Genomic DNA, 72089 nt, shown 5'->3' with positions numbered 1-72089 from the left:
ATTTTCTTGTTTGCACAATGCATTAGTCAACTAGCCTTCTAGCCCATCTTTGAAAGCATGGGAAGTGTGAGGTGCAGCTGCTGTGTGTTCCTGATGGCAAAATCCCACCTTTTGCATTATCAGCAAAATTAACACTAAATGTAGAGAATGGTTGAAAAACTCCAAAAATTTCTTATGAGAGGGGAGCAATTCTCTGACTGAAAAGTGGAAAAGCTGGAGGCTGCAGTAGTGTCCTAATTTGCACTTTGCTTTAAGTTCAAGAGTGTTCATACACTTCCTGTTTCTTAAAAAATACTGAGTTTTGAAGAGCTAAATTTAACCAGGTTGATGCAGAGTCACAGAACTATCTGAATAAAGTGTTTTGTAAGTGGGACCTTTATTGTTGGTTTCTTTCTCCAGTCTGTTTCCCAGAAATAAAACATATAGGCCTTTCAAAAAAGAAAATGCACTTCCCAATATGAAAGTGGTCTAGAATACAGCTCTGCTTTTATTTTGCCAATGTCCTGGACTTTCCTCTTTGCTTCTTTCCTGTATATGTCTCCTTGCTTAGAGGAAAGCTGGCACATTTGAGTGCCAAACAAGGATCAGAAAAAAAAATGCACAGGAAGTATTCTGAAGAGCCAAATTACAACAAATCCAGCCCTATCCTTAACAAATTTTACAGTGCAGTTCTTCACTATTCCCCTGGTTTGCTGAAACATGCTAATCTCCTTGTAATGATAGTTTTGCATTCACTAATGCATTACATTTTTTTGTAGGTATCCTATTTAATGTGCTTGATGCCACACAGTGCTGTCTATTCATACAGAGGAGAGAATTTGTTCCAAGGGGTTATGGTAGAAAGCATATACTGCAGCTCCCACTAGGCTTTAGGCTCCCATTCTGACAGTATAATGGACTCTGCAGAGGCTTGAGAGGTGTTGCTTTCCACCCAGGTTATTCACTTTGTTAGTGTTTGAATTGGAAATTAAGTCTGTACCTATAACTATGGTGACTGTATTTTCACTATTTCGAACTGGAAGTGGTGGTGAATGTAAGCCTCAGTTTCAAAACACCTCAACCTATGTGTATTTGAAACCCAGTTGTTTTTGTTTATTTCGAGCTTACAAAGCGGCTGTGTTTGTGAGAGCTTTGTGACATATTTGATCATTTGTCTATTTCTCCATAGAGTGATTACTGATTTTTTACCCCGAGTAAAAATGTTACTGAGGTCGTAGCAACATGAGAACACCATGTGAGGAGTGACATCTAGTGGTTAGTAAGGACCATTCGAATTTCTTTTTTTTTCTTTTTTCTTTTTTTTTTTCCCTGCAGGACAATGAAAAGTGAAGCAATTCCTAATAAGTGGCCTGGGATTCACTTAGGATTTATAAAACTTGAAATTAAGGGATCATTTCTGATTAGTGCAATTTCTTCTGTATGCTGTCAGCCTCTGAGAAGCAGTAACTGTCTTGCTTAATGACTGATACCAAAGAGTGGGTTTGATGATTGATGCCAAGGTCTTGTTACTCTCAACACATTCTAATGTCCTTTTGTTTCTGTTTTCCATTACACTGTTTTTGGTTTTTTTGTTTTAGGAATATTTTTGCATGGCTATACCTTTCCCATAACCAGAATTACGTTAGGATCATATTTTGTGGTGGTTTTTTTTTTTTTTTTTTTTTTTGTACTGGAGGGCAGTCATCTCTTGAATAGCTTAGTTTGTGAGGAAAAATTATTTGAAAAGAAACTGATCTTGGTGAAGATTAACTGTTTTCTTACGTTGACAGCCTTTCTTATTTATTGCTCTTGAGGTTAGAAAAGCTGACACTGTTCACTTCTACTGGGAAGGATTCTTGTCCTGGACTGGATTTCCATCATCCAGCCCAGGTCTCTGCTAGTTCAGGCAATCTTGTTGAATGGATTCTGTCTAAGGGTGCAGAGCAGATTGCACCTGTGTGGAAGAAATGGGTGGTTTTAATAAATTCTTTCCTGTTGTAATGTCTGAGGACTTGTTTTCTAAGCTACTGGACAAGTGTAACTAATCCTGCTATGGAATGTTTATGGATATATTCCAGCCATCCTATTGAAGTAGGAACTAGACAAAAATCTATTGCTCTAGGGCAGTGCTTGGCTTCTTGTGTTATACAACACTCTGACAGGTTAAATTTGGTATGCCAAGAAATGAGCTAGATTGGTCATATTTTTTAGATCTCAGGAATGAAAAATGTGCCTTCCCACTCCCCTGGCAGGATTCAGAGAGGATGAAAACAGACATTTCCTCTGACATGAGAGAGGAGCGGGCTTCAATGAAAATAGATCAATCTCTCTGTTGTTTGGCTTCCTGGGAGGTCAGAAGTTCCCCTGCCCATACATTATAGTATGAACTTGGGTAAGTTGTTGGATCAAGTTTAGACTAGCAACCACTGCAGTTGAGCCAGCAATTAAACTAACATGGCAAATTCTGTGCTTCAGAAGGCTTTTGGGATGTTATAGTGTATAAATACATATGTAGCTATGAAAAATTCTGGAAAGATGTGACATTTAATACCTAGGAGAAGCAGTAGCTGTGTAAATCTGTCAGGTCTCAGGAGTCTTTGATTGGGCCTTGGATACATCCGGGTGACTCTGGCGAGCTTTGTTGCCTTTCAGCTCTTCAGGGATGCAGAAATGGAGAGAGGAAGATAAAAAGATGTGTGGCACACATGCTATATGTGTTAGTAACATGTCTGTTACAGCTGTGGGATCTGAACAGAGAAGGAAGGAAACAGGTGAAGTCTCTTATGCTCAGAGGAAGTCAGCATGTGCAGGAATGCTACAAAATGACAGATTTTTCCTTTAAAACTCAATGCATTCATTCTGTGAGAAAAGCACAGGCTTGTCATTGTTGCATAACTTCTTTATGAAGCTATAAGGTGAGCTTGTTTGGACGTAAGTTTTGTGGAGAAGTCCATACTACAAAAGGGACATAGCTCAGTGCTATCAAGTCCCTCTGGAGTGGGGGGACTGTTACGGACTGGAACTGCACATAGGGGAGTACAGCAAAGAAAATTCAAAAACTTCAGTACCTACAGCTACTGGGATATGCCGTGGTTCTCAATGACTTTTTTGCTTCAATCTTCACTCTAGCCATGCTGCTCAAGTCTTAGAAGGCAGATGCAGGGGCCTTAGGCCCACCATAGGAGAGGATCATGTTTAAGATAATCTCAGGAACCTGAATGTACATAAGTCCATGGGACCTGATGAAATCCATCCGCGGGTCCTGAAAGAGCTGGCAAATGAAGTTACTAGGCCACGGCCTATCAGATTTGAAAAGTCATGGCAGTCAGGTGAAATTCTTGGAGACTGGAAAAAGGGAACTATAATCCCCATTTTCAAGAAGGGGAAAATGGAAGACCCAGGGAACTACAGACCTGTCAGTCTCACCTGTGTGCCTCACAGGATCATGGAGCAGATTGTCCTGGAAAGCATGCTAAGGCACATGAAAATCAGTGAGGTGGTTGGTGACAGCCAGCATGGCTTCACTAAGGGCAAATCATGACTGACGAATTTGGTGGCCTTCTATGATGGAGCTACAAAACTGATGGATAGGGACAAAATAGTTGCTGTCATCTACCTGGACTTGTGCAAAGCGTTTGACACTGTCCCACATGACATCCTTGTTTCTAAACTGGAGAGACATCAATTTGATGGATGAACCACAGGGTGGATAAAGAATTGGCTGGATGGCCACACACAGTTGTCAATGGCTCAATATCCAAGCAGGGATGGGTAATGAGTGGTGTCCCTCAGGGATCAGTGTTGGAACCGGTCTTGTTGAACATCTTTGTCAGTGACATGGACAATGAGATTGGGGCGTCCTCAGCAAGTTTGCCAATGACTCCAAGGTGTGTGGTCCAGTTGATACGCTGGAGGGAACGAATGCCATCCAGAGGGACCTTGACACGCTTGTGAGGTGGGCTGATGCCAACCTCATGAAGTTCAAGTGAAGTGCAAGGTCCTGCATCTGGGTCAGGGCAATCCCATGCACAGCTACAGGTTGGGCAGAGAAGAGATTCAGAGCAGCCCTGTGGAGAAGGACTTGGGGGTGTTGGTCAATGAGAAAATGAACATGAGCCAGCTTCAGTGTGTGCTTGCAGCCCAGAAAGCCAACCATATCCTGGGCTGCATCAAAAAGAACGTGACCAGCAGGTCGAAGGAGATGATCCTGCCCCTCTGCTCTCATGAGACCTCACTTGGAGTATTGTCTACAGTTCTGGTGTTCTCAACATAAAAAGGACATGCAACTGTTGGAACAAGTCCAGAGGAGGGCCACGAGGATGACCAGGGGACTGAAGCACCTCCCGTATGAAGACAGGCTGAGAAAGTTGGGGCTGTTCAGCCTGGAGAAGAGAAGGCTGTGTGGAGACCTCATAGCAGCCTTCCAGTATTTGAAGGGGGCCTATGGGGATGCTGGAGAGGGACTCTGTGTCAGGGACTGTAGTGATAGAACAAGGGGTAACAGGTGTAGACTCACACAGGGGAAGTTAAGTTTAGATACAAGGAAGAAGTTCTTTATTGTGAGGGTGGTGAGGCACTGGAACAGGTTGCTCAAAGAAATGGTAAATGCTCCATCCCTGGCAGTGTTCAAGGCCAGGTTGGACAGAGCCTTGGGTGACATGGTTTAGTGTGAGGTGTCCCTGCCCACGGCAGGGGGGTTGGAACTAGATGATCTTTAGGTCCTTTCCAACCCTAACTATTCTATGATTCTATGAAATTTAGTTTCAGAGCTCTAACAGGTAGCCTAAAATGTGTGCCTGTTGTATTGTAACTTTGGCACATGTTTTTCAAGTATATGTGATATGACAGCAACTACAGGTGAAGCCATACTGGCTGTTTTTCCTGAAGTGAGTCAGGCCTTTTAGGCCTGTATTGTCAGTGACCTTTCTCCACCCATGGCTTCATGCATAAAAGCATAAGAAATGCCTTATTGTGCACCTGTGGCCTACCTAGACTAGTATTTCTGTCTCAGACAGTAATAGCAAGCAATGCTAGATGGAGAAGGGACATGGTCCTCACCATTTCATGTTGTGCATTCTCCTCATTCCTTCCCAGTGTCCACAGTCATTGGATTAGGATCATAAGGAGGTACGCTTGTGCCCATTCCCTTACCTGTTTTGGAACTGCTGTCCATACATTAATCCTCTTTGCATAGCATGCTCTTTTTGTCTAGCTTGCTGATATTATTGGTCTCTTCAGTCCTACATGACCAGGAATTCACTACTTGCTGTGTTTGTAAATGAAAGTTACTGCTTTTGTCTGTTTCAAACCTTGCACGTACTTTGAGTGAGTGCCCAAACCTGTAGTATTGCAAGGTTTGGTGAGTAACAGTTCTGCTCTGACTTTCTCCACTGCCTTTGTGATTTTGTAGTTCTTAATTGTATCCCATCTAGCCTGCATGTCTCCAAATTAAGGAGAGAAATCTCTTCTTATAATGCAGCTGCTCCATCCCCTGAATTCCTGTTGTACAATTCATGTGCTTGCATGAAATACAAGTGCTTAAATGTGGATACAAATCAGTCCCTCACTAGCTGCATTTCCCAGCTGTCACAAGGCAGAGTTGGCTGCCCAGTTAAAGCAGCCATAGCAATCACAGCATAACTATTTTTTTTTTTTTTTTTTTTTGAGCACCTTCTATTTGACCTTTTCTAAAGCTGTAGCAAGCAGATTCCAAGAACACTTGTGGGTTGAACTGCAGCAGCTCTCTGTATTTGTGGACGGAGACTGGCCAAGTCACAGCCATCCCCTGAAACCAGCTGTTACAAAGGGCCGAATCCTCGCTAGTTACACGTGCAGTTTCTGGTCATTTGGGTTACGGTGCTGTTTAGTCAGCCATCTGTGCTTTTTGTGCTGATTGTTGCCTTTCTCAGTGCTGAATGTGTAGAGTAATTTCTTATTTCTTGGTAGTTACTGACCTTGCTGTATGTGACAGGATATCCAGGGAGAGAATGTGGCCAGCTGCAGGGCAGATACAAATAGTAGCCACAGCTGGAGGCACTTTCACTGATTTAGGCCATGGCACTGATGCACTCCATCTTGAGAAGTGGATCTTTAGAGGGATTTGGTGCTGCAGGGAGCATATATCAACTCACCTGTCTCTAAAAAGGATGGAGGCCACCTTCAAGTTGTGTGGTTATGGTAAAACTGGTTCTTATATGTTACTCTTCTTGACTTCTGGAAGCTTACTATATGTTAAGTTGTCTTGGTTTATTAAAAATAATCCAGAGACTCTTTTTAATCATAAATTGATGAGTTATTTCTGTCACAGATGACTGAGTAGCTCTTCTTGAGACCCATGTTCAGCAAAGATCCCTTTCCTGGTTTTAAGTCCTGTAACTGATTTAACAGGATAATGAAGGGAAGGCTGGAATGTTAAATTTTAATATATTGGTAAGAATTAAAGGGTGTAAAATGAAACATAAATAATACTTGGTCTAACTAAACATGTATGGCTATAATGTCTGGTAAGCAGAAGAGAATGAACAGAAAATTTGCTATATTTTTTCTGTTTCAGAAAAATAAAGACAAAAAGTGGAGTGAGAGCAAGTGTTGCTTTCAGATATTAATAAAAATCACTGAATGTGCCCATGTACTCTCAACACTGATTTTGGCATATTCATGTGGGAATAGTGTGAGTTACCACAGTTTTGTGTTGCAGTGGCCCTAATTTTGTAAGGTATGTGCCCCATTTTCTCTTGCAGGTTCTATACACAGAATGCTATGAATCCTGCAGCACTTTCTCAATCCATTCTGTATTAGAGTGTCTTTCTGTCTCTTAATAAGAATGATACTTCCCAGAGCTGATCTTCCAAGTCTCTAGCTGCTGCATTTTCTTTGCCAAGAATGTAACCTTGTTCATCCTCTGCACCAAATGGTGGCCTGGAAATTTCATAGGTCAAACTGAGTAATGACTACATACCAGAATACTCACAGGCACCTAGTGAAGAACAAACACATACATGGTTGGTCCACTCATGATCTCTCATCTCTTGTTCTCAAAACACTTTCTACAGGCAATCTGAGGAACTAAAATTGTCACCATAAGTCATGGACTCAGCAGAGATACTGCCTTTATAGTGAATGATAATCTTGTTTCCCACTCTCACTGTTTCACACTAGAAATTATCTATCTCTTTTTGTGTAAAAGAAGCACACAACATTCTCTTTCACAGGTACCAGCTGCTTTTTCTCTTGGATGTGTTACCAATGCCTATCTAAGTAAACACAGAGATTTTGTTCTCAATATGTACTCAAAAAGGATTCCTGTTCTTGAAGGCTATTTTAATTTTTTTTTTTCCCAGTCATCATATTTGGGCTAATAAAAACTATTGCACTGCTTTACAAGCTCCTCTCATAATAATTTGCAGCTACAGCAATGCTAATGCTGGAAGGAAAAAAAAGTGACTCAGGGCAACTGCTCCCTCTGCTGAGTTATCCTTCTGCCAGAAGCTCTGCACTTGCATTGTTCATTCACCTTTGCTTTCCCTGCAACGCAGTTATGTTGTTGACTCCTGCTTCTTTGTCCATAGTAAATATTTTGAGAACCCCTCAGTCTCTGGGCTTTCAACAACAAAACACTGATTTCTTGGTCACACCAGTGAAAAAGAATAACATTTTAGTATTTATAAATATTAGCATGGAATTTGAAATTTCTTATAGTTATTTTGTTACAAAAGTGGTTTGAGTTTTCTACATTTTGGTTTACAATAGCTCTGCTTGATGGAATGGGAAAAGTGAAAATGAAGAAAAAGGAGAAGATGAGTTAGTGAAAATACTAACCCTTGTCCCTGAGAATGTTGTTTTCTTTTAGATTTACAGTGGTAAAATAACTTGTCAAGGTAGCTGAAAGGCTATTTCTACTCTATTTAAAAACTATAGTCTGATTTAAAGATTCTTTTATTGTTGTATCTGCCTCTTTCTGTTTCTGAGTAACACCATTAGTGCCAGGCCTCCAGCTGGACTTTGTGTCATTGATCACAACCCTTTCAGCCTGACAGTTCAGCAAGTTTTCAGTCCACCTCACAGTCCATTTGTCTAGACCATGCTTCATCAGATTCTGAGGCATTTCAAAGACGTGGTAAACACATGCCAATAGGAAAGTGAATCCTTGTTCTTGTAAGATCTATAATGTGTGTATTGTATATTATTGATCTTACAAAGTGTTTCTGCTGAATTAGTTTGATTTTCAGTTTGCAGAGGAATTCACAACTCCTGCTTTGCTATTTCTGCATGGATGAGGGCAGTGTCAGGTTTATTTTCTTATGAAGAGGAAAATGATCACTATTCCTTGCATAGCTGATTCAGTGAGTGTTAATTCTACTGTCATATAAATTATTTGTACTTTGGGTAGCTAGGCCATCTCTAGAAATCTGTATAAACAATATTAATAGATCGATTTTGTGAGGATTTTTTCTCTACCTGTGAAAAACTTTAGTTTTGAACAGTTGCCCTTTTTGCCAGGATAGATCATGAGTGCATTCATGTGAGTGAACTCATATTACTGTATCACCCTGGTACAGTAGGGGTTACAGAGAGTTTTGCATGTGATCTTTGTGCAGAATAAATAGAATCATAGAATAGTTAGGGTTGGAAAAGACCTTAAGATCATCTAGTTCCAACCCCCGTGCCATGGACAGGGTCGTGGTTTAAGCCCAGGCCACAAGTTAGAACCATGCAGTCTACTTCCCCCCCCCCCCCCCCGCCCTTTCTTCCCCCAGCTCCTGGAGGGACGGGGAGGAGAATCAAAAGAATGCAACTTCCACGGGTTGAGATAAAAACAGTCCAGTAACTAAGGTATAACACAAACCACTACTGTTACCACCAATAATAATAATGATAAGGGAAATAACAAGGGAAGAGAATACAACTTCTCACAACCCATTGACCAATACCTTGTCCCCATCCAGCAGTGATCCCACCCTTCCGGGAACTCTCCGTTCTACATCCTGGGCATGACGTGCTGTGGTATGGAATACCTCTTTGGCTAGTTTGGGTCAGGTGTCCTGTCCCTGCTTCCTCCTGGCTTCCCCTCCTCCCTGGCAGAGCATGAGACTCACAAAGTCCTTGGTCAGACGAAACATCAGTGTTATCAGCTCTGTTCCCAGGCCGAAAGTCAAAAACCACAGTGCTGCACCAGCTACTAAGAAGGAGAAAAAATGACTGCTACTGCTAAACCCAGGACAAGTAGGGGCAGAGAGTTTTGCATGTGATCTTCGTGCAGAATAAATAGAATCATAGAATAGTTAGGGTTGGAAAGGACCTTAAGATCATCTAGTTCCAACCCCCCTGCCATGGGCAGGGACACCTCACACTAAACCATGGCTCTGTCCAACCTGGCCTTGAACACCGCCAGGGATGGAGCATTCACAACCTCCCTGGGCAACCCATTCCAGTGCCTCACCACCCTCACAGTAAAGAATTTCTTCCTTAAATCCTATCTAAACTTCCCCTGTTGAAGTTTTAACCCGTTACCCCTTGTCCTATCACTACAGTCCCTGATGAATAGTCCATCCCCAGCATCCTTGTAGGCCCCCTTCAGATACTGGAAGGCTGCTATGAGGTCTCCACGCAGCCTTCTCTTCTCCAGGCTGAACAGTCCCAACTTTCTCAGCCTGTCTTCATACAGGAGGTGCTTCAGTCCCCTGGTCATCCTCGTGGCCCTCCTCTGGACTTGTTCCAACAGTTCCATGTCCTTTTGATGTTGAGGACACCAGAACTGTAGACAATACTCCAAGTGAGGTCTCATGAGAGCAGAGGGGCAGAATCACCTCCTTCGACCTGCTGGTCACGTTCTTTTTGATGCAGCCCAGGATATGGTTGGCTTTCTGCGCTGCGAGTGCACATTGTCCAAACTGAATTACTTCAAGGTCCTGAACCTTTCTGAAGGTGCTTGCTTGGTGTCCTAATCTTCTGTCTTGGGGAATTAAGAGCTGTTTCTGTGACCAGCATAACTAAGCAACAATTAGATCTCAAAGAACCAGCTCATCCAAAATGCATGTGTGCTGTCCACACAGTTTGATGCTTTCCAAATGAATTTTTTATCATTTGCCCTGGCTTAGTCGATGGGATCATGCAGGTTGTCTCCAGAAGCCCTCACTGATGCTTATTAAGAGGTTCCGAGGGTTAAGTACACTGAATTGAAGTTTTTCATCTCTTTATCAGAGCTAGACATGTGAAGTATTTGGGCTTGAATCGACACCCCAGGTCCACTTAATCCTTCTTTGTAGTTAGCAAAGTATTTGCCTGCCTTTGAGTGGTGCCCAACAAAACCAGGACCAGAAAGAGTATCTTTCTGCCTGTTGTAATGTGTATTTCATTGTCTCCAGGCTCTCCTCACACCTTTTTACATACTAATCTTAATCCTGAGGTTTTATTCCTTTATGAACTTCATTATAAAACTACTTTATTTTTGAAATTATTTTTATTATGGTTGTGATTGTTTTAATTATGGAAAGCAGTGGACTAAGAGAAAATTGTGAGATTATAAGTGGTGGCCTAAAGCCAGAGAGGGAACTTTTCATTGGGAAGATTTGTACTGAAGGTTTCTATCACTTGTGACCAAGAACTGGTTTAGGAAAATGTTAGGGTGAGTGGAATACTGAAGAAAATAAGGGAATTTGGGAAGGATTAGTAGTTTTCTTGTCAAAAGGGTGCTGAGAAATATGCAGCCTTAACTTTCTAGTCCTCCATATCAAGAAAAAAAAAAAATTAGCAATTTTTTCCAGGGAAAATATAAGCAGGACTATCCTGATTCTGCCACCAAAATCAAACAACTTATCTTTGTGTTTCAGTTTCTTCTCTGCAGTATGAGGATACTGGGCAGTTTTTGTGAGGTGGTTTGAAAGCTATAACTGTAAGTGCAAGCTAACACAGCAGTGCTTTCCTTTGATGCTGAATGCTGAGCATGATGCAGGACTAAGAAATTGCTGGATAAGTAATAGCATATGATAGTCACAAATAATGATATTTGTGATTTTATACAATGTGATGTGATTTATTTTTTTTCCTTCTATGTTTTTTTCCCACGGAGGAAAGCAGGCAACTGTTTTTTCCAGTGCTGAGATGTAATCTACAAAGCTGATTCTGATAAAAAATTAGCCCATGATCTCTTGATGAATGATCAAAACAGGTACCAAAATTCAGGTTATTTTCAAAGTTGTTTCTGTGGAATGATTTTAAAATGCCTGATCTTGAATTTGTTTTTAATGTATTATTTAAATAATGAGCTAAATAAAAACCCCAATTGATTGACTTTACCTTTGTTTTCCTTTTATTCTTATTAGTTGTTTCCATAAAAAACAAAACAAAAACAAAAACAAAAAAACCCCAAAACAACAACAACAAAAAAATCCACTGTAAACCATTCAATTTTTAGCTTTTACTCTGATTTTCACAGGTCTGTTAGTACCTCTTGTCTCCTTGAGCTACTGCACATAACAGTACAGTTCACATCATATCACCTAATAGCTCTGCTTTTTCCCAGAAGTGTCAGATGTCCTGTGTGTTGGAAAAGCCCTTTCATGTGAATGGATTCTGTAGGTATTTATGGATGTGGAGGTAGAAATAGACACCAGAGACAGCAAGTCAAAGGGGAAAAGTGTGTGCTGAGAGGTCATATCTGAAAGTCTCTCAAAACCTGATAAGCTCCAGAGGTTAGTAATCCACAAGCATGGATAAATTAGCATGTGAGTCAGCCAAATCTGTTGAAGGCCACCAGCAAACATCAGGATCCACAGTGGGATGTGTGACTTGCACCACATCTGAGACAGTGGTGGCTGCTATCTGCAGACAGGAATTACAGGTGTGTATATGTATACACCGATTGAAACAAGAGACTGCTTGAAGCACTTTCTGAACGCTAGCCTGGAAGACCTTGTTGTATCAATACAATCTTCTGCTTCTGATGAAATGGCTGGGGTTGGCCTCCCAACTGTTGCTCTAATCTGATAACAACAACTTAGTGTGTTGGCATGCATGTGACTGAGCTGTGTGAAGTAGATGTACTGTGTGTAGTTCTCTGCTATTAAAGTTAACAGCTTGATTTTATAATTCATAACAGATTTATTAACAAAAAAGTGTTGTAAATAGAAGTTGTGATCTCTGACTTCTTCCAGCTTGAAACTCTGTCAGGGAAAGGAAAACTTCCAACATGTGCACTGAATAATCCAGAAACACAAATCTGTGTAAGTTCCTCAACAATTCCTGGCAGGTAACGAGGCCAGAACCAGCCTGGAGGACCAGTCAGGGAAATTCAGCTGGCACATACAGGGTCTGTATGTCATGGGTGAGGCCTGCCTGTACTTCATATATATTCATAAAATTAATTGTATAGGCTTATTTATACCTGTCAGGTTATTTTAATGGGTGCTACATTTCTTAGGTGCTCTGTGTGTGTGTGGTTGGATTTGGCAATCTGAATTTTGGATAAAAAATATATTAAAAATCTACAATAAAGTATTAAATTTTTCTCTAAAGTCTTAGTTTTATATTTTATTTATACATATGTTTATATATTTATATTTATTATTATACATGAAATATATTAGGCATAGGATTTGCATTTTCAAACTTTAAATAATTTATTAAAATACAGGCATTTTATTAGTATTTAAAAATTTGATGATTGGATACCTAAATTGTGAAGACAAGAAGCAAGAATGATGTATTGGAGGACAGAAAGTTTTATATGAAAGGAAAGATACCATCAGGTGAAAATAGTGTTGGAATATGTATGAGAGTAGACTGGAAGTCATGGGCCTAAGTTGGCCACATTTGGGCAGTGATAGATACTGTTGGTTTTTTTTTTTCTCTGGCCCTTGCATGTGACTGGAAACAGGAATATTAGATGCCTTCTTTCTCAGTTCCCAGGTGAGTTTCAACTGTCATTGAGTTAATGCATATGAAGAAAATAATCTCTCTTCACTTTCTGGCTAGCAATAGCAGGACTAATTAAGGCATGAGGTTTTGTACAACAAAGGCTAAAAATACTGGGACAATGAAAATACAAGGTTTTGTTCTGTTGTGAAGACCGGCAATATGCTTGTCATGAATAATGGTGTTTTACAGAAATGAAGGACTATTATGTAAATTTGTATTTGTCAGAGCTGAGAATGGAGACTAAGTACCGACTATGCTGACAGTGTTATACAGACCTTTGATTATAAAAGTCTGAATTCTGTAGAGCACACCAGTGCACAAGAGACAGGCTGGTTGGAGGAAAAGCTCAAGACTTTTATTAGCTGTAAAGGCAGCTCATTCAAAGAGGTGTTCAGCCTGCTGGGAATATCTATTTCACCCTAGGCATGCTTTTACTGTGTGCTTCACATAAGGCATAGTTTTAGCAGTCCCCTGAAAATTTTAAATCTGCATGAAACATGGCACAAGCTTGCAATGACAGTAGAATGGCTTTCGGGAGATCATAGAGCAGCTTTTAGTATTCAAGTGCTGTGACTGTATTCATCAAAAGCAAAAAATCTGTGGTGAAATCATTAGCCCTAAATTTTAATGGAAAAAGTAAAACTTGTTAGTTCTTGAGATCTTTACAGTAAGATTTGCATTGACTTTGAGGCAAGGATTTTGCTCAGGAATAAAACTAGTAACTAATTCAGTCTTTACAGTTATTACTCGTTTGTGTTTTGCTCAAAGGTGATCTAGCAAAGTAGAACACATCTCTCTACAATTCTCAGTATGGTGCTTATAAAGAGCCATTTATGGGTTACCCTAAAATTTCAGGGAAACCAAAAAAGAGCTATTTTGTTTGCTAAAGATTTAATTTTCCTTTTACCATTACCAGCATAAATGTAAACACCTTTTGATTAATGAATAAAGGAAAAGCTGACTTTCTTATTAGCTGTTTCTCGCTTATTTACTTCAGCCTTTTGTGGATTAATCTAACACTAGACCCCAAAGCATCAAATGTAGTAGTAACTGGGTGAGGATGCTATTTTCCTCATATTGCTCACCTATTGTAAACTTCAATGAAAAAGCCCTAATAGAATCCAGCTCTCAAGAAAAGGCCTTTCATTGACAAAAAGTCTAAGTTATCTCAGGATCTTCCCCATGACTGATCAAGCCACTGCAGGAAATTGAGCAGGAATAAAACTTGCTGCAGACCACACAGTGAGGAAGTACTTCCCTTGCTGTGTTCACCAGCTCAAAGACATTTAATGTGTGGCAGAACAGTGAGAAAGACAACGGTGTCTAAGAAAATCAAGTTAACTTCATAAAGGGGCTCTAGGACAATCACGAGTTGCGTTGCCTTCTGTGATTGCTGCAGCTGACCTTCTCCTGTCCCTTACCTTATGCACTTTCTCCTTGACTAAAAAATATCATCTGCATACTTATTGAAGAGAAAGGGTTAAATGTTTGTGCTACATCGTTTTTATTACCTAATATAAAATCTTCATAACCTACTTGAGACATAAGGGTCTAACATATTGTACTCATTAGAAGTAGAAAAACCGTATTTTTTCAACATTTGTAACTGAATTAAAGTTCCTTGTTTTCCACGCTTGCAGGTTGAGTGTGAGTCCAAGAAATACATGATGAGCACAAGGGAGGAAGAAGAGAACTGTTGACACCAAAATCACTGATTTTTTCCCTTCTCTTTGTTCCAGGCCAGGCATCATATCTAAAGAAATAATTTCTCCTTTGTCTTGCTTTACAAATCAGATTCATACATGAAGCATTCTTTGCTGATGCTCTTATTCTATCAGCTTCTCATCTGTAAGTTTGTGGTCCCCAAGACAGATGAGGATCTTGGTGCTGTGCATGTCCTTATGAATCAAAAGAACTTAAGTTTTGTGGGGGTTTAACCTGCTTTTACTTAAGGGAGGTGTTGCAGCAATTGTATGTTGGGTTTTTCCCATATATTTCCGACATGGTTGTGCTTTGATACTGGAGACAAGCCCATGACGAGCTATGAAGGGTGACTTGCTGATTTTTAATTTCTTCTGCTGTTGTGTGGGTCTGCAAAAAGAGAAAATCTCAGCAGAGCATGCTGGTCAGTAGCAAGGTGAAGTTTGGATAGGGTGAGAGGGCCCTTCCAAGTCTTGTGCTACCTGCTTGTCTGAGTTAAATGACACCTAACCTTGGTCAGGCCTGGAAGGACACTTTTTGTTCAAAAAAAGAAAAAAATGTACACGGTGATAAGACCATTTCCTTTCTCACAGCGTCTCCTTTAATGTCAGGCCTGAAATATGAAGTCATTAGGGGATATTAAAACAGTGCTGACAAACTAATTAACAAAAGACATTACGCCGGATGGGCTCAATTTATCCTTTTTAATGGTTCTTATAAATGGGTGCCGCCAATTAAAATTAATAAAGATTTACCAGCGATTGCCCAGCATACACTGTTAAGAAGCTCCACTGAAGGTCGCCTTAAAGTCAGCCTTGTCAAAGCTGCAAGTTCAGCTCCCGATACTAAGCCATGCTGAGTTACTCTCAGTTATGTTTTCCCAGGCAGTTTCTCTTCCTTTGCATTTGGCTGAAGTTTACACGCTTCTGTCTCTGCCTCTCTAAAACCTCATCCATCTGTTTGTTGGCTCTATTAAAAAATATTCCCCCATGCACTATTAGATTTGTCACAGTTTCACAAAGAAGAATCTCAACAGTCGATATAATGAGAACTTTGTTCTTTCCAAAAAAAATTGTCTGTTATGAAGAAATTCTTGACATACAGCTTTCTTTTTAAATCCCTCTTTATTTTATTGCTGTCAAATTAAAGTACAACAGTGTCCCTGCTTAGGGGCAGAGTACAGATGATCAAGAGTGCCCTGTGTGGCTGTAGTTTTGTTCAGCCTGGACCAGACTAAATTCTGCCAGGCCATGCTCTTATGGGTGCTGGCATTCCACCATGTTTGTTGCTCATATTATGTGTACAAGTAAGTTTAGGAATTTATCCCTGTACTTGGACAACAGAGAGAGAGAGCCTTCATGTTGAAAGAATATCATCCAGCTATGTGGGAAATTAAAACTCTAGCCTTTGATTAGACATTAAAAATATGAATTAGAATTACATCAAGGGAGAAGCCTGCTAATACTGCAGTGGTTAAAAATTGATGACAAACAGTAACTTCTTTGCAACTGGTGCACTAACATGAAAACAGCTTCATAGGCTAACCATGCAGCCACTAGCCTTAGGTCATCTCTGAGGTTCTGTCCTCCATTTCCATTTTGTAAGGCTGTGGGGCTTGTAAAGTGGCTGAATGCTATTATTTTCTCTCTTAGTTTCCTTGAAACAAATGCCGTCAGAAAGACTGCTGTAAGTGGCTAGATGAAGATGCAGCTGTAGCTTGTGCTGGGCTGTGTTGGCAGGTCTGTGCTGATCTCTCTCATGGGAATGTATTGACTGTAGTGGGCTGGAGACAGATTCTGTGGGAGGAGGTGGAAATGTCCACTTAAGAATGGAATGATTTGACGCAATCTTTCGGTGTTGCTGATGCTGTTTAAAGATTCCCCAGAAAGCCGCACTAAGGGACACCTACTATTGTCTTTTCATACACATTTAGAACTAGATCTCCAGTGTGAGACGGCAAGAACATGCTAACACTTTTGGAGAGTAGCAAACAGCTCCAGATTCATTAATCTTCAGTGCCTGGTAAATGACTGCTGTATGCCAGGAAGGGGACTCATGGTCCCCTCTGTTCTGTTCTGTCATTTCTTTGTAAAAATTCTGATGAAGTATAGTAAATTAACTGTTCAAAAAAGGAAAGAGACCCATGGGAGCAATGGTGAAGGCAGTGTTACATGAGCTAGAGAAAACAGCTCAACTGATTTTGTGAGGGACCACCTCTGATTGCCCACAACTAGGCCAAAGTGATCCTGCTGGGTCAGCTGATGAAACTCCAGGGGAATGAAAAGGATTGAATCTGTAAGAACTTCAAGAGAGCTGAAGCTTCATGTTGGCGTATAGCTGTAACTACTTCATTGGAGGTAGCTTCTTCCTTTACTGTTGCCACCTCACTCCCTCACTTTTGAGTATACTAAGCACCTAGAGGAGATCTATATAGTATATTCCAGGGGGAAACATGTCCTCCTTGTGAAGCTTAAAGGACAAGGTGACAGAGAAAAGATTTTCAGATTTTCTGGAGGGGAAGAGAGGGAGGAGGTAGGAAAGAAAGAAGGAGAAACAAAAGGAAGACATTGTAGGGAAGAACTAAAGAGAAAGCTAAACCAAAACATTGTTACTGAGTAGAGGCTTTCAAATTGCTCTCAACCCTTGGTGAAATTTTAGTAACTCCTCTAGGTGAACATTTTTTTTCCCTCTCCCCTCATTTACAAGCAGTATTCTTTGGCTGAAAGATGCTTTTTTTTTTTTTCTTCTGGTTAGAAGTATGACTTTGGATCTTGGAAGCAAGTCTCTGCTCTACTGAAACATGTCAACTGCAAGATTATAGGTTTAGGAATGTGACTCCGCCCAGGGGTTTCCCAGGGATGACTTGTGGGTTCACCTCGTCTCAATTTCCATATTTGTTATACTTGCTGTGTGAAAAGACATAAGTCTGGAGCACAGGCAAGATACAGTGGTATGGCAGCTGATGGAATCTGTGAAGTCATGTATTCTGAGTAGAGAAAGGCTAAATCTATTACAGGGCCCTCAGAATTCCTCTTGAGCTGTCTGAATGCCTAAGAGCCCCTGTAACAGCAACATCTATGAGACCAGTTGCCCAGAGTAAATTCTCTGTTGGCTTACCTGATAGGCTGATATTTAAGTTGATGACAAGAAGGTATTTTCACACCACTTCAGCACTGATTTTAGTAGTGTGCAGAGTCTGTTCTCTTCCCATTACACTTGGTTAAAGTCTCATTTTCTGTAGTGTTGAAAATATCCTTGGAATAAGTCATTTGTTGAATCAGTTCCTACCGTGTGTCATATTACATTTAATGTCACAGGACTATAAATTGTTTACTGTCCCACAGGAAAATTTTGGCACAGCTATTTATGGCAGAGATCTCAATCTTTGTAAATCTCCTTAAATGTCTTCTGTATCAGCCTGTTGGATGATAGAAAACCTTAATGTCTGTCATAATGTAAATACCTTTGTACTGTTTAAGGGTATTGTCCCCATATTTTTCAAGTTCTGCTGCCAGTTGCCCCTCTTAATAGAAGATATTGGTAAATCTATTTGGTACACCACTGAAGTTTGTCTGTGTAAGTTTGGGTATGAGCTCCGATCCTCCCATATGCCAATCAGACTTGTGCAGGATGTGGTAAAGGAGTATATTGGAGTGTGTGTGTTGCAACTCGGTTGCAGGCTACTAAGCTTTGCAGTTTCCTCAAAAAACCCTGCAGACAGCTTTTGCCTGCACTCCTGATGTACAGTACATTAATCGTGCCCTCCCTAATTTCTGCTTCAAGATAAATCTCTTGCGCTCCCATTATTTGGCTAATTGTCGTGGATTATATGGCATTCAGGTGCTCTTTGGCAGGGAAAGATTAATGGAGGACATTTCCTTTGTTTTGATTTCATTTGCTAATTGCTGTGTGGAGAGGTGGTTATGTTAATTCATCCTCTCTCCCTGTTAGATAGCAGGGTTTTGTTTAGCATGTGCTGGGAAAGGAGTAGGTTGTCAGGAACTCTGAATGTTTCTTTGTCTTGCTCTGTAGATTTGGGGAGGGGGAGAGGTCTTCCGGCAATAGGTTGGTTTTGTCACTGGGTAGATGAAGTGCTTGTATGATTATGTGCTTTTGTATGTTTCCATGCACAGGAAGTGCTAATTATAGGTGCACAAAATGAGTCATTTTCTGCATTTTTGCTGGAGGCTGACTCATCTAGTTGTTGGTCTCTTTGTATGTCTGTCAGACGTGTGGTAGAAAGTCAGAACTGTACTGAAAAGCCTGGGCCTTTTAACTGAGCATGTACATCACCACTCTGGTCACTGGACAAGATGCAGGGTCAGAGCTTGTGAGCAGCTAAGGATCCTTGCTTCTCCATCTCTGAACTGGATGGGAATTGAGTGCTGTTAGTAGCTCTGCTTTTATTAGGTGATTTTAAAACCAACTGTGACCAAGTGTGCAGTTCTCTCAGCTTCAGATAGATGCTGAAATCTGAGAGAACTGGCCAGGTAATTGAGCCATTCACATTGCTAGCCAGAAAGGAGCCCAAGACAGTCACTGGTGACTGAAAATTGCTGCCATCTGTTGCTTGTTCTCTGACTTTTGCAAATTGTCTTGGATGTCAATCTTTCCTGCTGAGACAGATGTTCCCATTGCACATCTGTAGTCAGGGATTTGCAATAATTGCCTCTTTCCATTGACAGGTTCATCCATAGCCACAAAAAAATCCACCTTTGCCATAGCACAGATGCCTCAGAATAGAGATTTTTATTGAAGTAATATCTGAAAGGCATAGTTGGGAGGAATCTGCCCAGTATCCTCTATAATTTAATTGTTCTGTGAATGAATGGAACACCTCAGTCTCCAGAGTTATCAGCTTGACAGTTTTTACTAGAACAAAATCCTTTTGGTTCAGTGGCTACAGCTACTAATTTAGGGTCCAGACATAAAGTCTTTACTATGGAAGACTGCCAGTCTTTCTACCAAGAAGGCTGTCAGCCAGTCCTTTTAGTCTGGGGAAGATGAACAATCTGACCGTCTTTAGGTCTGGTTGTTTCAAAGAACTTTAAATTGAGAACCAGAAAATCAACCCTGGATAGTGATAGAAATAATTGTGCTAAGATGTTTATGTTTCTGATATTTTGCAGCAAAATAAAGGGGCAGGGTTTAGTTGTCTTTAGATTTATTAACTCTAATTATTTTTTACTTTTTAAATTCCTATTGAAGGCTTTCTCTTTTCACTTTATGAGAATATAGACAGGACCTCACTTACCTGCTCTGTACTATTCATTATTTTTCTATTGCCATGACAGCATCTTGTCTCTTTGGTAAACTCCTCAGAAGGAAACAATTTGGGCCCTCTCACATTTTTTTTACTCTGTTGTTACTGCTGTTGTTTGAAGGTAGGCTCCTCACACTAAGGCACCATCTATTTGTGCTCTGCCTGCATATTTCCATTTTTCTTTTTGCATCCTTTTTCTTCCCACTGCTGTGAGCTTACTGATAAGATGTGCCTACAGCAGATCATCTTGGCTGACCAGTAAAATTCTACCTCCTATAATGCCCATACTTGAAACTAAATAACCATGTAATGTCCTATATGATTTTGGGCATCACTGGTTTATAAACTAGGACTCTTCAAGCATTTCCTCAATCTTCTTTAAGATAACCAGAATTTCGTGTTCAGAGTGCATGCTATATGCAAGCTGTCAAAGTTGCTTTGTGTAGCTCTCCAAACTCTTATTTCATGTCTCCCAGAAGGATGCAGATTTTCAGGAGGCTGCCAGGAGGTTTTAAGATGCTGCCCTGTTCCAGGTTTCCCAGAAAATGGCTGAGCAGGCTCAGCTCCACTTTGTTATAAGTAGTTCCATTTGGAGCACTTGAACTCCTTTCATGTCAGGTTGACAAACTTCAGCTTCAAGCAGGACTCTTGGTGTAAGGTCATTGCCTGGCATGTGGAAAGTGGTCTTCACAAATCTCTTCATAGCTGCTGAGAGCTTTAGAAGTTACTGCTCTTGGTCTAGCAGGGAAAATTGCTCTATTTTGCCATCTGTGTCACTGCTAGAATGTCTCTCTAATTGTGGATGAGGGTGGTGGAAACACAAAACGTTACAGGATGTTTCATGTTGGAAATTGAGATAAGTTGTGACTAAGGGTGTTTTACAGTAAGTGTCTGAAAGAAGGCCCACTGTGAACCAAGTCATGTGGAAATGATTCCAAAACTTAATGTATTTTGCAATTCATAGTACTTATTATCAATGGCTCTCAAAGCACTTTCAGAAAAGGGTAATGTTGTGAGAAGTCTTTAACACAGAGGCTATTGTTTTGCATGGAGTAAGCTCACAAAATCAGAGTAGGAAGCTGAATTGGGCAAGGTGACTGGGAAATCCAGAGAAAAATGTTGCTTAGGAAAAGGATGAGGCTCAGATCCTCAGATGATTAAACAGCCTATAAATGCATGGGGTATTCATTGCTCCAAGTAAACTGCCTGAACTTTGCCTGGCTCTTAATTCATGTCTAAACCCTAGCTATTGCTCCCTACTGTGATACCATCAATGAAGCAATTGCAAGGCTGGATAGGGAGTCTCTGTTCAGTATGAGAGAGCAATAGCATCAGCAGACCAGGATTTCTCTATTGCTGCATGTTAGATCAGAGACCCATGGCACTTTTTGGCACTAGGAAATGACGATATTGCCGTCATGATACTGAAGCCATCATGGCTAAATATATGGTGGCTAGTGCTGCCTTGAAAAAGCAAAGTAAAAATGTGTCATGGGGTAACATGTTACTGCCAAGCAGTAACCTACCTCTTAGATGGAAGTGACCTTTATTGTGCATGTGTATGTCCCCTGAAGATTGAGATGATAATATTTTTAGTGGGCATTAGAAGGTTGTTACTGGAAACAAGGGCTTGCATAAAACAGTCATTTGGAAAGCTGTTCTTTGTGAAACATCTGTAGCAGCAAATTTACCAGAAGAGTGGAAATGAATTTCATAGGCCATAGAACTAAAACCGGCCATGCTAAATATTGGGTCCAGTCCCTTGAAGTTTCTGATAAACTTGAAAGCTGTGCAAAGGGAAAGGGTTTGGGACATTCAGCCACATGTCACTACTTTGCCAGCTGTTTTTAGTGCTAGTAATAGCTGAGTCCTCAGAATGACTTTCCTGAACTCCTAATCTTTTAATTAGCAGGAACTGATAACAAGGAAGTGACCTCCACAGACAGGGCATTGGAAATTATATTGAATCCCAAGCAGAGAGGAGACTCTTACACTATTTTAGAGTTGAATACTATTATTTAACAAATTTTCCATGCTGCAACATTGTTCAGGATGTGTCATTTCTCCTCTTAAAAAATAAAAACAACAGTGGAGGACACTGCACTGCAGCCTTGAAATCAATCTAATGTATTATTAACGCACTTGCTACAGGAACAGAGAATGATAACCCATGCATACCCAAACTACACAGCCCTTTTATTTCTGCCCTGACCAGGAGAAATACTATCTGTAGCAATGGCAGGATGGAGTTGGCATGATCCATCAGGCTCTTGGCAACGTCTGCTAACTGCACTGGATCTTTGGACTTCCTCTGCCTTCCTTCCTGATTCTGTGCTAAAATCTGCCTCTTCATTTCATGTAGAGGTGACTCCCAGTAGTTGTTGAGAAGTCACTTGCATCTAAGCTTATGCCTTTGACGAAGTCAGTGCTGATTACCTAAAAATAAAAATCTGCTTCATCCATAATGGTCTGGACTGCCTTGTCTTCCAAGACTACTTTGGAAATAAATTTCTGAATAGAATGGAAGGCTTATTTTCCTGTTGCTTGACCCTTCTGATTTTCAGGTAGTCAGTAGATGTTAACAGAATTTGTATTGTCTTAATTGTGATATCTCTTGAGTGTCTTCTGTCCAAGTGTGCATTCACTCTGATAAGCTTATATTAAATAGTTCGCTATTTAGAGGTGTCACTCTGCCTAAGACTGGGGCTTTCTTCGTTACATGTGTAGCATGTAAGTCTGCAGTTTCTCTAGTGTCGCATTCTCTGACAGCACAGAGGCACAGAGCTTTTTTACAGGAAGTGAACTGGACATTCCCCTTCCTAAGTCAAGGAGGCCAGAGAGATTGGTATCTGCTGTCGCATTGTTGGAGATCATTGTAAACTAGCAACCTTGTAAAGCAGGCACCAACTGATATTCCCTCAGTAAGGAAGGTAACCTATGCTTTTTGACCAGTAGGAGGTACTGGCATTTATCTATTGATCCATGCTACTTCATCTGTAAGAGAACATAGCAGAAAGAGATGTATTTTGCATATCTTTTCCTCGTTGAAAAGAAAAAGAAAAATCTGGTCAAGGAAGCACAGGAATTATTATCGGGAATTATTATCAGAGAGTCTCCTCACTGACAAAAGACCTAAGGGCAGATATGGGGTCATGTGAAGTCATTCTATTTCCCAAACAATGCTACTGTACCTACAGCTTTGTCTTAACGTGGCTATATATGGCTGTTGTACAGCTGCTTAGTACACATCACATCTCACTGGCTGCTGTCAGAGAGTGAGCTGATTCCTAAGGCTTAGTAGTATCTGTGCCTTATAAGGCCAGAAGTGGAGAATGTATGGAAGGCTCCTTTATGTTATGGTACAGTGCCTTCCAAGGAATGTTGGCATTGAGCAGGCAGAAGGCTGACAGGGAGCTTGGTGATGTGTCTTTCATGGCAGGATGTGAGGATGCTGGGTTGGAGTCCTGAGATGTATCTGTGGAGCCTTTGCTTTGCTGCCATCCCTATCAACCTGTGTTTTAAACAATTTTTAAAGCTGTGTTGCCTGCTTGTTTGTAGAAGAGAAAGCTAATTCCTCATCCTCCCTCCAGTGAGGTGAAAATGTGTGTGTGTGTGTGTGTGTGTGTGTGTTAGTTTTTCTTTGGATTTACTTATGCAGAGGAGGTGAAACCACAAGAATGAGCCACGACCACATGGGTTCAGTCACTGCAGAACCACAGAAGATACTGACCCTTACTCTGAAAGCTGTTACAGCTTACATGTAACTGAGCTGAGTTCTGTGAGAAAAGGATGATTTGCCACATATTGTTTAAAGCACTTGAAGTTCCTTCCAGATCTGTAAAAATATACAGAATTTTCAATGGAGAATATGGTGCCCATCTGTGCAAAGCCCAAGGTGATTAATACAGCCTGTGAGAAATAATTTAGAATGTGGCCGCTCAGCCTGAGATTCCCAAGGGAGAATAAGCAAAGTAGTCCCATAATTCCCCATAGTCTAAGAAGGAATTGCATTAAAAAATTAACTTTTTTGCAAAATGAAATTTGAAATTCAGAATGCAGCCAGGCAGTGTCCTTAATAGAGGCCAGAATGGTCATATCCATAGATTTTTATTTTTCTCCATGAGATGTTGCCATCTGAGAATACTGTCATGTCCCAAGCTGAATTCTGAAATAGGGAGTTTGCAAGTGCATTTACTCAATCTGTAATTATTGATTTGGTTTCAGAGTGGAAAGTATGGTCAGTGAAATGACAGGCTGTCTATACTTTCTATTCTCCCAGGACCTAAGGAAAAGCCGTACTAGCCCAAGATCATTTCCTGAGTCTGTCCCAGGAAGGCTTTTTTCAATGACTGCCCTATCTTTGATGATTTCTGCATTGCAATAAGGGACAAAAATGATTTCTTGTTGTCATACATGTTTTGTTAACTCACTTGAATCCTCAGAGAGAAAATTCGTCCAGTAGAGCAGCTGGCAGGTATCCAAATATGGATTGTAGCCAGAAGCGCCACCCCAAGAAGAGTACCTGTTCTTTCTGGGAAACGGCAAATGCACATCCATCAGAACAGTGCACACAAAAGGCAGCCTGGAAAAAGTTAAGATCTGACTATAGCTGAAGCTTCCTTGCCCTTCAACAATTCTAACTGTATCATGCAAAATCAATTCTTCAACTTCCAATTCATCATAACCAACAAATTTTTCTTGGGTAGATGCACGTCTTCCAGCTGGTTCAACAGGACAAACCCTACTGTTCGTAAACTGTTCCTTGAGAGATCAATGTTCCTGTCATCAGTCCAGTGGAACAGGTTTACAGAAATAAAAATATGTGAACTGAAAAAAATTTAGTGATGACAGAATGGGATGAAGTACAAACTTATCTGTGAATGAGTCAAGAGAATCCTACAGACCTGTCAAGCTAAGACTGGATGGATCAGCCACACCCTGAGACAAGAGAGTGCAAAGGAACATGAAATATCCAGCAGAATTTTGCTCACAGACTTTAAGCCTAAAATTGAGAAATTGCTGCTGAAATATGTAGTGAAATGTTGAAGCTTGTAAACATGCTGAATGGGGGTAAAGAGCAGGAGGAAAATAAACCCTGTTATACTGTAAGAGGGTTATAAGAGAAACAGTAGATTATTCAGTAGGTAGTAGGTGAGAAGGATGATATTAGCTGAAGTTATCTCTATACCTAGTCAGTTTTTCAGCTCACTTGGACAAAACATCCAAGAGAAAAACATCTTTAAGGCTAACAACATGAGCTCAGTCTTCAGAAAAGACAGGGAAGAGCTCCCTGCAATCATGCTCTCAATGCACTTACTAATAAAATAGCACAAACAAACATATTTAGGCTTAAGTTAAGCATTGGCTTGTGTTTGCATATAGATAATATGGATGAAGGGGCCCCTAGATGAAGAATCTGGGGTATGCAGTAAAAGTAAATGGCTTCAATGTGGGATACTGGGTGTCTCTTTTTATAGAGCAAACTGTTTTGATTGGACAGCCCTATCAGTAAAATATTTTTGACCTTGCTCCTTCAAGCCTGGGCCCTCAGAGTTAGTTCTTGACTGTACTAGCTCTGAAGAAGTTGCCTGATTTTCTGAGCTGATGTGCGCCTGTTGTTTCAGCTGGAATGAAATCCAGGGTGGGCCACTGCTGGAAACACCATAAGGCCTGGCATGAACCAATGCAACTAAACACTTCATTGTCATGAGCTCAGACAAAGAATGATGTAAATCCAATATGTCTGCAGAGTAGCTACTGTATGATATTGTTTCTCTAGCACATTGATGCTCAGATGTCTCTGTTGCTGATTTGAACAGATTCAAAACAAAGCTTTTTCTCTAGAGCAGGTACAGCACACTAAGGAATGAGTAAACTAGTAAGGTTGATGTCTTCAGACAAAATCAAACTTTCAGTGCTTAGATGCCCACTAAGTGAACTGATCCTTAAATTAGGGCAGATGTTTGCTAGAAAGTATTCTCACTGTTGTTGGAGTCTATGGAGAAATGAAGATGGTTTCTGCTAACAGTTTGGACACAAAAATAACAGTTCTTTGAGAGTAGTATTTCCGTCTGGTTGTAAATAAGGTATTGAACCTTTCATTAGAACACTATTTATGATCTAAAATATTAAATCCTGAGCAAAAATAGCACTACTCAACCTGTTCAAATGTTTGACAGTTTAGGATTCAGAATCAAGAAATTTTTGGCAGCTGGAAGCTCTCCTCTGTATCTCGTTCTTTGAAGTATATCAGTTATACCTTTTCAGTATGGTTTGAAAAATGCAGTCCCTCACATTTTTTTCTTTGCTTAATCAAAATCATGCCTTTGAGTTGTATGATGGTATTTTTAATGTTTAGAACTAATAAGTTCCTTTCAAAATGCCAGCTGTCTTAAAAGTCCATTTAATTGATTTCAAGGAATCCTTTTTAGTTTTAGCAGTCTTGTAAATCAGCCTGTCAGGTAGCAGAAGCTTAATTTCCAATGTGTTTATGTGCATAGATCTAAGGCCAAGAAGTGTTTCCCTGTGCCAGGGATTAGGAAGAATGTTGGTAGTCAGTAAGATTTCTCAGCTCTCTGCATTAAGGGAAGGAAATGGCCTCAGTATTTGCTTTTGTAACTAAACTTGTTTTTCTGAGTAGGAGTTTGAAAATCCATTGCAAATCAAGAATTTTCTCAGTGTTGAGCACCATTGTAACTCCAGGGAGATTGATGTGATCCATCAGCTTCTTTCTCTGGTTGTTTGGGTTAACAAATTTAGCTAAAATCCAATTCCTTTGTTAAATTTTATTTCCACTCCAGGAGTTTGCAAGGGTACATGGATTCAGTGGTACATGGATTGAAGACAAACTGAGAAACGGGAGATGTGATTTTTAAATCTGGTTTAATCTTGTCATGAGCTTTTACATTTCAGATTGCTAAGGAAATGCTAATTTTATTTTCATATTCACCATTGCCCTCTTTTTTTTGGCAAATACATACAGGCTGGTATGCTAAGTATGACACTACTCATGTCAAGCAGTGGCATAGTTTAATGTACAGACATTTAGGATCCTAATTTGTACATTTTATTGTACTAGAAAATCATGGGTTCATTTTTATCAGAAGATTAATTTGTGTCAGATCTAATTGGACTGAAATTGGAATTCAATTACAATGCACAAATAGCTTTAATTTTTTTAATTAGCTATATATCCAGACTGTTGAAAGTAGTTTTACTTAAAGCTTAAGAAAATATGTTTTACTGAAATCTGGGTCTAAAAAAATCTATCTATACCTAGGGAATCGAACAGATTGTTTCTGTTTGTTAATATATCACAGTGTTTTAAACTAGCTTAATTTATACTCTCACACCTTGTTTTTCCTTAATGTTTTGTAAAAGTGAAATGAGCTTTCATGTTTTTTCAGCTCTGGGTTGGTTTCTCAGCTTTCAGTGAACAAGTCTTTGAACTAGTTGAATAAACCAAAACATCTCCCTAAACTAAGAAAAAAGGGTCCTGTTGTCAAAATAAGGGTGTTGTTTAAATGAGCCATGAATGCAGAGGTTTGGGTAGTAGGTTATCTGAATTTAGTGGTTCAATTTAAAATGCCAAGTGAGAACTTGTACTGCTTGCTCTTTTCAAGTTGAATTTGAAACAAGTTATTTTTTAAAAACCAAAATGGAATATGCTTCTGCACGTCAGCTGGATGGTAGGTGTTCATAGTTTCATTATGTTCTTTCTGCCTGGGGTTGAGTGTGTTTTCTTCTAAGGTACTTTTGCTCTTTTTCGTTTTGTTTTCTTTTTTTTTTTTTTCCCTTGAGCATGAGAACAGATTTAGGAATCCCACTGCACATTAAAAGTCTTGGTCTGGCCAAAAATTAGATTAGAATTAGGGGGCAGGGATTCAGGTAATAAATGGTACAAATGCTGGAAAACCCCAGCTTATAAACCAGCTCAGGACTGTTTTCTCCAGTGTCTCTTCAGCTCTTGATAAAGAGTATTAAACTGATCTATACCAAGGGAGAGAGCCTTCTCAGATTTTCATAATATGCAGTCTGCATTCTCCTTTGCTTTGTGTCATCTGCCCGGTCATCCTGTTGTGTTGCCATAATACAACTAGCTCAACTTCGCTTTATTCTCGTTCTTCATAAATCTGTACTGCCAAACAGTTGATATCAGGTCCCAAAAGTGAATAGGCATGGGTTAACCGCAGCAGATGGATGGCTGTCCCTCTGCTTCACACTAAAATGCCTGGACTCTGCCCTTGGGATGCCTGCATTGTACTGTGAGCCTGCTCTTCCTTCCTTCTGTGCTCCACTTCTGTCCAGACAGTGTCTTACTGCTTCCAGACAGGGTACCCCTAGTGAGTGTGTATAACTTTTTTTCCTCAGCTCCTTTTCAACTGTCTTATTTAATGTCTGGGGTTTATTTTCAGGTTGCTATTCAGTCAGCAAAATTAATGAATTCATACCACTTATCCCTCCAGTTTTTCTTTGGTGTGTTTAAAGAGGGGTTTGAAGAAAACTGGTGGCTGGTGGCTTTTGCTATTTTTATGACAAATAAATGCCTCCCATTCACAAAAACATGTTCTCCTCTCCCTCCCTGCTCCCAGGGAAAAAGCGTGCTTCCTTTGCTATGCTTCCTATGGGAGAGCAATTTGGAGGAGTCCAACAGAGACAGGATTTAGTTGTTGAAGCCTTTTCTCTTAAATATTCTTTATTGCCATTTTTACTCTTGCCTGTGCTTAGAAACGGAACAATCTTCCAGTTCTGTACTTCTGCTCATGGGGAGAAGAGGGAGGTCTCACTTTCCCAAAAGCTCCTAAATGGCCCTAAAGTGTCCAAAGCGGCTGTTCTAACAGACAGCTCTGGGGGCCAAAAGAGCTCGCTCGGCAGGCCGGTGAGGCTGGATCCTGCTGTTCAACATGGTGGCCACAGAGGGGCACCAAAACCTCACGGTTGGGGCGGCGGGGCTCGGCTCGGCGGGAGGGTCCGGCGGGCTGCTGCTGCTGCGCCTTCCGGGAACAGCTGCGCGGAGCGGGGTCCTTTCCTCAGTGACGGTGCGCCGGTGGAGCTCTACTTCCCTTGCTGGGGAGTTAGCAGGTAGTAGGCCAGGCTGGTGGCAGGGAACACCTGGAGCACCTGGGGGTTTGTCACCTCCTAGGACGGTGGTTCACGCTCTGTTCGTGCTGCCCTGCTCCCTGCAGCCATCGAACGCGGGCTGCATTCGTATTTGGTTACTTACCTGGTGGCAGGGAGGAGAGAAGCTGAAACAGGTGTCTTCCTTGGGAAGTTTCTCATATCACTCCACACGGTACTTGGGTGCTGCCCTCTGTCACCATCATCCCATGGGGTACCACAGCCTACTGCCAATTTTTTTGGTGCATACTTGGTTTGATGCCACATTTAAAAACTCATCTGAGATCTGGAAAAGCCTTTCAAAGTCCCATATTTTAACATTCCTATTCACCTAAGAATGGCAGAAACTCAGTGGAGCTGTCCTGGCTTTCAAGGGTGTGAAACAACTACACAACTATTACATGTCAGTCATGGCACAGACTCTTAGAAATATATGTGCTGGTCCTGGTAGAAGTGTGTCCCATGTCACTCATGTAGCTCAACAGGAAGACAGTTGGGACAGCCTGATTCTGCACTGTCTCTAAATTTGGCAGAACAAATGAATTCACTATTCCAGGGACCAGTGAACACTGAAAGGTGCAGTGGAGACCTTTGAAAATCACTGTCTTGTGGTTTGCCTCCACTGAAGACCACCATTTTGTTAACTAAAGACGTAGGAAGTTCTTTCTGCCATCAGCTTAACATACAGCAGCTAGCTGCATGGCAAGGTAGGATGAGTTACTGGTGGATGGTCATGTTAAAGCTGATAAGGGAATCCCTGAATACAGTTTGATCTTTTGCCTGTGTAACTGAGGGAGGAACTGATTATGCCTTTGCTTAACAGCAGGGAGAGGTTATATGGAAGACAAGCTAACACAAAATGTACTGATAAAAGGTCTTTTTATTGCACGAAAAAGTGTTGGGTGCTTAGGCTCTGATGCTCTGTCTTCAGTGATGTTGACCAGACAGTGCAGCTCAAAGCACTGACATTCCTACTTGTGCTGTGGAAAGGGCTAAGCTCGGAGCTGGCTTTAGTTGTGTGTACTCTTTGGCTTCTCAGATCTGAGCTGCTCTGTGGTTCATGAGGAAGTCTGGAGACACAAACACATCCCTGGACACTAGTGGAGGGTGTAAAAAATAGCTGGCATGTTAGAAAGAGGCTTGGCAGTTGTGGTTATTTTGAGCATTGAAGAATATGTACTCAGAGGTGCTTACAGAGAAGTTGCTAGCTCAAGTGAGATTGTAAATGACCTCCTGTAACTTGTCAAAGTAGCCCTGACAGCTATTCGCCTTGCTTTCTGCCTCAGTGGAAGGTTTTGTTCCTGAACCCTTACTGTATAGACAGATAGTTACAGATGGACATGAAAACTGTGAGTATTCAGCTGCAGCAGAGTGGCTAGAGATCCTGAATTCCTTCATCTCTGAGGAAAACACCAAAAGCTGCAGAGACTACAGCACTGAGAAGTGTGAAGGACAGGCTGTGGCTTCAGGCTTCCTACAGGAGCCACCTGATGACACCATTTTTCGTAGTTTTGAGGCTCCCATGGAACCAGAAAATTGGGAAACATGGTGAGAGGTTAGAGTGCAGAGTGTAGGTCTGTGTTCAGGGGATGAATCTGACAGCAAACTATTTGGCAGCCTGGTGCATGAACCCTGGCACTCTGCAGTCCTGTAGTCTTTCTCAGAGCACTGCAAATTAGCTGTGTTTTTAAATGTGCACTGCCCTATCAGCTCATTCAGTCTTAAGTTTCAAATTGTTCGATGGGGGCCCCAAGACATAGAACTGGGTTGCCTGATTGTTGCAAGGTCATACTAGTTTATGAGCTTCCATTTACTGGCTTAAAACTTTAAAGGTTTTACAAAGCTTCAGAGCTGAAATCCCTTTTCAGTTCTCTGGCTCTGTGATTTTTTTCCCTTTACTTTTTTTTATGTAAACCAATTAAATCTCTAATGGGCAGGTTTCTCTCTTTGTAGAAGATCACATAATCTAACCCATGGTGGGAAGAGACTTCCAAAGCTGTACATGCTAGATAAAATTCCTGCTGAGTCTTGTGTAGTTTATTTAACCTCTGCAGAACCTGACATGTGCAAGAAATATTTTTGTCCTAGATATGAAAAGGACAAAGTGCTTGTGTATCACATGAAGATCCATAGGCTTTTCGAGTCCATTAGTTACCACACGGGAGTATTAAACAACATCCAAAATGAGAAAACCCTTTGAAATGAGCAAGTCAAAGGTCTCAGAAAATCTCTAAATTACTGATATTAGGTTTTGTTCCGTTTGGGAATTTCCTCACTATTTCAAAGACTGTGAGATCACCTGGAGAAGATTCACTCTGGTTATGCAATGGAAGCCAGCTAAAAGTGCTGTATTTTCTATTAGTACTGTTTGGTGGCGCCTTTGGGAGTGACTACATCACTACACATCTCTTCTCCTGTGCTTCTCCCATTCCCACCATGCTGTGACTGCATCCTGCCCCGCCCTTGTATGCCAGAAGTCAAAAAAGAACAAGGGAGTAATGGAAAATCTGATATGGAAGTCAGTTGCTAAAGAATAGGGATATAATTAATGCCAGTCAACATAGCTTTATGGAAACTAGGTCTCGTCAAACAAATTTGATCTCAAGAATGTAATCTCAAAGAATGGGTTGTTAAAGGCAATTGTGTAGATGTGATGTACTTATACTTTCATAAAGCGTTTGATTTTGTGCTGCATGATAGTCTGGCTAAAATCTTAGTGTTACATGATATCAGTAAAGTGCTTGTTAAATGGATTAAGAACTGGTTAGCCAAGAGCTCAAAGGCATCATTTGTGGGAAGTATCGCTGAATAAGAGAGTGTCCAGGGGATTTGGCAAGAACTGATATCAAGTTCAGTGCTATTCAACAGGTCTGTCTGTGATTTGGAAGGAACTAAAACCCATAGCTGAGTTTTAAGGTTTGCTGTGTCACCAGATAAGGTAATAAATAATGAGAAAAACTTTACATAAGGTGATTAGCATAACAAGGAAATCTAATTCTAACCAAACATGTATTAGCAGTCATGTACAATGTAAGACACTTGGGAGGAAGGACTGTATCTCAGTCCTCCATTCTGAAGCTATGTATTGAAAAAAGGCTATAGCATTCCTTAGAAGTGACCACAGGAGCAGGAAGTGGGAGTGATTTTTAACCTACATGTATGGCATTGACGGAATAGTAGACTATAGCAGGTGCTCTAGTACAGGGTTTTTAAAGGAAGTTGTAAAAAGTGAAGAGAGCACAGCAGAGGGATGCAGATGACTTGAAATAAGCAAATAGAGCTCAGTTTGTTGCATTTTAAAAAACATTGAGAGTTGGCTTAGTGTAGAAGTACCTTCCTGGGGAAAAAGATGCCAGGTGAACTTCTTCCCCCCCACCATGATCAGAGGACCCTATCACAACAACAGGAACCAACATCATCTGGAATCTAGGGGAGTTTATATTAAAACTGCTAGTGTAGTTTATATGAAAAATAAGGTACATTTCTTTCAAAAGAAAGATTTAATTTTGGGAAAACTAGCAGGGATGTTTTTTGTTTTGCATACGCTCAGCAATTTATCCAGTGCATCAATGAATGAACAAAATGGTAAAGAGTTAAAATCATTCTAAGTGCTATTCTGTGGCCTGAAATATAAAGGAGGGTATGCACCTGGCCTTCTGCCTTCAATTATGACTCTGAAGCAAACAACATGCTGAAGCGTGTTGACTAAGTATCATATTTGTCCTCGCATCATACTGAGGTCTTAAGCAACCCTGCTGTGTCTCTGCCAGTATTAAAAAAGAGCAAGCTCGATGATGAGATGATACACTTGTGTGTATGTATACATTCTCTCACTCTTTATATATGTAAATAACTTGCAAGAAACTATCATTCTTACATCTTGTCCTCCCAAGCCATGAGTGTGTTTCTGACCGTGAGAAGAAGCCATCTGTTAGCAGCTTAGGCCGTATTTCCAACTTGCAACCTTCAGTCAGCAAGCCAAGTCAGGCCAGCCTGCTGTATCTCAATCTCACTTTCTTGCCCCTCAACCTACACCTAGAGCTCTTGAATGTTCTGAAGAGTTTGCATGGTCCATACTGCTCTAGATCCCTCTTCCTCAACCTTGAATGAAGGTAAGCTATTTCTGGCCTTCTCTACTGGGAGGAATCAATATGGGAAACTGTGGGAAAAGAGTGCCAAGGAAGTCTTAGTAGGTCCAAGTAGCAAAAACATCTGCTGTGTCCCCCTTTCTTTTCATCTATGGGTTTGCAGATTCAAGGAAGGGGAAATACTGGAAATACTCAGAAGCTTTGGATGAAAATTAATTGGCAAAAGATGGGGAACAGCCAAATAGGCAGAAGAAGATACGAGTATAAGACACAGGGAGCAGAAAGAACAGTACTAGGAGCTGAGGGGAGGGCTTCAGAGTAAGATTTCCTATTAGAAGATTTTAGGAGACTAAGCAAACCCATTTGCACCCAATGCTGCTGTTCTGGAAACCTGGAGGCTTATGTCCCCCTCATGAAAGGACTGCATTACCATCCCATTTCTTTCTCCTAATAGACAAGGGGTTATGTTCTCTTCTCCTTTTTTGGGCTTCCAATGGAGTTGGATTTGCTGAGCTGAGGCAACAGCCGATCCTATTGTAAATACTAGACTGCTTTCCTGGCAGCACCCCTGCATTCCCACAGTGGTTATGGCTGGGGTCAGTGACCCTTGCAACCGCTTTGTGCCCTTTACCCCTGCCTTCTTTCTCTGTAATGGCACTACCACTGATTTAATAGCATTAATGTTTAAGCCTTTCTCCAATCATTCTGCTTCCATCGGCTCTCCTCTTTCATCTTAATTTGGCTGGAAGAAATGGCAGCTCTTTCTTGCTGTTTGCTAATGAACCTGCCTAGAGCAAATTTGCAATTGGCAAGGAAAGTGATGTGTCTGTGGCAGAAAGCAAAAACTACCAGAGTCTCTGTGGTCCAACACTTTTTCTCAGATTTCATTTTCTCAAATCCAGTGAATTATTTTGTGATTCATATTTTTTTTTTCTGTTTCACATGTGATTAAATCAGCACTCTGTGAAGCTTTATCAGAGGAAAAGAAAATTCTCTGGCTTGTAAGGTAGGCAGTATCCAGGTGATCATGATTCTTATGTGTGGTCTGCGAATATTTGCTGGAGCAAATCTGAGCTGTACTTTTCTACAGGCTAGTGCTGTAGCAGCTGTAGGACTGAGAGCTTGCCAAAGAAGCACTTATTCACAGAGTGAAAAAGTTCCAACAGGAAAGACTGTTCCCAGAAGAAGAAATTACATCAATCAAGGCATTAGGTATGCTGGGGAAGAGCCAAGTTCAAGTCTTAGGTCCAGAAAAGTAGACCAGGATCTTGGGCCCAAATCTCTCATATCCCATGTAGGTCTCCTACATGCAGGCTTCTGTGTTGCCTAATGCAAATTAGGGAGCTTTTCTATGAAAGGTTTCCTCATGACACTGAGTTCCTGCAAAACATGCAAATTTCAACAAATTGAGCATTTCCCAACAAAGCTGGCTATGGCAAGGATAGAAAGGAAAACAAACAAACAAACATGAGCAGTTTTGTGGATTAGGTGCTGACAACTAGGTAGAGAGGGAGATCATTTAATAGTTGCCCAAGCATGTGCGTACTTACAGCAGCTGCTTATGCTATGTCTCTCTTCAGTTCCTGCAAGTGTCTTCTGTCCTTGGGCTGCAGTGTGTGGGAAATGAAGAAATTTCACTAGGAATCAGGAAGGATTAACAGGGTCGCATCGTTCTTTCCTGAACTGCAAAACGCCCCACACCCTTTCGTTTGCCTGTTTCCTTTCTGTGTGGAGGAGGAATTGGGCTGTTGTTTGATGTGTGGTACTTTCATGTGTAGGCATGAACATGTGGAGTTTGGCCTGTATGGCAGCAAGTACTGCCATTAAATTTGCTCTGCTTTTTTCTGTTTTCAGTGCCATTGCTCTGGAGCAACTCCTGGAGCTGATTGTTTCAGATACATGGCCATCTCCCCTCTGTGCTCAGTTGGACCAGGGCTGCTAATCAGTGCTATCAAAAGACAGCTGGATAGATCTTCAATTTACCACCTTCCACTTCCTAGGGTTATTGTTGTGCTTGCATGTAGCTGGAAGGATTTGTTCCCTCCAGACGTTTGGTATTACTTCATGTAAGTGCAAGGTCACTTCTACACCACTGGTTTTCATCCAGCTCCACTATTGCTTCGAAAGCATTCTCAAATAGCTGTTTGCCCTTTGGAATGAGTTTGGCCCAACCTATTGCCACTGGACATCTGGATCAGAATCACAGCTGGCACTGACAGGCCCCCTGGTCTTGGCAAAGAAGCCAGGGCTTGAACAGACCATCAGATAATTTGAAGCTACTGCAGTGACTTGGAATCAAAGAGCCTAAAGAAATGGATGCAGAGGATCCTCTTGTACTCCTGGAAGTAACAATTCCAGAGGAGTGAAACTGGCTCTGAAAATGTTTCCTTTTCTCTGAGAGACACTCCTTGGTGTATTATTTAGATCCTTCTGCCTAGAGGGCTGTCCTTGCTAGAAGACTTTATTGTATTGTAACCCATGTGTGTTTTATGTAAGAGAATTTTTTATAAAAATGTAAGAAATAGCACTATCCCAAGTATGGCTTTAGGCCACAGTTGTGCAGAAAAGCAGGATGTGGCAATAAAAACCTTATTTTTTCTACTACAAATTAGTGTGTCTACAATCTTTAGCTATGTGTCTAGTAAGCTTGGCATTGGCTATAGAAATGGAATAGCACCTTGTCACTATGGTTGTTCTGCCTTTCAAGGGGGAAGATGGTAGTAATTACCTGGTGATACATGATTGATTGTGTGGAAGTGGGTGTTTCAAAACATTACTTGTTTGCTTCCTCAATTGAGAAACACTGTGTTTGGCTGACACTAGTTGTACTGTACACTCTGGTAGCTCCTGATCATTCCTCTAAGCATGGAGTATCTGTCATAATCTTTTTATTTCATCCTACTGCCTTTCAGCCTCTCAGCCTCCAAATACTTGTGCCTTTCTACATGATGTGCTGGAAATGCTCTTTCCAAACTTCTTTACTAAACTCTTTAGGATGTTTGTGATCACTGTCAACATTCATGTCTTCTTATGAAGCCATTAATGTAGGATTTTGAAGTTCTACAAGGACGTGGCAAGGCATGACTCAACTGCAGTTTATTACTACTCTCCAAATCTTCATTCTGACCCTCCTTTTTTATCCTTCCCATCATTTTGTATGTGTTCATGACTTGAGAAACTGTGCTTCTACCTGGAGAAAGATTGCACCTTTGCTTGGTTCAGTGGCAAAGCTAGAAAGCATAATGCCCAGTATGAGATTATAGCCAATAATTAAGTTCCTTCTTAGCTGCTTCAGCATTCTTTTCCTTGAGCTTCCACAGGATGTTCCGAGATGCCAAAGGTCAGGCACCAGTTCTCACAAAATAATGCTGCCAATCATAACTTTACCACTCCCTTTTAAAACTCAGTCTAAAGCCAGCTAAGAAAGGGTGTTTTGGGGCTATGAATACAGAGTTCTTGTGCCTTCTTCTCCTGCTACTCTTATCTCCCCTGGCTAATCAGCTTTAAACAGACAACTGAGCATATTCCTCCCTTGCTGAATTCCTGCAGGATCTTTCTTTTTCTCCTGTTTTTATCTCACTCTCCTCATACTGCCACTTCAGTACAGTGCCATGGAGAGAGGTTTCTGGTGCTATTTGGAGCACTTCCTGGCCAGTTGCAGCCTTTTAAAGGCAGTTAAAGTGCCCTATAAATCATATATTGCAAGATGTCTTCATAAATTATATGTTTTGTTAACCCAATAGCCTCTAGCATGCTCTGAGCTTCATATAGAGATCACAAATTATATACTAAAGAATGAAAAGGATGATGTTGGTCTTGAAATAGTCTGTCTACATGGTTGTTTTGTCCCCAGTTCTTTTTAGAGTTCCTTGTGCCTGAAAAATATTTCTTAACATAATCACCTCCTCCTGTTTGACGTCTGTTTTGTTAGTAGTTTGTAGTGCAGTTTGTTATCTGCAGCAGTCTTGTGCTACGTTTATTTCCTTTGCTGATAGTTTTGATTGAAATAGAAACAGCTAATTGATTTCTGCAAAGGGAAGACTTTTCCTCCCAGATAATGAGTAACAACTTTTGTTGTTACAGTGACCTATGATAGAGACTTTGTTCTTACTTTAGTTGGTGGTCTATGTAACAAGAGAGTTAAACAGATTTCAGAACTGTAGTTCAAACAGGTATCTGAGTGATGAAAATTCAATGAGAAACTGGCTGTTGGTGAGTTATTGGGGAAAGGTCACTGTTGGCATAACTTCCTTCAGTACTCAGAGGACCACAGTGACAGAGCTTGGCAGAATTTGAGATTATAGTTTAGATAAAATATGGACCTTTGCTCAGGAATGGTGTATATAAATCAGCCAAGCCAGTCAGAGGAGTTTATGGCACTTGCCTGAGGTAGGAAAGAAAGTCAGTATCGGAGATGGAGTATTGCAACTGCAGGCCTTTGTTCAGGCTGTATGCCTCCAGTATAGAAATGTATAACCTTTCCAATCTTGTCTGCATGGAACAGTGTTAATATGACTAGCAAATGCTTCAGTGTTCCCATCAAACTGCTAGTGGGGACCTCTAATGGGGCAAAATCTGCACCATCCAACTCTACAGAAACTAACTGCAAGTTGAAAGATTTGATGATCATATTGTTATCTATATTATATTCCACCATGAAAGGGATTAAAATATTAACTTAGCACATTTGATCCTCTGAAATGCCACCTGGCATTTGAACAACATCATTCTTTGTGCATGTAGAATATTTTTCTCACATGGATCTTGCTGATTTTCTCTCATTCTCAATTCTCTCTGCTGATTGTCACATATCATTTCAAGAGCTAACCCCATCTCTGACTGCAGCTATTTGTTATCAACCCCTTTGCCTTTACCACTTCCATTTGTAATTTAAACACCCTAATTTAATAGGTTTGTCTCATTATTTTGATTAATCATATTAACTTATATTAATTAAGAGATGGATTTAGGTAATGACAGAGGTTAATGGAGTCAGTTTTCTCTTTCCCCTGGTTTTCCAGGGAAGGGGGGACATAGGGGTAGGAAGGGAAAATAAAAAGACTAGAAAGAGTGAAAAAGAGAAACTGTTGGGGGAAGGGGGAATCTCAGTTAGCAATCAGAAATTCCCTGCTAATTGAATGTCTGATTTTATTAATGATGAAATTTATAAAGGTCCTTAAGAAAAGAAAAGAATTTAGCCAGTTCAGCAGTTAAGTGTGAATATTAACTAACTCCAAGATAAAAGTTAAAATATCCATTTTCTTTTCTCTAGTTCTTTAAATAAAAAGCTCTCTTTGACACTTTATGCCATTAGAGCTTTAGCTTCCTTTGCTATCCATTGCTAAATGGCTGGAGCCTGTGCAGAGAATGTAATGTCCTGGGTGGTTTAAGAAATGCTGACCTTGGAGGGCAGGAAGTTGATACATGGATCACCATAGTGCTTATTTTCCTTGATGCCTGCTCTCTAATACTACTTCGGTAAGTGGAATAAGGATTCCAGCTCTGCCCTATGCTCTGTATCTACTCATCACTCTTGTTTCCCTGAGGCTCAAGAAAAAATGAACTGCAAACAGTGTCAGATTCAGACTGAACTTTATGTTAGTGTTGTGGGCTGCATTTCCATCTCAACAAAGGCATGGTGAATCCTTTGCTTATCGAAGTCCCTCCATGACAAGATCTCATGGTTATTACTCTTGGGCATGTCCAGCAGTAGACTGTTCCTAATTTGTCTCTTTCTTTTTCCTTATTTGTACCAACTCTATAAAGGCATAATATCCCATTTGAGGAGGGGAACTCTACAGCCTAGCCCAACTGCCCTCATGCAAACAACAGCATGAGGGCAAGTCAGCGGAAAACACTTCCATCCTGTGCTCTATGACATTTAAACCAACCTGCTTCAATGAACATTTGAACCAAAAGCCATTTTGGAGCTGAAGCTGGTTGGTAGTGAATTGTGGGATAACTGTGCAAGACCCCAAAGTAAGCAGTTAACCTTTCTCCTTACTAGAAAAGAAGATTTTTGTGACAATGGTAACATGGTATACAAAATAAAGGGAGGTAACTGTATAGGTAGAAAAAACATTATTAAAAAACTAAATTAACAAATAAGAGCAAAGAGTTTGTATATATTGTCTCAAATCTAAGTAAAAAATAATTAGAACAATAAAGTTGTTTTGTGAACAAACTGTTACCAAGGAAGAATTTAACTATGAGAGAACTTGACATCTTTGTATATACTTTTCCAGCAAGTGTTGCTGTTGAAAAGTAGTGCTCACATTCTGCCTTGTGAAAGATAGCCAGTAAGGTTTATAAGACCTTCTATTAAAGTGTAATAAATAAATAAATTACAAAAAGAAGCACCAAGAACATGTGGAACATTTCCTGTGAGGTCTTTGGAGAAATACTTTTTAAGTATGATCAACTGCAGTCATTGTATTTATGTTAACTCAGTAGAATATGTTGTCTGTGGAAGGACAGACAGTACCCATTGACTATCCAGATTTCATTACCTCAGTACCTTCCCTTGCTCTCAGCTACTTTAAGGTAAAGTTTGCAATGTAAACAGTCTCATGTGAGTTTTTAATTTCACCCAGCTGGAGTCCTTATACCTAACTTGGCTGCCACTCAGGAGAAATTTTAATATAAATTCCAGAAGATGATTACTTTTCAGTGATCTGTGATTAAAATAGCAGAAGTCTAAAGCAGAATTTTTCCATAATCAGTATTTCAGAGTGGATGAATGAAACAAATTTCAGTTCAAAAGCCACTAGAGTAGTTGAAGTCTCATAAGACTGACTGACCTTTTTGTGACTTTGATGAGAACATCAAAAAACAATTTTGCTTTTTCCATGATCTTTCGTAACAGGTGAAAATATACCACATTTTAAGATTGTTGGCAGCTTGAGAATGCTGTCAGTCTGTTTCTATGATGTCAGAAAATGCTATAAAATTAACATCTTTTTTATTGTGGGTTTTTTTTTTTTTTTATCTCTGCTTAATATAAGCATAAGTCAACTAGGGAATCATTTCTGTGCAAAATGACAGTTGATCTGAACAGCGGAGAACCATGAGTTCAAAAAATCCAAGTGGTGTTCCCAGTCTAGTATCTTTTGGCATGTATACAGAAGTATAAATATGTAGGACTTCAATTTAAAAAGTACAAGGCTCAGAAGAGAGAAAATTCTAGGCATGTAACATTAAGGGACTTCAGAAATAGATGACTGGAAGCGTCTAAATGCAGTCTGACATTATGAAATGACCCAACAAAATTTCTCTAAATTGGGAATTGGAACAATACAACTGGCAGTGTGTTTTTGTTCGGAGAGCTAAGGTCTTGTTCAAGTAGGGAAAGCCTCGCAGGCAGACTTTGTCTCTCTAGAGTTTCCCTGGATGATTACTGACCCAATCACAGCTGCCTCTCTACCTGGGAGTATTTCTAAAACTCCAGCCTCTGAAATCCTACTTTTCCTGGAAGAATTCTCATTTTATTAAAAGTATGCAAAGCTTTTATCTCTACAGAAGAGCTTGAAACAGTGGAATGTTAAAAGCTCAGAAAATGTAAAAGCCTGGTAGAAAAATCCCATGCATGTATATGCATATATATATAAAAATAAAATTTATATATAAAATACAACAGTACCTCATGATGTTTTAAGACAGTTTTGAGATTATTTTGAAACTATCAGTGATTTCAGTGAGGGTTTAGATGGACAGACGATACCAGATACAACATTTTCACTGTGGTATTGGGAGAACTGGACTGGCTCCTTTTTTGAGACTTTTAGTGGATAGAGTTTGAATTAGTATATGTCTAAAGGGCAAGTTTGAATAAAAGAGCTTGACTTTAATGTTTTTGATTTTTTTCTCATAATTTTAAAGTTTGAGGTATAGATCTTTTTAATTAGCAGTAGACACACAAGCAGAGGTTCGCGTAGTGCAAGTACTAAATAGGGAAAAGCAGGTGGCAGTACTAGCCTCTCACTAAAAATAAAGATAAAAAAATAGCATTACGTAAAAATTGTATAGATATGATATTTTTCTCAAAAAAAGCTGTGGTAGTTTAATTTTGATTTTAATTCTGTTGTATCATGCCAGACAAAAGTCAGTAGAGTTGCTTTATAATGTATGGTAGCATGAGTTTGGAGCTGTATCTTAAAATATTACATGTAAGTGTATACACACGTCTTTGTGGGTGCACTGTATCTCTTTGTCTATGCATATTCAAGTGTATATATTTCATGGTTGCTGTCTGCATCATTCACTTCCAAACCCAGCATGCATTCATTTTCATAACTTTTTGTTCTATTACAATATTAATGGGACTATCAATGGGAAAGGACAAGAGAAGCATTTTTAATGTGTATCTGACAGTTGCAAATTTCACTTGAGGTTGTTTACTGGGATCTGATTGTTGGCAGAGAGAAGTAGGAAAGGCAGCAAGATGAATGGGATCACAGAAAAAAGAGATGTATTTATGGATCCTCTTAGCACCATCTAAGAGTAATAAAAAGTCCTGTCTTACCCCTCCTTTACCAAGTCTTAAGTTTTAAACAGAAAAAAAAATGAGGGATTGTTATTAACTTCTGTTTAATCCAGGTGGTCTGTTCAAAGTGAATCACATTGTGTTTAGATATGTGAAAGTTAGATGAAGGTCTCAGTGTATATATTTATTCTCATCCAGCATATTTTCTCTAGTGGGGAAAATGCCTGGGAATGAGAGCATTCATGGACTTGTGGGTGAACCTGCAATGTGATGTCAAATTGTATATCAAATTGCTGTAGGAACTTGCCTTGTTGTCCTTCAGTTCTAGGACTATCCTGAGTGAGGTTTATTTGTTATGGGTAGAGCTCAACCTCTTCCCAGTTTTGCTCTGCAGTTTTACAGACCCTAAGTTTTACAGATCCAGGCATTGCACCTCCAAATTTTCTGTGCTGTAAACATCACATCTGACAAAAAAAGACCCAACAAAACAAACAACCAAAAAGTCTTGGAATTCTGCTTGTATTTTTAGTTCAAACTTTAAAACATTCAAGTGCCAGTTTTTCAACTAGAAATGTAGAGAGCCTAACTTTTCCCCAGCCAGTGTTCAAGAAGAGAAAAAATTATAGACTATAAATAATACAAAAATGGTAGAATGATAGCTTAAGAGTATTGTGTTCAGCTCTGGTTGCCTCTGTCACAAGTTGCCGCAGAAATACACAAATTTTGGACCTAGGTAGCACGCTGAGTTTGGAAAAACAGGCTGTTTCATCTGAGGGAAAATCTTCGGAGAAGAGCATGGAAGTGTGAGGGGAAGGTTTAATTTTCCATGCAAACTGAAATGCAAAATAACTGGCTATGTAAATTTGAACTGTGAAATGCTTCTTCCCGGGAATTGCAGCTCATGTTCTTCTCACTAGGTTGGGCTTTTTTTGGTGGATTATGTCTCCTTCGATGTAAGTTGACCGCCCCCTGAGAACCTTTGGTGAGGACTTAGACCCCCACTACAGTGCACTCTGCCAGACCTTTTTTTTTTTATTTTTTAGGTTAAAAATATAAAGTTTCCACAGGAAGCAAAAACACTCCCAAAATTGTAATTGTGGCAAAAGGGGGGAAGGCTTGCAAGAGCTTTCAGTTGTCAGTATGTAAAACTGTCACAGTTCATGAATTCTTACTGTGTTTTGAAATATCAGAATAAGAAAACAATAAATCTGGAAAGGAGCATATATAAAACCCTTTGAAAAGAAATCAAACAGCTATACAAAATGGGGCTCTTGGCTGTAATGGATGGGTTCTATCATTTGCTGTCTTTTGGCAAAGCAATTCTCAGCCAGAGCTAGATTGTTTTGTTATGTGCTAAAATAGTGTGTTTGAAATATACATTTTACAGGTAGTGCACAGGAAAGACAGCTTTTGGATGGATAAAGAGGGAATTTGACAATGAACCAGCCAACTAAACCAGTGACCTCTCTGAGATGCTTTTGTGAGCCTGCCTGATCTGTGAGCATTTGGGCTGGATGGCTTTGGTAGTGGGTTTCTTTTCTAGCATATGGTCCTGCCTTTTCTGGATCTCTCTCTTCCCTTTTCTATGGTCGGGGAGAGCTGTGCAGGCAGACCACATATAGTCATGCCTGCAGTCCAGCTGCTATGAAAGCTGCCTCGTGGAAGCGAGGGAGGAGGTTAGAAAATGCTTCATTGCTGCTTATGCCGGGGATCCCCGAGAGACACAGAAGCATCGGTGGAGTCCACACATCACTGCCCGGTAGCTACACTCACTGTTTATCAATTACCAGGACTAATTTCTATTCAGTGTTAGGTTTGGATTAATTACAGTGAGGTTCCTGTCAGTAGTTAGGTTAATTACAGCTGGGCATTCCCTGTTGTCACTGTCCCCAGAAGAGGGGTCTGATCCTGGCTCTGTTTCCTGCCTTCAGAATTCAAATTTGAACCAGGACTAGGGCAGTCTGGACCAATGGTTTTATTAAAAAGCCGGTGGAGAAGCAACGATGTTGCACATGCCTTCATTGCCTCAGGCTTCCCCAGCACTTTTAAAACAATCTAGATTTGGTGTGTCCCTGCTTGGAGACACTCCTAATGCACTTTACACAACAGGCACTATAGGCTTAGCCTATTCCCTTGCTTCTGGGCTCCACATGTATGTAACTCTCACCTACAGCGCCACTGCTGCTGGCTGCCTTAAAAGGCTGGAGGCTCCATACTTGGAAGAGTCCTACACTTAAATAGTGAAATTGTTGTACAGTATCTGCACATCTATTAACTGACTGCTGGGGCCAAAACCACTGTAACTTCTCGCAATTTTGCTGCAAACTGTCCTTTGGATTCCAGTTCTGTGTAGTATAACAGCCTCAGCAAGCTACCATCATAAAAGCAGTGTCAGCAGGGCCTTTATCTCTGGCATGCACCTGTCTACATCATCAGTCCCAGTCATTGCATCTTTCTAAGCTGATACCTCTGGGAAGGAGCTAGTGTGTCATTTGGTCATGAACACAGCCATATGCATAGGGTACAGCCCCATCTATTGGACTAAGCACTAAACTGAAAGCCCAGGGTCTTTAGATACCCCTTTTAGTGCAGCTAAGTCACTTCACTGTCCAGCTTCTTACTCTAGGGAATGGAATTCAGCATCCTCTTGCAAAGCAAGGGCAAATGAGTGCAGCTGTTAGACTGGCAGAGTGAGAGGAAAGGAGGATATTGTGGGTGACCAAGAATATAAATGAGATTAGGTATTCAAATCCATTGACGGCTAATAAATGGAATGTTTTAAATACAGCCTTTGGCCTTATGAATTCTTTAAAGGGCTGGGTGCTAGAAGAGTATACCTGGAGAAGGTGGCCTATTTTTCCTAAATATCTGGTGCTAGCTGTTGCTGTGACAGAATATCTGGTGTGATGGACTTTTGGTCTGTCTTTTAATATGAACTCAATAATGCACATTCTGCTATGACAATCAATATGAACTCCAATCTTGAGAATGATGGTTAGTTAATAATGTTTAAAGCTATGAAAAGATCCTTCAGCAACTCTTCCACTCCAGTCTTCTTTGCTCTGTCCTTGCAGCACTTCTACAAGTCTGTTTTCCTGCATTCCAACAAGTTAACAAGTACCAGGGCCTACATGGGGAGCCCAGGTCCTGCTCTCAGAATTGCTGGTAGGGACTTGCTCAACCTGTGATTACGCAATTCTGTGCTGAACTAATATCCTGCACTGATCTCTGACTATACTGTGCTTGTGAGACTGCTGTGTTTCAAAGACAGTTTAAGGCAGAGGTCCTTTTGTGTTGATACAAGAGCTGATGTTAACATCGTTGTTCTAGAATTTGACAGATGTGTTAATTATATTCTGTGTTCTCTAAGAGCTGTTACTGCAATACTCGTCACTTTCTGTCCTTACTCTTGCTGCCTGAGTTGTGAAGTAACCTGACACATATCTTTTAGAGGTTATAGTGTTTTAAAAGGAGATGAAATTATTCCCATATATGAACTCCAAGGTATTTTTGAAATGAAACACTACATATGCCTAGCAGTAGTAGATAACAGGACTTCTTTCAAACTCCATTTGAGCAACAAAGCTGCTGCCATCTTGGTGTTTTGTGTACAGCTGTGAAGTAAAACAGTATTTAGAAAAAACATGTATCCTCTATCAAAACTGTAAGACATAAAATTAAGCAACTGGAGGCAAAGCTTCCCCAGAACTCCTCCCTGTTTTCAAAAATCCTAAATAAGTTTAAATTTGAGCTATGGTGGTCGCTGATGGGTTAGGCTGGTAATATTCAGACTTGCTCCTGTGACTTTATGTGACTGAGAAAGGAAGAAATTTTGGAGCGTAGAGAAGTTTTTTCCAGAAATCACATGCCTCTTTTGCCTTTCTGCTTGGAAAGAATGTAAATGTGAGCGTGTTTCCTGGTGATTGTCCAGGTGAGAGCCTCTTCGGCATTCCACCGAACGGCCACCTGTCTGCCTGTAATAAATGATGGCTATAAAGGGAAGTGATTGCAGCCATGATACAGCCAGAGGCATTTGTTTATATTCTTATAATATGTATCAGATTGAATGGAAATTATCATTTACAATTGACAAATGGAGAGTGGAGATAGTTGGTGGGTATGAGGAAGCTCAGCCAGATCTGGTCCAGCTGCAAACTTTCTTCAGTGAAGTCTATCTGCAGAATGTTAGTGTCAAGCCAGCCAGTGATTAAAGGTGAAGCTGGAGGCTTGCTTGTGTTAATGATACACATAGCTTTTCATAGCAGCACACAGTCAGTAAAGCCTCTTGCTGGTTTCTCAGAAAGGATCCTGATGGGTAGAGGCTACCATTTCGCCAAGGGAATGTGTAATTAAATGGGGGCCAAGCCAGAGAACTACGAGCATGTCCCCAGCATCATAGTTCTGACATGTAGTGTTGCCCCTCACAGTCTGAGTGGTGTACAAGACCAGTATTGCTGAACCTAAGGAGAGCACACCTGGCTGGGTGCAGAAGCGCTAGTATATGTTACTGTGACCATAATACTGTTGTGTGAACAGGGGAAAGGGATATTCCTTGGATCTCTTTTAGATCAAGTCTGCCTTATATGACTGCTTTCCTGAATGGCTGCTACTACTTCTCCCTCTTGTCTGCATGTAGAATGGAGAGAAGGCGAAGAACTGATCGGTGGCTTGAGAAAGTGCATTCAATCTGTAAGCAAGCTGAATGTTTTAAGCTCCCACTAACGTCTGATCCTTTCTGGCAAGTTTTGGGAGAGATACTGGAACTAAAGAAAAATCTTGGACGAAAGATAGCAAAACAGTTTCTCAAGACAAATGACACTATCTCTGCTGCTTGGCATAAATACAAAACTAGACTGGACAAATCTCTAGAAAATATGCAGCTGGTAGAAGTGGTGAACTGTGTGCCCTTTATGAACTAGTTGTGGGAAGATCTTTCTGGATTCTGCATGTGAAGGCCTATTCCTGCAAATATCTGTAGTGATTTGCCATGTTCTTATTCACTGCCTGAAGCTTTGGAGGTGGGTTTGTTGAAAAAAATGAGTGGTAATGGAAGAGAAGTGCAGACGAGTGTGCCCCCTCTGAAGATATTCCATATAGGCCCAGCCACCAAGGGTGTTTAACTTTGAGTCTATGGCATACAGAACTGTCTTGAGTGAAAGCTCCGTATGAAAGGGCCATCGCATAGCAACTGCTAGAAGTGGGAATAGATCTGGTTATAAGTTGCCTTTCTGTTTGCCTGTCTGTTTCTGTGCTCTGCTTTCTGTTTACTGAAGTGCTGCCTTGTGCCTTGTAAGGGAGGCTACCCTCTAATTCTTGGAATCTTGCCCTAAATCTGACTTTTCAGTTTGGTAGAAAACATACGTCCCAAATCCCTGAGAACTCATTATTCCTGCTGGATGGTTAGTTCAGGGAGTGCTGCCAGTCAACCCTGTGCAAGGACTTTCAACTTGGCAAGGAATGCTTGCTCTCTTAATTTTGTGCCCAGATACTGAATATTACTAGGGAAAGGGCTACATGAGTTAGGCAGTTCAAAACAAGGTTACAAAAAAGCGAAACATTTAAAAGAAGCCTCAGTTTCTTCCTAATGCCTTTGCTCTACTGATGGCTGTTACTTTAGGTTTTCCCACCAGCAGAGGAAGCTACTAGATACAAATGAAGTCTCAGTTTTCTTATGCTGCTAACAACTAAGATGCAAATGGTGTTTAGTCTGACTTGCATGGGACAGCAAACTGTTCTGACTGCAGACCCACTGGCTCTGGCTTGCTTCCCTGTCTTAGATTTTGTTCTACACCTCATGTTTGTGCAGTGTGAAGGCTTCTCTCCAGAGATCTGGCTTAGATAGAGCATACTACTCTACTCACTGTTCCCTACTCTTGCTAGGACAGACAGTTCCTTGCATAAGTTCATAAATCACATTATGTGATCAATACATCCTTTCCATATTGAAGTTCCAATAATCAGCTTGCCTGAGCAAGTAGGAGATCAAACCTGCTACATATATACCTCAAATCCTGTTACATCTATCAACATGTTTCTTTAAGAATTTTTTCACAGATGCACTATAAATTCTCTAGAGCAGTAATTCTGATGTCTTTCTGCTTACAAAGCATCATTCAACAGTAGGACATTATTTTTATCCCTGTGCTCAGAATTATGTGCTTGTTTTAGCTTTAATGTCACAGTTGTGGGCTTGTATTCCTAGTTCTGTCACTGATTTCTGTACCCTGGAGAACTCACTATTGGTCTCTATACTGTACTTTTTGATGGGACAGCAATACTTTCTTCTGGAACCATTCACAGTCTTCAGGCAAGAAGAACCACTCAAGCAATGTTTTGTGAGTAAAACTGCTAGGCTGAATGATAAAGGAGAAACTCAATAATCCCTTTGCTATTTTCTTACTATATTTTTATTTGGAAAAAATTAAACTGTCTTTATTGTACAGCTTACGACAGCAGAACTTCGACACCTGTTTTAAACATGAAAGTTCTTACAGTAAAGAAAAAAAAAACAACAAACAACCTTCTTGGTTTTCTGTAGGGTTTTGTTTGTTTTGGTTTTGGTTTTGGTTTCCCCCTTAGGTTTACCACAATGTGTGTTTTACACTGAGCAGTTCTTGTCCTCCTTTTGTCCAGAAAAGCACAGAATGATGTTTTGAGGGGGAATCTAAAACAGTTTGAATTTATCCACTCAGTTCTGGTATTGAGAAGAGGAGGTGATGAGTAAAGTAGTTAACTTTGCTTAGATAAATGCAACTTTTGTCATGCTATCATAAATTAAGTCTGTGCAAATGTAACAATTAAATTAGGTACCGGCAGCAATTAGGTGTTATCTCCTAAATACATCTGGAGGTAGGTGCTGACACATACCTATAATTGCGACATGTGATGGGGTGGAGGAGAATGCCTTTTAAAAAACCTCCTAAAACAACAAAAACACATAACAAAACAACCAACTCCTCCTGTTCTTTGGTGGTTCACTTTCTGATGTCTGATAGGACTTTATTCATCTGAAGGGCAGTGGTGTTGCATTTGACTGATATTTAAGTAATAATTTAATTTGCTGCAGATTCAGTATAGCTGTGCTTATCTGCTTTAAAGTTTAGCTGAGCTTTATCTTGGATGTTTTCGCTTCATTCTCTTCTTGTAACTAAAGTTGAAAATGTCTACTGCTGTGTTCATTTGGGCATACTGACTTTCATTCAGAGAGACACTGAGCTACAGAAACATCAAAAATGAAAGAGGTAATAGGCAATGACAGCACATCACAACAAAGTTAATTCATTAAATACTGAGCTCATATTATTAAAGTTATGTGAGATACAGGAGACTGGTTATGTAGCTGCAACCTGGGTATTTTCACAGCTGCAAAGGTTTTCCCCCTAGTATGAACTGCTCTGTCCTGGGTGTGGGCTTTCTTTTTCCAACCAGGACTTCTGTATACAGAATCCTGACCTTTACACCAGTCTGGGAGGTCCTCACTATTTCATAAGCACATATGTATGAAAAATGTGGAGAATGAGAGGAATTGAAAAGGATCAAATTAGTGTGTAGAGGATACAGTCAGTGAAGCTAAAAAATAAGTGTGAGCTTTTACAGTGCTAGTGAGAAGAGGCTGAGCGTGGTTCCTCAGTATGCTTCCTAGAGGAAAGTATCTTAACTCTGCCCTTGGTAGGGAAAGTCTCCATCTCTGTCCTCTCTAGCCTCACTGACAAAATTGGTGGCAACTATGGCAGCATGCAGCAGCTGTAAAAATCTGAATGAGAATTTACATAGCTTGATGTCTTGTTTGACAATGGCAGTATTGCATGCTTCTGGGAGAACAGCAGTGCTTGGTAAGGCAGTAATTTAGAGGCTTCCTGAGCCAAGTGTTTCATGTTAACCACTGTGATGAAAGGTCTATACAAAGACCTCTGTAAGCATAGGCTGAACTGTATTTAGCAAAGCAAGAAGCAGAGCAGTATGAATTAAATATTTTTGTGATCCCTGAAACATACACAAAAGTGTAACAGTAATACTTTCATCCAGCTCCAGAGCAGCTTGTAGGACAGCAGTGCTCTGGCTGTTTTGGTGAACGCAGATTAAAAATACAACACTTACCTTCAAAATAGGTGGGAAGGAGTTTAGTGAAACACTGTGACCTGGAAAAGGGAGGACCAGAAAATGCCATCTGTCAGGGGCCTTGTTGCAGACCAGAAGAGTTCTTGTTTGTTTAGTATAGGATTTGAATCACAGGAGGTACTTGATCTCACTCCATAAATGATTATTTGTCTTGTTATGGACAGCAAATGTAGCCTTGTTAATAAGGCTGCAAAGAGCCCTGCCATCATATTAATCAAAAGTTTGGACTTAATTATATCAGAGACCCTCCATATTTTCTGTCTTTCTCAGAGCCCATGGCACTCATAGTTCCTATATGAAGCAGAACTAATTGTATCTACCTGCCTTCCTTGCTCAGTACAGGGCCGTGGGGCCTGGAGTATGAAGGAACGTTTATGTGTGAGCAGCTGGGCTGAAGATGTACAGTTGAGAAGTGATAATGCCTTAGATGCAGTACAGGAGCCTGCAGACTGGTCATGGTTTTGTATGTTATAAGCCCAAATAGGAACGGGCCGTGTACAATCTCACCAACTCTCAACAAGCTCAGCCACAAATTCCTAGCAAGTCAATGTTATATAGAAAGAACACCGGCATCTGTTTTGAAGAAAAAAATAGATCAGCCATTGCTTGTTTGACAAAGTGATAAAAACCCTACCATAGTGTATGGGATTTCCTTTCTAACAGGTTTACTGCTTGCTTGCGCTCCCCTACCTTTTAAGGAGAATCAGGGCTTTAAGTTGTTTGTTGGATTTTGCATGTGTGCTATTGTCCTCTTCTTGCCCTTTTCCCACCTGCTGATTTCTCTTCTCTGTATCTGGGCCTTCCAGGCTGATAGATGCTTGCAGCATGGATGTGGACATGTGCAGTTCTTGTATAAAGCTATCCCCTTTCCCCTCGACTCCCATAGCATGTGCCAAATACGTTAAGAATCAGTCAGGAGGACTGCTACAAAAATAATAGCACTGGTATTATCTCTGCTCCTCCTGCTCCTGTAGGGCCCCCTATGCAGCATTTATGCATTGTTGATAACCGGGTGGTGGTCCTACCTCCTTCTATGATCCTTGGATGAATGGTCCCACTATGTGATGTTAGACATTTATCTTACTTACATCTCAGCTGTGTACTTATTCTCAGATTTCAGTCTAGAAGGTGACCTCTGCATTTTTCTCCATTGGTGGGTAGGGCACAAAGGGACCCTAGAGCACTGATGACTCTTTCCTTTCTTTGCCTGAAGGTTCTGCATGCAGGTGGCTCTTCTTCCTATACAGGACTATGGCCGTTCCCTCTGGAATACATCAGTGCTGCCTCTATCCTGCACTGCTGGATACAAATGACAGGTATAACATCTCTGGTCCTCCTTCTGTAACAGCTTTGCCCCATGTGAGGGGTGTGTCCCAGGGCAGTATCTCTCAACATATCCTTTGTGCATAATTAAGTTCTGGAACCGGCTTTTAGCAGTAATAATTACCTTCCCTGAACTTTCGCGCTTTGGAACCACCACATGCTTTACATGGGTTAATGAATGAAGTGCCCCATGACATTGGTTTCTCTCATTATGCTTGTTCCAGGGAGATGAAGGAAACTAAACATTATGATGGAACTGACAACAACTAGTTGAAGTTGCATGCAGACAGCCAGCTCCATCCACTGTACAAAAGTGTACATTCAGTCAGAGCTGGATAGCTTTTGGGTCCTGACTTCCAAACACTAGGTAATGCTTCCTGTTCTTGCCTCTTTTCACTTTGGCTCTTCCTTCTGCCCACCTGAACCAATTCCAAGAGGAGAGAGCTGGTAACACAATAACTTGGGGTGGGACTCTTTTCACTGCACCCTCTCCCCTCCCCCGCTCCTGTCCATACAAGATTGATAATGAAACCGATACCTTTCACCGGCATAATTTTCATATTTAATGAGCGTAACTCAGAAACTATTACATTAATTAGTCAAATCCCACAAACCGTTAATGGTGCACGCAGTAATTAATATTGTATTCAATTAACAGCTGACCTGTTTCAGGTGTCTTCCCCTGGTTTGGGGGGCTCTTTGCAGACAGCGTATGTTCCAGTGCCTGAGGCCAAGCCTTTTATTTTGTTCCAGTGATGGGCAAGGCAGGTATTCTCTTTTTCCTGTTTTGTTTTTATAGGTTTTTTCTCCATGAACATATGTTGGTTCCTCCATCTCCCCACCCCCCCATCTCTGAATGTGGCTGCGCTCACTATACAGACAACCTGCTTGCTGTGATTTATGGGTTAGCACAGTGCGGGGCTCACAGACTGGAAAATTTCCAGTTTACACAAGAATTCCCTGAAAAATGAGCTTGGTTAATTTATTTCTTTCATTAATGAGTTTGAACTGTGGGATAATCTTTCTGAAACCCACTACCCTTGCCTTCACAAACCCTGAGAAGCAAAAAGAGCCCCTGTTCTGCTTCCACAGGGCTCAAAATCACATCTTTTAACTAGCTGTGGACAAAAATATGTGATCAAAACTTACTTCTGAAACTTCTTTAAAGAGGTGGGGTTGTTCTTACATGAAGGTGAGGGGCGGAGGGCCTAGGTCCTAATGTTAATATTTCTGACCAGCTCATCTGAATTAGCTCACTATTGTATCCTGTGGAAGCCTGCAAGGTTGCTGCTTGTTGGTTGTGCAGGAGCAGGGTGCAGTCTTTGAGATAAACCTCTGTGTCATAATGGCACCCTCCTATTCAGCTTTAGTTCAGTGGTCACCTAAGATCCACAGACCATATCCAGTAGTTTCCTGTGGTTCTTCTTGTTTAGTAGGAGGTGAGGATTTGTACATAGGCCCAGTCACAATGCCCCTGTCTGCTGATGTGATTTGAGGAGCACTGTGTATAGAGACCTCACAGCTGGGAGTTGTTGCTTGAAATCAGTTTGGGCCATTCCACCAGAATTATTAACAAACTTCCGTAAGACTTGTTTTTCAGTCATCTTTCTTTTCCCTCTGTTGCCCTGGTCAAAGTAATGGTGTGTTTCCAGGTGCTCTGCAGTGCCCCTATTCCCTCTTGAAGGGCTTGGAATAAGGTAGCTAATCCCTTCAGCAGATTTAGAGACCTTGTCTGGACTCTGTTCTGATTTCCTCTCCCTATGTTTTGACGTGCAAGGGGGCAGTACTGAATACAGCATTCAATCTTCTCACTAGAATTGAATAAAGAGGAGGTATTGTCACCCATCTATGTCACAAGAGGAGGTATTGTCACCCATGTGTCTCACAAAAGTGGTGTCTTTACATAAATATTAAAAGAGGATTTGTAATAAAATCACTCTTCTTGCTTTGGAGCAATTTGGTATCTGCTCTGATCAAAGGCTTTTTCACTGAATCACTGCTCTCTAACCAGATCTCTTGTTTTCTGATGCCATGTTATATTTTATTATTATAATTATAATATAATATAAAATATTATATATTTTAAATATTATATATTTATTTATATATAAAATATAAAAAATATAATTATAATATAATATATTATTATTTTCACCAATAAAGATGTTGCTATTCATACTAAGTTTCTCAGAACAGAAGGGAAAAATATGCTTGTATTGAAAATATGCTATTGCTACAAAGACGTTGAGAAACACATGAAACATCACTGTGATTTTTTCTTAAATAAGTTATCTTTTAAGAAAATAAATTCTTTGAAACGAAACAATACAGATGCTTTATAAACAACTGTTATCTTAATAAAATGTACAGAGAATAAATTCCATGTACTATCATTAAAGACTTTCACAGCAAATCTAGTAGTGGTGTCCGCATACCAATGCCTCTTCATTAGTCCAGCTAAAATATTTATGCAGCATTTGCCACACTTATGATGTCTCTCAGTCTTTTGTTTGCTTGGTTTTTTTTGGTTTTTTGTTTGTTTGTTTGTTTGTGGACCTCTGAAACACTTTTCCATGGTTGTGTGCGCTCCTGTATAGTGACACTGAGCCTTCTGACAATGACATTGCTTCTTGCAGATGTCTTTTGTGGTTCTCTTGCAAGTATTTTGAGGGATCACGGTTGTCTGCAGACTGTAAGCTGAAAACTATTAGTGTGGATGATGCAGACATACAGTATTTGTCTTTAATGTTGTGAAGAGCAGGGAGAATGTTGCTTTTTGTTCATTGTCAGGAATTATTATATACTGTATTAAATACCTCAAAAGTACCAGCTGAGTAAAGTGTTGCTAATCTTTTAAAGCCTGCACATGCTTCCTTTGGAAGGGCAGGTATCAAGTGGGAATGATTATGAAAATGAATGAAATGGCTGACTGGAAGTGCTGATATGAATACTTGTGTACTCTGAGCCAATACCACTCAATTTTCACTGAGGGCCTGGGAATTTTAATGAGACCCATTCAACAAGGGTCAGTGGGCTGTTCACTGTTCTGCTCAGTTGGTTGCACACTGCATGTCACTGCTGTGGCTGTCACTGCAACACAGTGAGCACCTTGGGGCGGGGCTGGGCTGGTACTGAAAAGCACGGGAACTCCCACAGGACCATGGTAAACGTCCTGTGATTTTGAGATTGCAAGGGTCTGGCGAAACTTACTTGCAAACTACTTTCCCTTGTCCTTGCTCTGAGTTGTGTAAACAAGGGATGGACTGTTCAAAATGACTGAAGAGAAGGTGGTTTGGGAATTCTTATCTAACTTCCAAGAGGCCTCTGCAAATCTCTGTTGTGGAAAGCTGATGGGACTTGCTGACTATTTGAAAAAATATAGGCTGTATTCTTGTACCACTGCTGGCAAGTACCTTGACAGGCATTTTGCCAGCTACAAAACACAAGTTCCCCGAGAAGCTGCAGGTTTAAGTGCTGCAAACATTCATATAGCAGGCAAGGGAAGAGCATACTTGTTAATTCCTGAATACCTTTTTGTCATGGTTTAACCCCAGCTGGCAGCTGCTCAGTCACTCCCCCTTTGTTGATATCTGGGAGAGACTTGGAAGAGTCAAAGTGGGAAAACTCATGCATTAAGATCAAGTCAGTTTAATAGGTAAAGCAAAAGCCATGCATGCAAGCAAAGCAAAGCAAGGAATTCATTCACTGCCTTCTGTTGGCAGGCAGGTGTTCAGCCGTCTCAAGGAAAGCAGGGCTCCGTCACCTATAACGTTTACTTCAGAAGATAAATGCCATCACTCCGAACATCTGTCCCTTCCTCCTCCTTCCTCCAGCTTTATGTGGTGAGCATGATGTCATATATTATGGAATATCTCTTTGGTCAACTGGGTTCAGCTGTCCTGGCTACATCCCCTCCCAGCGTGTCTCTTCGTGCACCCCAGCCTACGTGGTGGGGTGGTTTGAAAAGCACTGTAATATACTGACCACATTGTTCATAAAATCTGCAATGCTTTGTGTTAAGCAGAGAGATCTTTAGCTTGGAAGGTTAGTTCACTTTGCTTCCTCATGTTACTATGTTGGACAATGTTACTATGTTGGACCATGTGGCTAGAGGAAACCAAGTGAATTTTGTGTTATTTTCAGAAGCTGGAGTTTTCCCCTGAGGAACTGGTGATGTTGACTAAGAAAAATCAGGGCAGAGCAAAGTTGAGTGCATATTGAAGCTGGGCTCCTGTCTTTCCTCTAGAGACTGAAGTTAATGGGGTGGCTTGTGGAATCCTCTTGGTGCACAGCAACACAGTCACTGAGTATCTGGCAGTTGTTTTTCTGCCATCATTAGGAAGTCTATTGTGCCTAAATGAAGGAAAAACTGATAATTTTTTTGGGGGGTGGGGAACGTAAAAATGTACACACTTCTTAACAGGAATTCTCTGAGTCTTGGTCACTGTGCTTACGTAGATTCAGTCTAAGTGTAAGCTCTAAGATAGGGGAGCAAAAAGCCTTTGAACATGTGCTAAAGCATTGAAGGTAAGGCAGCTAAACAGAGAGGACAAACTGTGGCATGAGTATTGCTTGATAAAATTAGGATGCAAGAAGAGAGAGAGTACTCTGCATATGGGCTTCTTATACTTCTCATTTAGAAATAACCCAAGAATTAAGTAGGGGAATGTTTCTTCTGCCTAGATTCCTAGGACAGTCCTACTCCTTTAACGTGATTTGCAAATAAGAATAAATTCAAGTAAAACTGATAGACAATCTCTAGGGAGAATCAGAGAAATAAAATGTGATTCATCTCTTTTCCTGCCTAAAGAAAAGACACTTTTAGATCAAATTACATTAGGACAGTAGCTGTCTGCATAGCTTTTTTTTCTTTCTTTGTAGAAACGCCCTGATTGAGGCTGCAAAAATATTGCAGTGAAGAGCTGAGAATATTACTTTGCTAAGTAACTAATTTGGAGAAATGATGAAAGCAGATGAAAACAAATAATCTGGATGTTTCTAGGTTTTAGTTTTTTGAATCCTTATCAGTTAGTCAACCACAAGTGATTTGGGTTGATACATTTATAAAAATGGGGAGGAACAAAGAATCTCACCGTAGGACATGGTACCACAACAAAGCAATTGTCTGCTATATCTGTTTGCAAATATGATGCTATTTTTTAGCAGCTCTACCAAAAATGTTTCTTAGAGGATCCTAAGGGGTAAGGCCCATGTATAGTTTCTAGCCTTCAGCGCTTATCCGTTGGAAAGGTAACAGGATTTTAAAAATTATTCAGATCTGAGTTTTATCCTTCTCCTTAAATCTATTTTCCTTGACATTTCTTTTTCTTCATGCTAACTTTCTTGTGTAAGTGGCTTTTCTTCCTCTACATCCATTGAGGTCTAGCTAGTCCAGGACTGCTGATTTATGCCCTTTTCAGTCAACAAGTTCTTCAGAGACCTGTGTGTCTTCACTGATTCTGTCTGTAGGGAAAAGGGCATTTTTCTTTGCCACTATAATATCCTGCTGAGCCCATTGTAGTTGAGTTTCTAGGGAGTTTCACTGGCATAATCAGACCTGTAAATCTGCTTATAATACATCCATACTGACAGTTATGTAAATACAGACATGACTGCCAAAATCTGGTCATGCACAACCATAACGACACTTTAGGACTGTAATGTTTCTATTTCTAGTTAGCTATTTTCAGTAGAGCAAATCTGTAGCTAAAGAACTTAATACTTTCTCATTCCTTTGCCTTACCTTTTCTGTTCTAGCTCCAGCCATTTGTTCCTTGGCTTCTTATAAAGCATAGTTCATTTTATCAGTGGCTTCTTCATCACTTCTGTGGCTCACAGCCGTGTGCTTGATATCTGCTGTATCTTCTAGCTCGGAGCCCAGAGAGTACTCATTTTACTTTCTTACCAAGACTCCTGCAGGCCAAGTTCTGGCCTAATGGAAGATACTTGAATGTGCCCTATCTGTCAGTGTTCATGTACACCATTGTAATATGCTTCACTTGTTAGGAAAGTTACCCTTTCCTTCTGTTTCAGTTGAGGCTCCTCTCCATCATTTCTGTTGCTACACTTACATCATGCCATAGAGCAGCTGCTCTTGTTTCATTATGTACTCCTCTGGGACATTGCCTGTCCATTCTGCTTGCAATGGAAGTCACTGAAGTCTTGTCCCTGTTTGGCACTGAGCCAGGATTGTCAAGATGAGAGCAGTAGCTGTGGTTCTCTTAGTTTACAGAAAAAATATCTGGGGAATTGCTATATTTTGATAATTTTTTTTTTCCTTTTTCGCAAAGAAGGTGCATAAAGCCTTATTTCTTGAGTAAAGAAAGGGCAAACAAAATGTAGGGGTTTTTTTGTCCTGGTAGGACTGGATAAATCCCAGCCCAGGTCAAAGCCATTTTCATCTTCATCCTGGCTCCCTCTCCCTTTGCTTCCATGATTACCTTCAGTTGCTGCCATATATATCTCCACCGATGCAGGTTTTTACTACTGCATTTCATTTCCCTTGGAGACCTAAGCAAGAAGTAAACCAGATTCAAAAGATTTTCCTTTGTCACCTTGGATGGTCATCTAAAGGTGCCAAACGTAGTGTCATCCAAGGTTAGTCTTGGAAAGTGACATTTGCCAGCAGCCTCAAATACTGCCTAATATGTTATGTTCTTAAACTTTCTAAGAACTTTTTGATACCGTAACATAAGAATCTTCACGTTATCTCCATTTAGTCAGTGGAGATTGGATTAAAGAGCGTAAGATTTGCCTTGTTGGACATAGATACCTTTCAGAAAGCAGGAGATACCTGCACTTTTCTGTTCGTAATGCCAGAATGCTGCTTGTGAGGACGGTAGTGTTCATGCATAAGGAAGGCAGTTGTGAACTCTGTGCATCTGTGTTTCTGTATATATGTGTGTGTGTCTCCATTTCCAGCACAGGAAAGAATCTAACAATATTTCACCTAAATGAGAAATGTTATTCTGCAGATTAAAGCCATGCAGTGCCTGGTTTTGTCTTTATTTATGCCTTTCTATTTCCTTCTCTGCTGACATGGGTGCACATGCCAGGAAGCACTGAAGGACATAATTGGTGTTGTGAAAAATTATTGGGAAGCCAGGACGTTCCCTTGCAGCAATCCCCCCCTTCTCTTCCCCATCTGTCACCATCTAATGTGACAAAGTTTTTATCGGGCATTGAGGCAGAGGAGATTAAAAGTAAATACTGCAATCAGGAAGCAGCTGGGGGGAAAATGTAACACATTTCACACTAAGCTGAACCAGCTCATCAACTTAGCCTTGTATATCTATGGTGGATGAGAGGGAGGGAGGGCTTGCAGGGGGATGGTGTGGTTCAACATCCTCCTCCACACTGGGAGTCTGAAGGGGATGGTGTGTTTTCCTATACAAATAGGACTCATGCTTTCTGGCACTTGTTTGCTTTGGTAAGGAAAATGCCCCAGGAGCACAGTAGTTTTCCACTTTCTTTTATAACAAGCTTCTGTATAACACTGATTTCCCAGGCCCTGATTCATATATTTTTTGGACTCCCTTTCTGTTTTAATAGGGTCCTGGATACTGTCATGTCTTACTCAGCTAGGAGGGCTCTAAAAGATATGTAGCTCTGGATGCTGTGCGCTCCTATCACACCATCTCTGGGGAGCTGCAGGGTGTTGGCTAAATGAGAGACACTGTCTACAAGCAGATACAATAATGTTTCAGACTCTTGAAGCTGGATATTGAAATCTTCGGTATGCATTGGCCTAAGCACTGTTATATTCCATCCTATGATAGGATAGAATTATGATTCAATGATTCTATGATCCAAACTGATCTGCTTGCAAAGATCAAGAAGCCTGAAAGTTTTGTGCCACATTGCTTTATTCTTATTTGCGTATGCAAAAATTAAGGTCTTTGAGCCCTGGCAGTCATCATCTTCTTGCAAAGCTTTTGAAATTCTTTATTTTCATTTCCAAAACTGCTGCCTGTGTCTTCTTCCTTTTTTACAGTGCTTGATACGATGTGAGCTCAGAGCTGGTGAGCAAGAGTAGACTGATGCATGCGGAGGGCTGCCAGAATCTTCTCTTTATCCTTGGGATAAATAAAGCTTTGGAAAGTGATGCAGACATCCCTGCCCCTGTGCATGTATCTCCTGCCATGGAGAGATGGGATACTCCTAGATCAGGAGGATCTCAGTCTCTGGCATTTTTTGGTCCTTGGCTTTGCAGCTGAGTGACAGTAAAGGTCCAATCTGTATCATTTATGCTGGCATTTTTGTAAGGCAGAAGGTTATTTTGCCAGGAAGTGGACTCTGACGCTGTTGCTTTCATTAATCTGATGTGATTTCCTTAATTTGCAGTTACTTTCTGGCTTTCTTGTCACCTGTTTGTCAATGTTGATGAGATGTCCTGTCATTTTCAGCAAGTTTTCTAAGGCTCAAATATCATGAAATCTTTCCAGCTATTTGCTGAACTGTTAGATTGAACAGTGTCTTCTCAACTGGGATGAACTCCTTTTCCTGCACTTGGTAATCTGTCAGGTTTTCTGAAAGTACGGAGTTAGTTTCCAGTCTAGTCTGATACTCATGTTGGCTTCGATCTCATGAGTTAGTAATTCTTTGTTGGTTACAAAACCCACCAAATAGGACCATTACAGAAGCGCATACTTTCTAAACATTTGTTGGCAACAAAAATGGAACCTGCAACATCGTCCAGTGTTAACGTAAAAAAATAATAATCCTGCCACTGGACGACTGGCAATGTGTATTTTGTCTGTATAACAGCCTGTACATTATTGGCTAAGGAACTCTGTTATCTCCATAGCATGAAGGGAATGAGTGAAGGATTTAAAATAGGCAAAGGGTCATTAGTATACTTTTCCCAGTATCACTGCATTCTGAAAAATAGGGAAGTTATTGAGACTCCATAACTGCTTGCTAGTGCTTGGCAGCTAAATTCTGATAACACTGTCTGCATCAAGCAAGTACCTACCCTCATTATGGAACTGCTTATTTGCTCTCCTCTTAATCCATTTACATGCTTTATCTTAGGTCTGTGGGCTTTGATCTGGTCTTCTGTGTCATTGTTTCTCCAAACATCTGAAGACCACGGTCATCCTACAGACCAGAACTGTGAATCTTGCTCTTATTCTCGCTCCCCTCCTATTGAAATCAAAGCCAGAAGGAGAAAAAGGACCCACATTGGCATGCAGAAAATAAGACACAAGAAGAATTAAACAAATGAGGGAGGGGCTTGGGAAAAGTGCTAGATGGGCAGAGGAGGGTGTGCTGGAAATACCAGGCTGGCCCTTGAAAACCTCCAAGGATGGAAATTTCACAGTCTTTCTGGGTAACATTTTTCTCTGATTATTTATGATAAGAACTTTTTTCCTTATATGCAGTCAGAATCTCCTTTATTGCAATTAATTCCACAGTCTCTTGTTCTCCTGCCATGTGCATTCATGAAGATCCTTGCTGCATCGTAATAGCCTCCTTTCAGGTGTCAGAAGACTGTTTAGGGTTCCCCTCTTGCTAGGCAGGCCATTTGTATTAAAAATGGTCTTAATTTTCTCACTTTGTGCAAAGACAAAGCATCTACTGTAAAGCTGAAGGTAAAATTGAAGTATTTGAAGTAAAAATGAGCTGAAGTTTAGCCACCGCAAGGTATGAAAGCTATGCTGATAAAACATGCCTGCATCACACCTTAGTGGTCCCATAAAATTAAAGAATATTTGATGCAGGCTTCAGGCTGTAGTCCTCATCTTGCAGTTCTTTAACACCATGAGCTTCAGTGGACGTCTTGAAGGGAAATTTCTTAGTGTTTGTGACAGTTCTAGGTATTAGGGGGGAGATGTCTAAGAAAAAAATTATACTCCATTTAAACCACATGCTGAATGCAGCTGTGTCAAATATGACTGAGGTCCTCACTTAAAATATAGATGACAACTGGATTTAAAGAACTTCTGTCTTGTTCACTGAAGTGGGAGAGCAGTCTTCAGAGAGAGCAGACTGTGGTTAGTGGGGTCTCATGCCCTAGGTTAGCATGCACCTGCCTTGCATCTGACTGGCCTCAGCATTTACTGTCACATTCTCTATGTCTATACCACAAGAAATTCATAAGGCCTTTTGTGCTTCAGCATCCCATTTGCCATCACGTTCACTGTAACCAACTTCCACTGAGATGAAACGGGCAGGACATTCACAACGCGGGGAGAGAGGAGGACGTATTTACTACAGCCTCCTTAAAACCTCACTCACTTATTGTCCAGAATATTTTACTGGTATCAGGCAAGCTGCTAGAGCTGACTGCAGCTATATGGGCCTGAACATGTTATGAAACTTCTGGATAAATCCTCCCATGTTTTCTGTGTGATTCCCCCTGCCCTTCCCTCAGGAATACCTGTTACATGGGGTCTTTCAGGCTGATACTGTCAATCCTGCTGCTGGATTTATTTTTCAAAATACTTATGTCTTCAAGAAAGGATATTTTTTTCCTGTCTTAACCTTTGTCATCTTTTTTTGATCTAATGTTAATAAAGAATCTGGCAAACAGTCCATAATGTAGTAAAGGAGGAAAGGTTTTGTTCTCTCTCTTTTCATTTTTTTTTTAACTGTACTTATTGCTGCAGTATGTCAGCATGGTAAGTCTGACAGGCCATGGAAGAAAAGACAGTGTTCAAACCCTGAATTTTATATGTAATTCTAGCACTAAATTGATGCCCCCTGCTCCGGCAGGGGGATTGGACTAGATGATCTTTTGAGGTCCCTTCCAATCTCTAGCATACTGTGATACTGTGATACCTTTTGCCATCAAGTATCTATGAGCTATTTCTTTTTGAGAAAAAATTGGGTTAAAATCCCTTAGGAGACAGGTCTTTCACACAACTATTGGATAACTTGATGTGATTTTGTCTTTGATCAAAGTTAGTTCAGAATTTCAGCCATTTAAGAAGTAATATGGCAGGGGAAAAAAGGGAACTCGGGAGCTTGTTCAGCCTTCACCCGTGGTGTCTTGGCACTGTATTTATTTGAGAATTTCTGCACTTGTTTTTATGCTCCTCATTTAACTCTCTTCCAAAGTCACGGAGCTCCTTTGAAGCTTTTAGACTGAGTAGAGAATGTGGAAAAAATACTTGAGGTGATTACCTTTTGCATCAGTCAGGAGTTTCCCACATCACTATATCCCCCAGGCTTGGAAGATGTGGAGGCTAGATTCCAGGAATCCTTTTTGCTAGTCATCAAGGTGAGAACAACGGCAGCTGCTGAAGCCAGACACATACCTGGTGTATTTCCTTCCCCACCCCAAGTTAAATAGAGGAGAAGGCAACTGGGTAATTTGTTTCAAATCATTAGTGCAGAGCGTTATGCAGTGGCTAAATATGTGCTCGAAATTATTGCCAGGAAGGTTGCTTGAGCCTTCCTGCTGTTTCATTCTTTGCAACCCAGAAGAAACTGATGCAGCTTTTATTGATGGCTTTTGATGTTCAATTGCTAGCAGCTTTCTGTTTAATAGTGGGGGTTTTTAATGGAAGTAACCAATTGTTCTTAGCAGATTCTGTCTCAGGGTGCAGTCATGTGAGCAGGCAGGTTCACCTCATAGTTGTGTCCTCTCCAAGGAATGCTTTGCTGCAGGAAGCCCTGTTAGTAGTGCAAAAAGTAGATCTTTCCCAGGGTTAGGTGGTTGCTTTGCTGATAAAGATTCTGCCTTTTGGATAAGACATAAAACTGAGGTTCTGAAGACTTGCATATTTTTATAAGTGTTCCCTGACTCTCTCCTAGGTGTATTAGAAAGAGTGCTTCTGCTTTGTTTGGGTAATACCAAGTACCGTGATGAAGTGCAAGTAACTCAATGGGATTTATACGAGCTTATGAAGCGGAGAATAAACCCCATAGTTTGCACAGTAAATCAATTTGTAAAGCGCTTTGGGATCTTTCTGGATGAAAGGCGCTATATAAATGTAAGCCATGACCATTCATCATTATTGAATATGAAATAGAGATATACACTCTATCAAGCTAGCAGCAATAGGCTCAGGCTCATGATTGCTCACAGGACCCAATCAGTCATCAGATCACGACATAATGCAGCTAGAATAAAAAAAGAAAACCCACAGCAAATCATTCCAAACAATGCAATTAATGGACATCCAGTATAAATAGTGATCACAGGCAGGGAGACTGGGCTTTTCCTGAGCAGTAGAGTTGATGCCAGAGCCATACAGTGTGAAAGAGAATGACTGATCTAGTGTTAGCAGGGAAAAGAAAGATTCCTCTCCAGCAGTACACCATACAGATACTCACTTGAGCTAGACTAAAAAGACATTGTGTCTGTGCTTTCCAGAATTGGCTTTTCTTTTTCCATTTGGGAAATGGAACAGAAAATGTTGGGTTTTTTTATAGAAGATGTTAGCCTTTGTTCTACATCACAGAGGTGCTGTTCAGTTTTTACGTCAAGATGCAGCCCAGCCACCTAACCCTGTCACCTAACCTTGGTTGTCATCTGTAGCGCATATGGCTCTTGCAATGCAATATGAACAAAAATATGCAAGAATGCACAGGACGCAAAGATTGGGACCAGCCTGTCCCTTGCATGCCAGGATGTATGATTTGTTTCTGCTGCTCATCCTTGGAGACACTGACTGCCATAATGTACTCCATTTTATGCCCATTAAGTTGAAGCGTAGGCTGCTCCAGTACTGTGCCTCAAGAGCCGAGCAAACTGAGGGCTGTCTTCACTTATGCAAGAGCTCTTTCTGTCTATATGTCTTATGAGGGAAGACAATACCTGGTATGAGCTTCCCCTCCTCCCCCCTTGAGCTGTGCTAATGTGTCTGTCTCTCAAGCAGCTGTGATGCTATGGGATATAATATTCTGCTCTCATTTTCTGTTTGTTTGCTATTACCAAAGAGAGATTGAAATTTAATAAAATATAAGGTAGGGGGGTGAAAATTGGAATAATAAAGTGGGGGAGGGGATCAGTGATCCCGTTACATAAAACCTGTCTTACTGCAGGTCAGCTTAGGAATGGGAAACTCCCCTCAGCTCTTCTTCTGCCATGGTCACCAAGCAGTAGCCTGCAGATTACATATGGTCTATATATAGTGGTCTATATATAGTGCCCTATATGGTTACCTGCAGCAGTCTTAATCTCTAGAGGTGTAGCCTGACATGTTCTGGAATCACTAGGTGAAGCAGATCCAGTGTCTCAGACACCCCTTCTGCTAGAAGTGCTGCTATTGCAGTTCAATATCCCATCAGAAGTATGACTGTAGGATTGGGAGATGAAGGATCCTGAACAATCAGCCTGTAGTTCTGGTAAACCTTGTGCACAAGACCCTTTGTCAGTCATCAGTGTAGATGTTTTCACTCACACTTTCCCATAGCTTTAGAATCATGTGTGTGCTAATAGCAGTTGAAACTCAGCTACTGCTTGGCCTGGTCAAAGTGAGGCAAAACCCCCAGCAATTAGAAGGATCATATCAGAGAAGTTATGGAAATTAGCTGCAGTCCTGCAGTGTATAGCTTGGTGAGGTGCTTGGCTTGTAAAATAGGTAGCCTGGTTATAAGTAAGAGGGAAAGAGTAAGTAGATCTCTAACCTATCTCCCCTCAGGGGAAATTGCATTCCTGCCTGTTCCGCACCATGCCTGTCAGTGGAGATGGGAAGAGTGTCTGTGCTGCTTCTATTTTATTCATATGTGGGTAAACCTCTTGCTCTCCCCTGCCTCTGAAGGTTATGTCACAGGCTAATGGCAAAGCTCTTGCAAAGCCTTCTCAGATTGAATTGAGTCATGATCACGATGAGCAATGTGTATTGAGCAAGCCATTAGCATTTTCTCTTCAGAGCTAATTAATTGGCAAATATCCATTCTATGAGTATGTTTTCTCTTAATTTTTCCTACCTTCTTCAGGATGGAAATAACTTGCAAGGATCTTAGCCATAGCTTTTTCTCTTGTGCTTGAAAGTGGTGCCATTTCAAACAATCCCATAAATTTATGTTTGACAATGCATATTCTAGCTCTTTTCTGGTTTCCCATGCCACACGTGGTGCATCTCAAATCTGTGCTCCATGTATGAAAATCTTCATAGATCTGCACACTGTTGTTTTCCAACTCTGAAATTCTTGTCTTTGCATCACAATATTGCAACCGCATTGTTATTTCTAGCAGCAATCAATATCCTTTCAGTCAGGCTTTTAATAACTTTTTGATTAATTAATTAGTTAATGCAGCTAATTTTATAGGTTCTTGATTAATTGATTAATCAAGTAATTTTTTTTGCAGTACTTCTAAAAGTAAAGTGTGGTGTAAGTACTAAACAATAGGTTATTACTAATTATTGGTTTTGTTTTAATACTGTCCTGATCAGCCAAATCCTACCAAATAGATTATTCAGACTGAATAGTATGATACTAGATCTGCAATGGAATTCTTTCAGTTTGCATGAGTATCTGAGTGTGTTGTTGCTTTGAGTGGATGTTAGTTATATCTAAGGTCAGAACAAACAGAATAGATACCATAAATGAATTTTGTTATTACACAGAGATAGTATGTACAAGATAGAGTAACATAAAAAGTGAAACAGGTAAAATTATCAACTCTCCATTAAAACTACCATGTTACAGAAACCTGTTGGCAGTATTTGCTTCTACAGTTGCATATATCTGTTGTTTAGGTTGTGTCTTCTTTCTTCATCTTCTCCCTCTGTTCATTCAAACTCAGAGTGAGAAGATGGGGGGTGTGTGCACACATGCACACTCAACTCCTGGTCTTTCATCCACCCCTCAGACCCTGGCCTCTGCTCTGGACCAGGCACTTGGAACCAGATAACTTTCTTTTGCCCAGAGTTAGAGATTGTGGTGCAAGGATAAGTCCCTTATGGTTCCTTTGACTCTGGTAATAGATATTTGTTCCTTGTTCACTTACCCCACTAGACCCCAGATGATCAGTCTGTCCTTCTACATCTGGTGCATGAGGCTTCAGAGAAAGCAAAGGTTGTGGCATCTTACACAAATGTGTAAGCCACAGATACTGAGCTGGGAAAAAAAGTAAAGTAGGAGGTGGAGGAATATGATTATGCCTAAATACCTCCTAAATTGTTAGTTGCAAGCAAATTCAGGCACCCCCACAAACCATCTATTTTATGTTCTGCTCATGAGGTGTATTTACTGCCTTGAATTACAAACCGCATGCTATTTTGTGATGTTGCTAAGGCGTATTGGAAAGTGAATGGTTTTTTTGAAAGAATTGTGGGCTAGAATCCACATGACTAGAGAGCAGTGCTGCAGAATAGGACCGGGGGTCCTGACAGACAAACTGAAGATCATTCAGTGGCTTGACTTTGAGGTAGTGAAGGTTGAGTGCATGCTAGGTTGAGTTGTCAGGATTGTGTTGAGCAAGTTGAGGACTGATTATTCCCCTCTATTTAGCAATTGTAAGCCTGTACCTGGAGTCCTATGCCCATTTTTGGGCTGCCTAGTATAGGGAAGATATTGACAAACTGGAGCAAGTCCAGTGTATGGTTAAGGGACTGAAGCACATGAAATAAAAGGAGAGACTGAAAGACCTCAGTTTATTCAGCTGAGGAAGAAAAAGCTAAGGGAGATCTATTAGCCTTCAACTGCCTAAGAGGTAGTTAAAAAGAAGACAGAGACAGTTTCTATTTGGAGGAGCACAGCAGAAGGAGAGAGTCAATGAATACAACCTACAACAGAGGCGTTATAACAGTGTGGACAGAGAGGCTGTCTTCTTCAGAGACAGTCACAGTTTGCCCTGAACAGCCTGATCTATGTTCAAAGTTGGGCTTGCTTTGAGCAGGGACTTGGACCAGATGACCTCCAGGGGTCCTTTCCAATCCTAATTCTGTGATTCTAAGTGTGATCTGTAAGACAGCTAACACTATATTATATAGTGAGTTAACCTGGAACATGGCAGTCCAGAATAAAACTAGTTCCTTGCTTTAGCGTAGAATTGGGCAAAGAACTGGATGAGGTACATGAATTTTGGTGCTTTAGCCTTCTCTTGAACTGAATCAGAAGCATCTCCTGAAGAAAAGGCTCCCTTCACGCAACAGACCTTTTGTTTAATATTATACAGTAGGAGTTTCCTGATAGATGATTACAAGTGTATGAGCTGCCCTTATACATCTAGCTAATGATGAGTTTCCGTGGCATTAATTTAGGTCTAGAGGAGGCAAGTGTTCCCCTGTGGGTTTATTTGCACTTGATAACTACCTTGGAGAACTGAGCAGCATAAATCGGGGAGGGAGGGAGGGCATAATCAGAGATTGAAGTCCCTGCTCTGTAAACTATCCTACTGAACAGAGAATGCTGTGGACGCTGGGCTTGCAGTCAAACATTGTTTAATGTCTTGATTGTTTTCATGCAGCTTTATTCTGTCAAAGGGAGTATCAGTGTACCATAATCTTTCTTTAGTTCTGCTGACCGAGAGAGCTTTTAGAAACAGAAATCCTGAAGGATTTCCTGTAGTTAGTGCTTAGTTTCAGGTAGCATGAGAAATGCATTTGTACGCTATTTTGGTGAGCCTATTTCCAAATGTCTGCTTATTTTTTCTCATTTTATGCTTACCATTTTTAGAATAGTCTAGGTAAGACTTGATTTTCTGTCAGCTATGGCAAGCAGTACATACTGTGTCTTGGGATATTCAAATACTCATTGGTAAAACTTCCGGGGGGAAGCCTGTGCTTCAGTGAAACAAGTTACCCATAGATACTGTAGAGCTTCCATCCTTGGAAGTTGCCAAGAGTCAGCTAGACAAAGGCATAGCTGACATGTTCTAGTGGTAGTAGTAGTGCCATTACATGTCTGGAATAGGTGTCCTCCAAGGGTCCCTTCCAAATGAGTTGATGGCTCACCGCGCCAGGACAACTCTTCCTCTCACAAGATGTCTCTTCTCACAGGAGCAGCAGATCTGTGCACAGTGTAGTCAGGTGTCTTCCATCAAACACAAGCTGCAAGGACATCTTGAGCTGAGGCAGGCTCATTGTGCTGCCCCTAGAGGCTGGGCTGGGCTTACTTGAGAAGATGTGGTGTGAAGGGACTTTTATCTGCTTTCTGCTGTGAAGCTGGTGACTTGGTGCATCTACATATGGAGACCATGAGGATGTCAAATGCTGACATGAACATATTATGGCCACGGGATTTGACTCAGGTTAGCTGGGGTGATTCTGTTGTGCTATGTAAGTATATGTGCGCTGGCATGGCAGAGTTATGAGGCAATCACTTTGCATTGAAATACATGCCAAGTAACCACACTGGGAAGCTCCCTCCAGGTAATCAGTTCAAAATAGTCTGGAATAAATTGCTACTTGTATGTCCACACTCCACCCTCACCTCTCAGCTGAAAATCATCTTGTATCACATTTTAAGGGAAAAGGTCTAACTTAGACATTGAGCAGAAGCCAAAGCTTTTCTATGGCACATAGTATTTCTGGAATAATGAAGTTATTGCTCATAACTCAGAACCTTTCCCATTTATACCACAGCTCTTCCAACATTGATAACAGGTAAGTTTTATGCCCACTTTGCATATTCCTTGGCCATGCCCTGAATGATCCTTGAAATGAAGTCCTGGGGCACCCCATACCCTAACAGGCCATGTAGGCTGTTCCAGGATCTGCCCTGGGCATTTGTAACTTTCTTCACTGGCATTCTCTTGTCTCTTTCAGAAGCTTGCCATGAGTGATGGTAGGGTCTGTTCTTAGTGCAGTGTGATAGATGCATCTGATCTGTTGCTCTCTGCTGTATACCACTGAAATTATATCTATTGTAAATATGTCCAATTGAAAATTGTAGTTACAGTTATATACAGGAAAGCCAAACAGCCTACAGTATACTACATTCTGTGATACACAGGTATCTCAGAACATCCTGCATTAGCCCACTTCCCAGGGGCACTTCACTGTTGTGAAAGTTTTGGGAATGTTTGTGTTTCCTTTATAAAAATAATCTTTTTTTTTAAAAAAAGAACCTAATTTCCCTGTGATATTGTCACAAGAGGGCAGAATAGGGGTTTGTACATGCAGTAACTTTTAGCACTATTGAACAAATTGCTATTTTTCAGCTGAGCTGTGGTAAGAGCTGTGTGCATAACTAGCCTGCAGCAGACATGGGGTAATTCCACTTAACATTGTCTTCTGCTAGGTTAAGTCAAATGACTTTGTATTTATCACATGCCAGGAGCATGCATATGATCAGTTATCACGGTAAGATTATATGCCATTACTTCTTAAAGCTCAGTAACTTAATCCTCTGAGCCCTAAAGGCTGTTTGCGCACCTTGAATAGGTATCTTCCTAGGTATTTTTGGAAAGCCAGAGTGCACTGCTAGTCAGAGTAGCACACTGCGCTCTCTGGAATGCTCTGAAGAACCTACAGCTCATTCCCCTGCTAAAAAAAGCTGCCTTTGGAAATCAGTGTGAGAGCAGTCCAGGCCTCTGAAAGTTCCGGGAGCATGAGTTACCTTCTCACAACAGCTGGGTTACCTCTGCCGTTGCAACAATCTCAGTTTAAGGGTGACTAGAGCTGTTGACTTAGATCTGTCTGGCTTCTATGATAATTGCAGAGATTACTTTGAAATAACTCACTTGCAAATGCATCCTGGCTTGCTTAGATACTTAATTTTAATTAGTAATTGTCATTCAAAATAATTGTTATGCTTTGGTTTTCCATTGATAGTGGACTTTGAAATGGTCTTTAACTTATAAAGAAACCAGTCAGAGGTTTGGGATTAATAAAGCACTCAGTGAGAAGTGCCTACTGCACGAGTCTGCGTCAATTTGACCAACTTCTAAGACAGCTAAGTTAAATGGATACGCATTTGTCTATATATAGACAAGGCCTCAGATATGGTAGAGTTAATTCTAGAGGTAGTTCAAAAAAGTGGACAACCCTGCAAGAGAACAAAGTTTCTCACCTTCTAACTGACTCTGCTAAAAAAAACCATCAGTGGCAGCACAGAATTGCATATCCTCTGCTTTCTGGGTGAGAGCTATGAGGATGTAGTCCAGTTAGGACATAAAATGTGCCTCGAGATGGCTGAGTCTTTACCAGCAGGTGGCGCAGCCACAGGAAGTGCTGAATTTTATGTTTTCCTCTGTAACTACGCATGAAAGGAAAAACAAACGAAAAAGTGACTCAGTTTGTAAACACACCTCATGCCTGAGCTATTCAGGCTCCTCAATAACCACATCATAACTGATCAAATACAGTCTTCCCAAATTAACGCCTCTTCTAGTTTGCTAGGCAGAACCTGTAAGGCTCTAATATGAGTAGATTCTACAGTGCTACACACACAACAGCTGTAAACATCTTTAGTCAAGAAGCATCTCCATGGAGACTACAGGTTCCACCACGCAATAGGGAAGACTGTTCAAATAAAGGTGACTTGTTTGGTGGGATTTGTAGTGTCCGGGAGCTGTGCCATGGTACAGAAGAGGAGTGTGTGAAGGCCACACTCCGCTAATGGGAATTAGGAGCTTGTCTTGAGCTCCCAGCAAGTTGCCCTCATTCGGGCAAAGTCTGGGTGACCTCATTCTGACTTGCGGAAATTGCTCCGCCTGTTTTCCCTTTCTCCTAGCTACTGCTTAGTACTTGAGATGGCTCTGGCTTCCCTTCGTAAGGACAGAGGAACCTGTGCTCTGCGTGTGTGAGCATGCATATGTGTGTGTCTGGCTGCCTGTCATTACAGCAGTAATGGAAATACTGCACGGATCACAACTCTCAATTAGCTCCTCGGGAGATTGCTGTGACAGCCAGTTACTGAACAGCAAAGCCTGAAGGAATGAATTAATTTGTAGTACACGGCAGTTAGAGTCATAGTGCTAGCAATGGAATAAGACAGCAGTAGACCCTTATTAGGCTCAGGCTGTGTGATGCAAGAGACTGTTACCTGGGGGATGTCTCTCTTTTCTCTATCACACCCCCCTAGGGTTATGAAGGATCTTGGCCCATGAGTGAATGAGTTTAGAGCTCTCAGTTCAGTCCTTGGAGTCTCTGTCTGCCTGAGGCTGTTTGGCAGCCAGCAATGGGCTTTCATTCAACACAGACAAGGGCATGCTGCTCTCCTCCTGGCTTGGAGCCAGGCCAAAACCACTAAGTGAATGGTATTCAGGGGAGGCAAGGCTATCTTTCTGTCCTCTTCAAACAGCCTTTCTCTTCCTTATTAGTTCAGATAGCTGTATATCACAGAGGGTATCCTAAGGCTGCTGCACCAGGAGATACTAGTGTCTCGCCTTTGAAGTGTGACATTTATACACAGACATAGAGGAGCAAAATGTGCTCAGTAAAGTGTTCCTAGAATAACTGGGAATCTTCATAGATGGCCTGAAGTTTGCTTCTGCCCACAAACAGCCACACACTCCCTGTACCCTGAAGTACCACACTGTGGCCCAGCAATACAAATTTGGCTTTACACTTTCTCATTTTTTCAGATCTGCTGTCCGAAGATTCAGAGGTCTGCAGTCTCTTATCCTGACATTCACAAAGCTGAATACAAAGCTAAGTCTTGTCTTTCATCAATTACATAATGACTTTTTCTTAAAACTTGTTTTAACATATTTTATAGAGATGGCTTCTTCATGTTCAGAGTGGATTTGTCACAGTAGGACACCAGCCTTTCTCTCCCTTTGATCAACCACATACTGAGAAGCAGTACAAAGTCAATAAAGTTTTGGGCATGCCGCTTGTTTTAACTGGGATAGATCTGACCTCCAGAACTGTGATGTGCAGAGCTGGGAAGGAGTAACGTGGAAATAGAGGAATGTTCTCAGAGTAATCCTTGCAGAAGGTAAGAAACAAGAAAGGAATATTTCCTATGGACTGTTCCTGTAGTGACCAGGTGCTTGAGAACAGAACTCTACTGTGCTGATCTGGTAGGCTGAGGAATATGCTGAGTTCCACGTGGGAATAAATTGCCTGTGTCTTAAGATTTTTATGCTCTGGAAAGAAAGATGTCCAAGTGGAAAAGAGAAATAGTTCCAAGAGGAAAAGAGGAATAGTTCACTGACAACGCAACCCCTAAAGGTGTTTGTCCTCTGTTTATCTGCTAAAAAGGAGCAGCATCAGCAAAGCCTTTTTATGCCATCCTGGTCTTCAGGCACAAGGGA

The sequence above is a fragment of the Psittacula echo genome (genome assembly GCF_963264785.1).
Source record: "Psittacula echo genome assembly, chromosome: 5".
In the NCBI taxonomy this organism is placed as follows: Eukaryota; Metazoa; Chordata; class Aves; order Psittaciformes; family Psittacidae; genus Psittacula; species Psittacula echo.
This window is presented reverse-complemented; position numbering follows the sequence as displayed.